At 36.2% G+C, this 72,089-nt stretch overlaps 1 long non-coding RNA gene across 1 annotated transcript; it reads left to right on the top strand.

The window, feature by feature from the left end:
• The first annotated feature begins 32,882 nt into the window (after positions 1 to 32,882).
• On the top strand, positions 32,883 to 37,911 carry LOC141514826 (uncharacterized). Its single transcript, XR_012476125.1, has 3 exons — positions 32,883 to 33,321; positions 35,544 to 35,637; positions 37,821 to 37,911. It is a non-coding gene; the product is annotated as an uncharacterized LOC141514826 (long non-coding RNA).
• The last annotated feature ends 34,178 nt before the right edge of the window (positions 37,912 to 72,089 follow it).

The raw sequence follows: 72,089 nt of genomic DNA, 5'->3' as shown, positions 1-72,089 counted from the left end.
TTCTAGAAGTGGAATTATTGTTCCATGTATTATTTAGCAGAAAGTTTTGACCCTCAGCAATTTGGAGTAGGCTCTTGAAACTGTTAGAATAAGGCATCTAATACTTACACAATTGTCCTAAAATAACAAAACCCACTTCCTTATACTGAGTGACCATACCTGAGATGTGTATTTTGTCTCTGTGACTGAGGATGATGTGGAGATATGGCAGTATATAGTATGATTTTGGTATGTTATCACAGTATCCTCAACCAGTAGACTATTTTCTGTAAAATGGAACTGGTGGGACAAACTTTCAGAGATGATATAGTAATTCAATAACCATGGACTAAGATTAGCAATTCACAGTTTTGATATATACCATTCACAAAACCAGTCTGAGTTTAGGCAACATCACTGTCATTCTATTTCTTGACTCCCAGCTCTAGCCCCTTTAACTGAACCAAGTTTGCCTGTCACTGGTGTGTCCATGGGCCTCAGTTTCCTTATGTGTAAAATGAGAGGGTAGGGTGAATTTAGATCACTTTCATTCTAGAACTATGATCTTATGAGCTCTTCTGGAACTTTCTGTAGTTCTGGTCCTTTCTAAATCTTGATATTCCTACTCTCAATTATTTATTCTTCCTTTCATTCATTAGTTATTTCTAGAGTGCCTATTGTGAGCTCAGTGCAGTGGTAGAATACAAAAAATTTTAAAGATACGTGAATCTTATACTTCATCTAGAGAGATTAGACATACGCACATTGAAACTAAATAATAACATTTACTATTATTTACCTATACCTATATGACTTGCGTATAGTGGGTTTTTAATAAATGCTTAATGTTTGCTTCTTGAAGGTTTAATATTCCTTCACTGTAGTGGTCAAAAAACAAGAGTTCTCACAAGGAGTAGTAGGTCTGGATTTTTCATTCCAGTCCTGCCACTGATTAGTAGTAGCCTTTTTTACTCTGGAGGTCTGATGTAAAATGAGCACATTGAGTCATGTTAATATTTCTCCATCACAACCTACAGCAAATTTTACTGGTCTGCAGAAATTTTATTTCCAAAAATCCTTATTTATTAAAATCTCAAAACCTAAAACAAGATCAAGCAAACAAAACCCTGACTGCTGTTCTACCTTCATTGTTTCTTCTGTCCTAATCTTTTTACTTCTCCCTGGCTTCCATTCCCTTCTGATCCACCTGCTGGAGTTAGAAAATGACGTACAGTAGGAAATTAGATATTTTACTTATCTGTAATGTTATTTGACTTGAAAAAACTGGATTAGATGATCTTTGAGACTTCTTTCAAATAGTTCATGACTCTATTACTAGATTCTGAAGGACTGATTTGGTTAATAAGTGCTTTGAGTATTTTCTTGGAATCAAGAGGCAATGTGGTAGAATGGAAAGAGGGCTCACTGGAAATCACATGATTTAGGTTCAAATCCTGCCTGTGGTATTTGATGATGTTTTTGTCTTTCATTTTTTTTTTAGGTTTTTGCTAGGCAATGAGGTTAAGTGGCTTGCCCAAGGCCACACAGCTAGGTAATTATTAAGTGTCTCAGACCGGATTTGAACCCAGGTACTCCTGACTCCAAGGCCGGTGCTCTATTCACTGTGCCACCTAGCTGCCCCCCCCGTCCTTCATTTTTTTAAAATTTATTTTTATTAAAGATATTATCTGAGTTTTACAATTTCCCCCCAATCTTGCTTCCCCCCCACGGAAAGCACTCTCAGTCTTTACTTTGTTTCCATGTTGTACATTGATCCAAATTGGGTGTGATGAGAGAGAAATCATATCCTTAAAGAAGAGAAGAGAAGTCTAAGAGGTAACAAGATCAGACAATAAGATATCTGTTTTTTTTTCCTAAATTAAAGGGAATAGTCCTTGCACTTTGTTCACACTTCACAGCTCCTTATCTGGATACAGATGGCACTCTCCTTTGCAGACATCCCTAAATTGTTCCTGATTGTTGCACTGATGGAATGAGCAAGTCCTTCAAGGTTGAACATCACTCCCATGTTGCTGTTAGGGTGTGCAGTGTTTTTCTGGTTCTGCTTATCTCACTCAGCATCAGTTCATGCAAATCCCTTCAGGTTTCCCTGAAATCCCATCCCTCCTGGTTTCTAATAGAATAATAGTGCTCCATGACATACATATACCACAGTTTGCTAAGCCATTCCCCAGTTGAAGGACATTTACTTGATTTCCAATTCTTTGCCACCACAAACAGGGCTGCTATAAATATTTTTGTACAAGTAATGTTTTTACCCTTTTTCTTCATCTCTTCAGAGTATAGACCCAGTAGTGGTATTGCTGGGTCAAAGGGTATGCACATTTTTGTTGCCCTTTGGGCATAGTTCCAAATAGCTCTCTAGAAGGGTTGGATGTGTTCACAGCTCCACCAACAGTGTAATAGTGTCCCAGATTTCCCACAACCCTTCCAACAATGATCATTATCCTTCCTGGTCATGTTGGCCAATCTGAGAGGTGCCCTGTCCTTCATTTTCAAAGAAGACCAGGGAGATGATACCAAAACAAGCAAATGAATTGAATTTGTATTTTGTGTCAAGTCACCAGCCTCACTTTCTCCTCTGGAGTTATCTGCATCCAATGACCAGATATAAATCAAGATATCTGGAGTTGGCCCTGGATATGAGGCAGTCAGGGTTAACAGACTTACCCAAGGTCACACAGCTAGTAAATGTCAAATGTCTGAGGCTGGATTGGACTCAGGTCCTCCTAAGCTTATCTTTATTCATTGATGCCTCTGGTATTTACTGCCTATGTGACTAGGAAAATCACCTTATGAGTCTCAGGTTCCTTGTCTATAAAATGAGGAGGATGGGCTGCCTCATTTCCAGCTCTAAATTCTATAGTCCTATCGTTATCAGGTTTAATTTTTAAATAACATACCCGCCTAGGGGAAGTTAAACTGATTTCTGTTCAACAATGGGGGTCTTGGGGAAAAAGCCAACTGAAGGTAATAATTAGAGTAACATGAATCATTTTATTTTACCTCTACATAAATCCTATAAATTAGGTATCATTGTTAGTTTCATTTTACAGATAAGGAAACTGAGACTCAGAAATTAAATTAAATTCTTGTAATCATCCAGTTTAAAAGGGTCACAGAGAGGATTTGAACTTTGCTCTTGACTCCAATGTCATTATACTATTTACTAAGTTTCTGCCAGTCTAGAGATGGATTGAAGCTGGACACAGATACCCCATCCTTTTTCTCCATCTACTCTCTTCCAGACTACTGGCTCACCATTCTTTGGTAGAATGGAAAAAGGTAATAATCAAGAATCCAGTCAACCTTAAGACATTCCTACAGAGTGTACTCTGGGGGTGGCAGACCAGCAATGTGAGGCTGCTAGCCCCTGATGCCCTTTTAAAGAAGGCATGCTTCTCATTGTAAATATTATATTCTAGCCTCCCAGCCTAATCCCAAATAATATCATCTTTGGGAAAAACTGTTAAGTGGTCAGAAGTTAAAGCTTTCCATCTGTTGGGAGAATAGCTGAGTGGTAAAGAAGGGGGTATTATTATTATTATTATTTCCAACTGAGAAGGTTAAATTCAAGCTAGAGATGAATTATGTTTGTTGATAGCATCATTGCCTGATGTGGCTATATAAGTATCTCCAAGGATGACACTCCTGTTCTAAAATGTGCCACCTCATTTTCCTTGGGACTTTCCCATGCTGTTTTGAGCAGCATAGGAAAAAATGTTAACTCTGAAGAGATTGACATATTACTACCCTGAGGCTAGATTATAACTGAAATAGATTTCTTCTAATAAAAATAAGGGCTTTTTTTTGCTTGCTGGGCCCCTGCAATGAAGCAAGTTAATAAAAATTGCATGGGAAACTCGCATTACAGCTATTTAAAATAAAATAAAGTCAAATTGAATTCCTTGCTGAAGCGGACAGTGATTGTTGGCTCTATGTTGAAATGTGGGGGTGGGAGTAGGGGTCTAGGAGAGGGAGGGAATGTTCCAAAACTCATTGGAAATGAAAAATAAGATTTATTGTCCATTTGTTTAACTCTTTAGCAATATTCACCCAGATATAGAAAGTGAATAATTTATACATGCTTTTAGAGGATTAAAAAACAATTACACTTTTACCATTGGGATGATCAAGCTTTTTAGGGTGGCAAACAGGGTCACCTAAGGAAAAAAACCTTTAAATAGAATTACCTGTCCCAAACAAAGACTTCACTGGGCCTTGGATAAGAAAAACACTCCTTGCTCTCTACTCTGCCTTCCCTTTCCCTTCCTCCTCTCCCCTTCCTTCAGTCAATTATTTCCATCCTTTGTGCTTATGAGACAGATCCCAATTGAAAACTGCTCTCTTCCCCAGTCAGAGAATGGTTGCTCTGGCCAAATGGCAGGGACCATTCCAGGAAGTTCCAGGATCTCCTAGATATTGCTGAGCATCTCTAATGGAAGGTTTGCCCACAAAGACTACTGCTGGGCAGAAACTTGTTGCGTCTGACCAGGAAACAAGCAGCATCTCCTTAGGCCTCAGTAAGAGATGCCACAATGCCACTGGAAAAACTTTGATTTATTATCTGAGAAATTTGCCATTCATCTATATCCATAGTTCATAGAAGTGATTTCCCTAATGGGAAATGGAGGCCTCTGTTATTTCCCATTTATTAGTACAAACATGAAAAATTGTGATAATTGAGAGACATAGGCTGAATTCAGGTCTTTGGTTGTTAGGGCTGAATTTATTGGGATATTTAGAAGTAGCAGAGGTTCTTCTCCCCTCCCCTCCCCCCCATCCTTAAGGCCTCTTAAACCTATAAACTCTAACCATTTTCACAGGTTTTTGCTAATTAATGCCACCACTGTGGAAATGGGAGCAGTTCTGCAAACAAACTCCAATAAATGGGATTTTTATTACTGGTAGAAAAGTCCAGGGAATAATTAGCAGGTCCATGGAGATCTCTTGATTACAGGCATCTGCATTTGTAATGGCCAGACTCAAAGATCACTGAGGGAAATGGTTTAGGGCTTTCTACCTTAGGGCACATTTATGTTGTCAGTTCTAGCCTTCAAATTCCAGTTGGACAAATGTGGGAAAATATTTTGTGAAACGCTAGACAAATGAACCTGATGTTGACTAGTCCAAACTCGGGAAGTTGGCGTTGCTTTACTAAATACTGTATGGCAGCCAAGATTTACAAGTGAAATATTTTAATCTTATTCAGCTTGATTCCACTGAGAGACATGTACACATATGAATGTCCATCTGAGGTGCCCACATTTCACAAGTTCCCTAAGGGACAGCGATAAAGAAGATTTTTAAGAATGATAATTTTTTTTTAAGTATTGGGAAAGTTCATCTTCCTATACTTAGAGGATTATAGATCTACAAGTAAAAAAGTGGTGTCAGGGGCATTTAATCCAACCTCATTTTAGAAATGAGGAAAATGCTTTGGTATTCCAGAGACCCAAGCACAGGGTAGCCACTTAATAAATGCTTGCTGGATTGGATCCAACTGAAGTTTACAGAGGTGAGGTGACTTGCCCAGAGCTTGGAGTAGTCTAGATGAATTGCCCCTCCCCATGCCTTCTATTACTATTAGAAAGAATTCTTTAATCTCACCATAGAAGGTTTTTCCAGGGTCCATCAGCAGCTGGAACCTTTATTTCTCAGATTACTTTCCACCTATCTACTCTATATGTATCTTACATGTAACTATTTCTGTATTCTTTTTCTTCCTAATAGAAAGTAAATTTCTTGAAGGCAGGGACTTCTTTAGGCTTTTCATTATGACTAGCACACACAGTAAGCACATAATAAATGCTTGTTGATTGACTAACTCAAAGAGATTAGAAAATAAAAGGACATGTCTTGTAGGCAAAATAAAGGAAAGATTTTCAATTGATCAGAACATTTAAAAAAATGAACTATATGTAACTGCCACCTCCCTTCTCCCCAAAGATTATTTAGGATGAAACCTAATAGGTGAGAAAGTGTTTTTTTTAGCACAATAAAATCCTTTAAGCCACTTATACTTCCCAAGATATATGTTTTCTCTTGTGGTCTAGTTTCTTTTAAAATATATTTATTTCTATTGTCATATAATCAGTCTATAAGCATTCATAAATATTAATAATATTATGTAATATTGATAAGTTAACATATCAACATAGTATAGCAGAAAATGATAGAAAGAATTTCATTTAAAATAATGTAGACATTATAAAATATTTGGGAATCTCAGGGACTATACACACACAACAAAATTCTTATCACAAAATAAAGTCAGACTTAAACCATTGGAAAAATACTAATTGCTCATGGGTAGGTTGAGCCAATATAATAAGAATGATAATTCTATCTAAATTAATCTATCTATTTAGTGTCATGCTTATTAAACTATCAAAAATATTTTATAGGGCTAGAAAAAATAACAAAATTCATCTGGAAGAACATAAGGTCAAAGAAATCAAGGGAATGAAAGAAATGTGAAGAAAGGCAGTCTAGTTGTATCAGACTTCAAACTGTATTATAAGCAGTAATTATCAAAATCTGGAACTGGTTAGGAAATAGTGATGAATTACAGTAAATGACTGTGGTAATCTAGTATATGATAAACCTAAGATCCAAACTTTTGGAACAAAAGTTCATTATTTAACAAAAACTGTTGGGAAAACTGGAAAACTGTATGGCAGAAACTAGGTATAGACCAACATCTTACATTATATGCAAAGATAATGTCAAAATAGGGACATGATTCATACATAAAAGGTGATATAATAAGCAAATTAGGAGATCACGGAATAGTTTATCTTTCAGATCTCCAAATAAGGAAAGAATTTATGATCAAACAAGAAATAGAGAGCATTGCAAAATATAAAATATATAATATTGATTATATAAAATTAAAAAGGTTTTGTACAAACAAAATTATAAGGAAAGCAGAAAAGTTCACAAGTGTCTATTGATAAAGGCCTCATTTCTCAAATATATAGAGAACTGAGTCTAATTTATAAAAATAAAAATCATTCCCCAATTGATAAATGATCAAATGAAATGAATAGGTAGTTTTCAGACAAAGAAATCAAAGCTATTTATAGATGAAAAAATGTTTTATAAAATTATAGATTGGAGCAATGCAAATTGAAACAACTCTGAAATAATACCTTATACCTACCAATTTGGTCAATATGGCAAAAGAAGAAAAATGATGAATGTTGGAAGGCAGGTGGGAAAACTGGGACACTATTTCACTCTTAGTAGAGTTGTGAACTAATCCAACCATTCTGGAATTCTGAAATTATTTGGAATTATGTCTAAAGGATTATAAAACTGATCCAGCAATACCATTGCAAGATCTATATCCCAAAGACATATAAAGGGGTGCAGGGGAGGGGAAGGGCCTTTTTGTATAAATAGGGTGGCTAAAAATTAAACTCAAGTTGGGAATTGACTAAGCAAGCTGTGGTATATGATTACGATGGAATATTATTGTGCTATAAGAAATGACAAGCAGATGATTTCAGAAAACCTTGTAAGACATATGACCTGATGCAAAGTAAACAGAACCAGAAAAACATTATGCATAGAAATAGCAGTATTGTTCAATGAAGAACTATGAATGATTTAGCTATTCTAGTAAGACAATGATCTAAGAAAACCCCAAAGGACTCATGATGGAGCATATTATCTACCTCCAGTGAAAGAATTGATATTATTTGAATGCAGCAAGTAATTATTTACTCTCTTTCATTCTTTTTTTATTCTAGACTTCTTGTGCAAAATGACTAATATGGGAATGTTTTACGTGATTGTACATGTATAATCTAAATCTATTTGCTTAGCATCTTAGGAAGAGGAGGGGAAGGGATAACATTTGTAACTCACAACTTTAAAAATGTTAAAAAATTTTTGAACTTGTAATTGGGAAGATATATTTTAAAATGCATAACAATATAATAAATAATAACAGTTAACATTTATATAGTACCTACTTTGTGCCAGGAACTATGGTAAGTGTTTTACAAATAATATCACATTTGATTCTCATAACAACCTCCATTTTACAGAGAAAGAAACTGAGACTGAGATTAAGTGACTTGCTGAAGGTCACATAGGTAGTAAGTGTCTGAAGCTGGGTTTGAACTCAAATATTAGGTAGTTGCCTAATATTAATTTAAAAGTGGTATGGCAAAATGAGAAGAGTGCTGTATCTGGATCCAGGAGGATAAAGGTTCAGATCTGGTTTTTGACACTTGCTTTGTGATCATGTAAATCCCTTAATCTGTCTGAGTTTCAGGCAACTTTCTAAAATTTAGAATACTGAATTAATACTGAATTAATAGCTAATATTTGCATGGTGTTTTAAGATTTGCAAAATATTATACTTGTTATTTCATTTGATTCTTATAACAATTCTTTGAAGTAGACGGTATCATTATCCCCATTTTTTCAGATGTGGAAGCAACCTAAATTGCTTCAGCTAACAAAGGTATGAAGATTGATTAATTTAGAAAATTAATTAGAAATTCAGAAATTAGAATTAATTTAGAAAATTAGTAAGGGTGTCCTTGACTAGGAGACTTCCACTGTACCACCCAGCTGATCTGTAGGGAGATAACAATGAAAATTAGATCACTTGGATACACAGTCATCTCTCCTCACATTACAAGTTTCCTTTAAAAACCCTTGTGATGGGATAGGGATAAATATAATCAACTTTTAATGAATGAAAGGGAGTTATAGACTAGCATGGTTTGGTGGAAAGAGCTCTTGATTGGGAACTAGTCCTGGTTTGAATCCATACTCTACTACTAACTCTACTAACTATGTGAGTATTACCTTTGTCAGACTCAGTTCACCCATCTGTAAAATAAGGTGGGGTTGATTTAGATGATTTCTAAGATTCCTTCCAAATTTTTTTACTAAATTCATAATAATGTATACTAACATATGTAAATGCATTATATTATTCCTATCCCCTTATATTAAAAATGTCTTCAATTTGAATATATTCCACCTGATAGAATAGTCATTTTGTATTCATAAACTTGAAAAACAAGTGCTCTGAACAGCAAAAATGTGAAAAGACCCCTATTTCATTAATGAAACAATTTATCTTCCCTGCCTCAGATAATAACTGATATTTGGTCTCCAGTTGTGATGTGTAGGTTGATACTTTGAATTAATTTTTTCATTATTTTAGCCAAAAAGCTGAATTTGTATAAACAATTCAATTTTTAAACAAGCATAACATAAAACAATTCAACATAAAATAGCAACATAAAATATCAAAAATTATCATTTTCTATCTTTTAAGTTAGAACGAACTTTTACTATTAAGTATTCCTTGACTAAATCATTTTTGTATCAAAGGAATAACAAGTGAAAGCTTACATGAATATGAAATCTATATCATATAATATTTATTTAATATCTAGATAAAATTATATGCACATAAGCATTCATGTGCCATAGTATACATATATTTGATATTGTAATATATATTTCTCTATGTAGATATGGAATACAATATAATATAATATAATTCATCTGATAATTTAATAATATATATATATGAGATACCTATGTGTGAATCAATGTATGGGAAATTTATTTGATAGATATGATTATATGTATGTGATATTATAATATAGTACACATTCCATGTTTATCTCTATATAATATGCATGTTTTTATATTTATATATGTATATGTATAAATGTATATATATATAAATATATATATATATATATATATATATATACACCAATGTGTGGGAAATGTATTTGATTAGTATGATTATTTCAATTAACTTTGATTCAAGGGGATGCTAGAACCACCTTGGAAGAGTCAATGGTAAAAATTTCAGTGTGAGCTTTTATATCTCAGCAAATAGCAAAGATTAAAAATCAGAAACTGATTTATTATTTTGTTGAACATCTAGATTAAGAAAGTGGTTGATAAAGTGTTAATAATACAGATAAGCTCAAAAATGGGTCATGTATGCATTTCTCAGCATAACCCTGTTTGGATTGGTAAGCATGATGGGTAAGGATCAGGTCCTAGTTTCATCTCTTTCTGGTTTTATGACCTTGGGCAAATCACTTATCCTTTCTGATTTTAAGTTTCTTCATCTGTAAAATGAGACAGATTGGAGAAGATTATTTATATCTTCTTTTTTACTCTTAAATGATGTTTTCAAGATTTAAAAAAAATAGAAAACTTTTAAAATAAGACTCCAAGTGCATCAAAAACATCCTTATAGGGATGAGGGAGCTTTCAATTAATTACAATGATACACAGAACCTGGGTCACCATAGAGTTACTGTTTTAAGATAGATTTCCTTATTTTGAGGAAGGAAGTCAAGCATAACCACAGTGTGAAGGATGCTCAGATGGTGGTAGAATGGGTGGGGAGCACTACAATTGTTTTCTAAGTTGCATGCCCCTTAGGATAACTCTCTTCTTTTTCACTAGTATGGCAATTCTACCCAAAGACAACAGGGTTGGAAACATAATATCTGCCTTTCCTTCTTAAATATTCTAGCTAAATGATGTCCCCTTCATATGCAGTTGCACAGAGGTAAACCAGAATAGTTAGAAACCTTTTTTGATGCTGCCAAGAGCTCCTTAGCTAGGTACTTCCTTAGCTCCTTCACAAGAACTGCTTGCTATAGAGTATCCCTTCCTCATTTTCTTTTCACAAAATATATGCACCTCTGTTCTATTTGCTCTAAGTACTAATTCACAGAAGTTCAAGAAAGGCCAAAAATTATTTCCATTTCACTTTAAAAAATAGTTGTTGATACTACATTTGGTTGGGGGGAGGTGCTTATTGATGAGTCTACCATGGCCCCCAGCACTTGATGGTCCCTGGAATGTGAATAGGTTACTCTTAGGGAAAAATCCTAGGGAAAAAAAACAGCTTATAAATTCTATGGATGGTCTTAGGGAAAAACTACTTGGGATACAATCTTCAAGAAGAGCAGATTTTCCTTCTTCCCTGTTCTCAAGTTTATGTTGATTAGTTCCTCTCATCACTGGGGAACCAATTCCATCCCAAGACAATGGCACTTGCAGCCAGTCTGAGTAATAGTACACCCTTCTCCATAAATATCCCGGTTAAATACTCTCTCTATACACTGAAATGTTGGGATAGTTATAGTTTTGCTGATGTCCTCTAAATTTAAAGCTATAAATTGATGTCAGAATGTATTTTTTTCTGGAAAGGATAGAGGAATAACATGACAAAGGATAGAGCACTTATTTTTGAAGTTGGAACCAAAGCTCAAATTTTAAACCAGTCACTTGTTGACAGCACAACCTCTCTCAAACTCATATGTACTACTATATTTAACTTGTAAGGTTGCTTTGAGGATCAGAATGAGATAAACTGTATAAATCACTTAATAAACACTAGTCAACTATTTAGTTTTCAGGTGACAGCTGATTATTGTTATTATTAGCCATCATTAGACATTAATACTCAAAATCCAATTTATTAATTATTTTAGGGACCAGAGGAAACTAGACAAAAGACAAATATGTTTTGATTGAGGATGAGGAGAAAACCCAGTGTATCAGTTATTGTCCAGGTTGATGACCTATAGGATCCTAGACAACTAGTGGATAATGAGAAGGTAGATCTTTGAGGAAAGGAGATGTAGAGACAGAAATAAATGATCTCAGAACATATATAAATGCATATAAGTGAATAGAAAAGCACTGAAAACAAGCAATTCTTACTTAGAACTTACTTATCAGGTCAGAACTTAGACCTTATGGATCATGTATGCACCCCACCTGTCCCATTTTGCAAAAGAAGAAATGGGGCCTGAAGGGAAATCAAATGATCTTTTCATGGTCACATAACTAGTAAAAGGTAGGATGGGGTTCAAAGAGAAGTTTCCGGCTCTTGTGGCCTAAGGTACAATATTGCTGAGAGTTGAGTTTAGAACAAGGTATTATCTAACACTATGAAAAAGCTATAACAAGGGGAAGGGGAAAAGGGGAGGATGTTGGCAGAAACACTGATGAAAATCTGGCATCAAAAGACTTTGGATATAAATGGGAGATCTGTGATCCTCTAAATGATAGCCTCCCCAAATAGGAAGATATTTTCTTGCTTAGTAGACTTGTAAAACAGAATTTTGGAAAAACAGTGTTGGAAAAGGAAAAATCATCTAGTCTAGTCCTTTCTTGTATGAATCCCCTCTACCATGTTCCTGAAAAGTATTCTTTAGTTTTTGCTTCAAGACCTCCAACTGGAGAAACTTCTAAAGGCAACCCATTCAATAGACAACTTTCAGTCATTATTCCAAGGTCACTTCTCTGGAGCCAGGCAAAGCAATTCTCATCTCTTTTTTGACTATTTCAGTAGAGTTGTCATGTTCTTCCCAGGTCGTCTTCTCTTAAGATTAACCAAGTCTCATTACTTTAGCCAATCCTCATATGACAAGATTATGATGATCCTAATTGGTCTCAATTATCTATGTCATTTTTAAAAAAATATGGTTCAGATATGGACTGACAGAGTAGGGAACTATCATTTCTCTCTGCCTGATACTATGTAGCTTGAAATTATTGTTGTTTCATTTCAATCATTGTGTCTCCTTGTGACCCTTATTAGGGTTTTCTTGGCAAAGATCCTGGAGAAGTTTATCTTTTCCTTCTCCAGTTCATTTTGCAAATGAAGAACTGAGGTAAACAGGGTTAAATGACTTGCCCAGGGCTACACAGCTAGTCAGTATCTGAGGCTGGATTTAAACTCATTAAGATGAGTCTTCCTGATCCACTGTGCCAACCAAGATTCCTTTAGTCTTTTTTTTTTTTTGGCCAATCACATATTTTTCTTTTTTTTTCTGTTGAGCTTAAGGTCCTCCTTGGGTCTTTTTTAGCCTAACTGCTGAGCAAGAACCCAGTCTTCTTTTTTTATTTATTTAAGGCAATGGGGTGAAGTGACTTGCTCAAGGTCATACACAGCTAGGCAATTATTAAGTTTCTGAGGTCAGATTTGAACTTAGGTCTCTCTGATTCCAGGGCCAGTAATCTACCCATTGTACCACCTAACTGCCCCTCCTCAGTCTTAAGTGGGTTTTTTTTTTTAACTCATGTAAGTAATATTTGTCATTACTAAAAATCCTCTTAATAAATCCATCCCAATGTTTTCGCCTGTGAGGATCTTTTTTTGGATCTTGACTCAGTTATCTAGTATGTTAACTACCTTCCTAGTTTTGTATCAATTACAAATTTGACAAGCATCTAGCAATATCTTCATTGGATTCTCTGATAAATAGCTTAAATAGCATAGGACCAACTCACTTACTGGGAACCTCCTTACAAGTTGTCATCCACCCATTAAGGACTACTGAAAGGCAACTAGGTAGTACAGTGGGTAGAGCACCAGCCTTGGAGTCTGGAGGACCTGAGCTCAAATCTGACCTCAAACACGACACTATGTGATCTTGGATAAGTCACTTTAACCCTGATTGCCTCACATCCTGGGCCATCTCCAGTCATCCTGATTCATATCTGGTCACTGGACCCAGGTAGTTGTGGAGGAAAAAGTAAGGCTGTTGACTTAGCACAGCATCTCTTCACTCAAATCCAATTCATGAATTTGTCATGACATCCCTCCCTGATGTCATAGTCTTCTTTGAGAACGTCATCATTATCATTAATCATTGTCATTAAGGATTACTGCTATTTGAATTTATCTTCCAGCCAGTTTTAAATCCCACCAATTGTTCCACATTCCCAGGACTCACTATTCATTTCACATTCTGTTTGGCAATTTTTGGAAACAAATTAAAAGGAAAAAAAAAAACCTAAAGATGCTATTTTTAAAATGTACTTGATCCAATAGGAATAAGGAAGAGATAACTGTGAAAGTGGGAAATCAGAATATGAAAACATTTCAAAGGAGTTCTTGAAGTCAGAAAATTTCAAATATCTTGGAAGGGAAATAGATTTAATATAATTTGTGTGAATGTAGTAGTATTTATATCCATAGTCACAAAGACTGATGTCTAAATATGATTCATTCATTGGGGAAGAGTAAGGAAAAATGATGGAAAATTAAATATTTCTAAAAAAAATCTTTAAAAAAAGATAATAAAATAATAATAAAATAAAATATAAATATAAAAATATAGAATAAAATAAAAAATAATAAAAAAGATTAAAAAACCTAAATATTTCTTAGATTAAATAGCTCAATCTTATCCCAGGTAAACCTTCCATTTAGGCAACAGATATAAATACCTGTAAATATGGTATTTAAATCCCAATGGGTTGCCTATTTTCTAATGACTTTTGTTCAGAAGGCCCTGAAGGGTTAATTAGGTGCAAAGACCTTATCTTTTGCCTCCCTACATTAAAGGCTCCAGTCTCTGCAGGAACTGAAGCCACTCAGAAAGAGAATATAAACTGCTTCTAAATGATCAGAAATCTACCAAGCTTTTCCAGTTGACTGTATGCCTTCAAGCAATTGAGATTTAAAAGTCCTGAGATTATAGAACCATAAAAATACACATTTACATGTGGTCACATGCAAGGTTTCAGATTTAATGCAAACCACAAAAGGAATGCTTTACATAAGTACCAAAATACAAATTCAGTTAATGACACAGCAGCTCCAGGTGGAACACAAGGAAAACATGTAAACTGACTATTATGAGTTGCTATATCCTACCTTCTAGAACTCATTGAGTATCCCTGGGTAGCTACAAGCCTGTTCTCTTCCTGGGTTAACCTTCTGTAGAAATGGAACTAGCAAAGCCGGTTTCCCTTAGTGGGAAGATCATGGATAGCTTTGAATTTTCAAAGCCAAAAAAGTCTATGAATTAACAGAGTGCTTTTTGAATGAACCATGTATCCAAGGAAGATTTAGTTGTCCTCTGCTGACAGCTCCAGCTTATACTTGCTGGAGAAATGGAATTAATGTCTATAGTTACACATAGATTAGACTTTCCCCTTTAGTTTAAATGACTCTCCTCCCTATGAAGAATGGGAAATGTTTTTAGACAATGGAAACCATTTAGGAGAAGCTGTATAGTAGTTTGATAGAATAAATACCATTATTTATTGTGAGAAAGTTCTCTATTGCAGTGGTCTTCATTCAGATCCTGGCTGTTGATACAGCACTGAGAAATTCCATCAGAGGCAAAGGAGTAGTGTGAATGTCTTGAGAAAAAAAGGAATGTTAAACAAATGAGTCAGTCCTTTGTTGTTCTCTTTCAAAGGCATACTGTGAGATGTCCTGGAGGTTATCTTGTCCAAGAGCCCATTTTACAGATGAGAAAACCAAGGTTCATTCTTTCCATGTCTTACTCAAGATCATATTTATAATATGTCATGTCCTCAGTCTAGAAAGATATAGCTTTTTAAGATTTTGTAAAGCATTTTACAATACTTCATTGGGTTCTCACAGTAGCTAATTAAGGTAAGTGATACAGTGATTATTATACCCTTTTGAGAGATGGGAAAATCAAGACTTTGAGAGATTGCAGGAATTTGCCCATGATCAGAGGGGAATCAACAGTCAATGTCAACTTCAAACCCAGTATTCTTGCCACTCACTATACCAATAGTGCTATTTTTATTTCCTAATTGTTTCTTCTTAGTAAGTTATTGTGCCAGGAATTTTTATGAACTCCCCTCCCCAACAAAACTAAACTAAAACTGAAGTACAGAAATTTTTATTTCTAGACTGTTCTTCTTTCTTCTCTCTTTTTCCTTGTGTTCAGGATTTTGGGTTTGCATTTAGTGAGCCCTATGCCAAATAAATCTAATGGGGCCTTAGGAAGATGCTAAATTGTAATTTTAATTTTACCCAGTTTATAGAAATGAATGTGCCATTAATTTCAAATCATTAATAATGATGTTCTCAATGTATAGAAATCACTTGAAAGGTTTATATTTTTGAAGTAGAAATTTTCATTAAAAGTGGGAGAAAGAGGGGAAGAGGGAGGGGGAGAGGAGTGAGACGGGGCGGGGGGAGAGAGATAGAGATAGAGACAGAGAGACAGAGTCACTCCCCTGACTTCTTGAGCTTGGGCTCCTATTCGTGGTCTCTGATAGTGACATTATGCTTTCTTTTGTTTGGAACTAGGCACTCACATCACTTCTAGGTCCTTTTTAGATCATGCTGTTGCTTTTGACTCTTCTTCTTCATTTCTGGTTTCTCTTTATATTGTCTTCCTCCATTACAATGTAATCTTCTTGAGGGCCTGCATTGCCTTGCTGGCTTAATTTTATCCCTATTCCTTAGCACAGTGCCTGGAATATAAGTGTTGAATAGATAATCTCATCATCATCATCATCATCATCATCATCATCATCATCATCATCATCAACCACACCACCACCACTAGCATCTTTGACAAGTCACTTCTCAAACCTGAGATTCCTCAATTGTTAAATCAGGGGAATGAACTAGATGACCTCCAGCTAAAAGTTTTTTTGATTGATTTCAAAACTTTAGAATTCCTAGGTGGGATGAAAATCCCTCCCCATAGCAATATTCATAGCAGAGGCATGACATGATCTAATCAATGAATAAGGAAGATAATTTTGGTAATCATGTGAAAGATAGTTCAGAGGAGAAGGAAAGTTAAGACAAGTGTAACTTTGTTTAAGTCACTGCTTTTTTGGGTCTTAGTCTCTTCATCTATAAAATGAGGGGGTTGGACTTCGATCTCAGGTGCTTTCCAGCTCTAACTGTAAAGACATGTTAGAAGACTACTGTAATATTCAAGGCATGTGGTTATGAGGGTGGTGGTAGCAGTGGAGAAAAAGATGAGGGCATGGTATGAGACTTGGTAACTAACAAGCTGTGTGAAGGAAAGGTTGAAGGAAAGTAATCACACAGGACATTACATAAATGATGGGCTCATAGACAGAAATAATGAAGTTGGAAGGAAGGGCATATTTAAGGGAAAATTTGATAATCTTGGTTCTGTTAGTTTCAAAACTATTTGTGTGATCATGAGTAAATCATGATCTCTATAAGTCTTGGTATCTATATCTGGAAAGCAAGAAAGATGGAGGCAGCACAATATTAGTGGAAAGAACATTCTCTCAGGAGACAAAAAATGCACATTCAAATCCAACTACTGACAAATACGCCCATGTAGCTTGTGGTTAAATCACTAAAGTTTCTTGGACTTGACTTTCCTTATCTGTAAAATGATAGGGCTAATCTTAGATGGTTTCTTCTGACTTTAGATCTATGATGAGATGATGCTTAATTTTCCACATTTCCAAATCCCAAGATCAGACTCATGTATTTAACTGTCTTTTCCCTCTTGGTATTATTTTTTAATCTCAGAGAAAAGTTTCTTCATGTTTTTTTTCCTTTATCCCTGGTTGGGAATGTATCAGAAGTAGGATATGAACACAGACTGGTCCTTTATTAACATATCCAGCAGGCTGGTTCAAATAGAATATAAAAAGGTTCCATGGAGGATGGAGATGAGAGAGAGAGAGAGAGAGAGAGAGAGAGAGTGAGCGAGAAATGGAGAGACAGAAAAAAGAGAAGATGGGGGAGAAAGAGGGGAAGAAGGAGAGAGAAAGAGGGGGAGGAGGGAGATGGGGAGAGAGAGAGAGAGACAGAGAGATTGGGAAGGAGTTGAAGCTGAGTCAGAAGCAAACTTGGAGTGAAAATGTTAATTACTAGGAATCTAGATCAGATTAAGGTAACATTTTGAGATATATCAAGAGCTTACCTTACAATGATCTTGTGATGTACATAGAGTATTATCAACTTACAAATGAGGAAACTGAGGCTCTGACAGATTAAATGTTTTATTGACACAACTAATAAGGGTCAAGATCTGGGACTTGAATCCAGGTCTCCATTTTCCATGTGTTGCTTTACATTGAACTGGTTTAGATACAATTTTTGGAAGCCTAATTTATGCATGAAATTGATGCCCATTTGTTAATAAGTATATAGAGGGAAGGGTGTTGATCTTAGTTTAGAGGACTTGGGTTTAAATTTTACCCCTAACTTCTACCATCTGTCTGAACTTTGGCAAGTCCCCTGTAGCATGAGGTAGCTGGATTAGATGGCCTCTGAAGCACCTTTCTAGTTCTAATAATCTATGATCCTATTAAGTGCCTACTAGATAGCATGGCCATGCTGAGGTTACAAAGACAAAAGTGAAACAGTCTCAGCTCTCAAGGAGATGACCTTTTATTCTTTAATGGTGATGGCAATGATGTTTCCTAGGGGTCAATAACAGCAAAATAATTCCTTCCCATGTGTTTCAGTAGGTCTTTCTAACATTTCCTTGGCCAACTTTGTTGTTGCTCTTCTCTCATTATAGCAATTAAATGTCATACATCAAATCACACACACACACACACACACACACACATATATATGTGTGATGGGACAGAAATGAAAGACAGAATTTACTTAATAATCTCTGTCACTCAGTTTAACATATTTTGTTTTTGCATGAATAGATGATACTAATTATCCAATGACAGAGGCAGCATTTATTCTGAAATGAATTTTTCTCTAGTGGTGGTGATGGATTTACATGGATTCATCTTCTTTCTGTTGCTTGGTCATCTTTGTAACCAACAGCACATGTTGAAGCTGGCTAGGTTTGAGGGGTGTAGTCTTTTGGCCCTGAAAAGCTAACTGGCCCATATGGGAATTGAACTCATGACCCTCAACTCATTAGCACAGTGTTGTGAGTTTTAAAGGAGCTATATGGCCAGAACCAGTTTTCTTGGCTTAAAGTACAGGGCTACTACCTACCTCAGAAGACTACTGTGAAGATCAAATAAAAATGGACGATTTGAGGATTGAGAGATAGTGAAGCTCTTTAGAAAAGAACCTGAAAGCCCAGAGAAATGAAAGGATTCATACAGGTAGAAGTTAGTCAAGACAGGTAATGAGTGGGAAAGTATCATAAATGCAAACTATGGTGGCACAGTGCATAAAACTCTAGACCTGAATCAGGAAGACTTGGGTTTGAATCCTTCCTCAGACACTTACTAGCTATATGATCCTGATCAAATCACTTAACCTCTGACTCCCTCATGTCCTTCATATGTAAAATGAGAATAATATCTACCTCATAGGGTTTTTATAAGGATCAAATGAGATAATTCACCTGAAACATTTTGAAAATCTATAAAAAGATAAAATAAATAGGGGTGGCTAAGTGGCACAGTGGATAGAGCACCAGCCCTGGAGTCAGGAGGACCTGATTTCTAATCCAGCCTCAGATACTTAATAATTACCTATTTGTGTGAACTTGGGCAAGTCACTTAATCTCACTGCCTTGTAAAAACCAAAAAAAAATAATTAAAAGAAAGTTGAATTTTTAATTTTCCCTTTGAGATAAAATAAATCTCTTTCTTCTCTCTTCTTTCATTTTCCTTCTTCCTTTTCCTTTCTTCTTTCCTCATTTCTTCTTCTTCTTCTTCTTCTTCTTCTTCTTCTTCTTTCTCTCCTCCTCTATCTCACCCCTTCTCTTTCTCTGTCTCAGTCTCTCTCTGTCTCTGTTTCTGACTCTCTCTCTCTCTCTCTCTCTCTCTCTCCTCTCTCTCTCTCTCTCTCTCTCTGTCTCTGTCTCTCTCTTACTTGTTTTAGCTCTCTCTCTCCTCCCCCAGTCCCCCCCCCCCCAAAAGTAAATTCTTCTTGCTGAGGTAAATATGGTATAAAATAATTTTGGAATGAAGTGGGCAGAAAGATCCGGAAAACAACAGGAAAATCTCAGGAGTCTCCATGATTTTGGCCTCTTACTGGAGGAGTTGTTATGCTTTGTGGTAATTAAATATTGTATAAATAATCATGACTTCCATGGAGTGGGAGGTCCAGTTCCTTCACTTTTAACACTCATTTTACTTATTTTATAGTGTTTATCAGTAAAACCACAAAAAATACACATTCCTTTTAGTAAATGATTTCCCAGGAGTATAATTGAATAAGAATCCCCAAGGTGGATGCAAAGTTGTCAATATCTGCTTTCAGCCCCACTGAAAAGATAATATTAAAAAGTACAGTAACTGGCCAAAAGAAATCTCTACTAGATCAGGGCAGCAGGATCTGGCATTATGTCATTGTAACTAAGACTGATATGCTCTGTGGTGTTTCAAGAATAAACCTTGGTTACCTGACAGAGAAGGAATTTATTTCTGTCCTTCATTTGATTTTAAATTTTATTAGAAAATAATTTTGCTGAGAGTCTCATGAAATTAAAGCTTTTTCCTTACCACACAAAATTTGATTTTAATTTTTCCCCTTTAAGAGATAATAAAGCTTATGTTAGATTTCTCTGAAAAAGAAATGTGAGGGTGTCTGTGTGTGTGTGTATGTGTATTTAAATGTGCATGCATGTAAAAGCAAATGAGAAATATAATGTGTCTTTGACCCAAGAGCATGCTTATATAAAGCAAATACAAAAAAAAAATTACATCATTGGTTTCTCTCATTATTTAATTTGCAGGCTTAGTGACCACTTTTGGAATTCAATATTTGTAACAGTCTTTTAAAATACCTTTTAGGAGGAAGAGAAATCTACCAATTCCATGTCCAAACCTTTTGGTTTTTAAGATTTCATGGAATGGAGGAAATTTTTCCAAGTGGTTGGTGGCTAGTATGGCTATTTTGGAATCATAGTATTGTTTTCTTAATTCCTGAAATTACATTTCGTGTAATTTTATGTAAATTTTTACATAAATTTTTATTAAAATTTTACATTTTATGTCACAAGGCCACCTATCCTTCACTGCCTAACAAGGATTTTCGTTATAGAAAAAAAAACCAAGCTTGGAAGCAGGATCTAATTTACAGGAATACATCTTATCAAGGTTAAAGACTCATTGGAGGTTTCTTTCAGGGCCCATTGGAGGGAATCCATTAGAATTTAAAAAATGAATGTATTTTAAATTTAAAGGAGAGCATGATATCATTTAATGCAATTCCACCATTAAGAGTTGAGGAGACAGGGGCAGCTAGGTAGTGTAGTGGATAAAGCACCGGCCTTGGGGTCAGGAGTATCTGGGTTCAAATCTGGTCTCAGACACTAAATAATTACCTAGCTGTGTGGCCTTGGGCAATCCACTTAACCCCATTTGCCTTGCAAAAAAAGAAAACCTTAAAAAAAATAGTTGAGGACAAGAGGTGGAGCCAAAATGGCAGCGTGAAAGCAGCATTTCCTGGGAACTCCTTCCCCCCAAAACTCCAAAAGTCAACAAATTATGACTCTAACCAAAATTTAGAGGGACAGAACCCACAGAAAGACTGAGTGATACATTTTCCCAGTCCAAGATAACTTAGAAGTTCTACAGGAAAGATGTATTTCACCTTGACCAGGAGTTGGAAAAAAAGCCACTGTCACAGCACAGCCCAGCATAGCCCAGCCCAGAGATCACTGACAACAACTTGAAGGGGCAGTGAGAGAACTCTGCTACATCAGAATGAGTGTGCAGTGAGGAGCACCAGTTGTAGAATCTGCAGCAAGAATCTGGAGAAAGCAGACTGCACCTCCAGAGATGGTAAGGAGTCAGGGAAGACTGCAGAGATTTCTCTGTTCTCCCTCAGGGTAGGACTCTGCTGCTAGCCTACACTCAGATCCAGGTTGCAGTTTGGGCTTCCATATTAAGTAGCCAAGCTGGATTCCTCCTTATAGCTCCAGGGCATAGGGAAGTATGAGGGCCATCTACATTTCAAAGCACAAGCAAGAGAACATAAGACCTTGGAGGAATAAAGGTCCCAGTGGGGTGTCCCTCCTCCAAAAAATACCAAAGCCTTGGAAGTGCTGTCTTGGCCTGAGGAAATGAGTAAACAACAGATAAAGAAGAATCTGACCATAGAGAATTACTTTAATCCCATGGAAGATCAAAACACATACTCAGATGATGACAAAATTGAGGCTTCTATATCTAAAACCTCCAAGAGAAATAGAAAATGGACTCAGGCTTTGGATGAGCAAATTGGGAGGAGAAATGAGATCAATGCAGAAAAATCATGAAAACCAATTCAACTGCTTTGTGAAATATATACAAAAAATAATGAAGAAAATAATATGTTAAAAATCAGTTTAGGGGGTAGGTAGGTGGCATAGTGGATAAAGCACCTACCTTGGAGTCAGGAGTACTTGGGTTCAAATCCGGTCTCAGACACTTAATAATTACCTACCTGTGTGGCCTTGGGCAAGCCACTTAACCCCATTTGCCTTGCAAAAACCTAAAAGAAAAATCAGTTTAGGCCTAATGGAAAAAGCAAATGAGGAGAAGAATGCCTTAAAAATCAGAAATGGTCAGCTGAAAAAGGAGATAAAAAAGCTCTCTGAAGAAAATAACTCCTTCAAATGCAGAATGGAACTAAAGGAAGCTGATGACTTTGCAAGAAATTAGGAAGAAATAAAACTCTTTCAGAAAAGCCAAAAATTAGAAGAAAATGTGAAATATCTCATTGGAAAAACAACTGACCTCAAAAACAGGTCCAGAAGAAATAATTTAAAATTATTGGGCTATCTGAAAGTCATAATCAGGAAAAGAGAAGGTTCTTTTCTTCATTTTTCAAGAAATAATACAGCAAAATTACCCTGAGATCCTAGAAGCAGAGGGTAAAATAGAAATTGAGAGAATTCACCAGTCACCTCCTGAAAGAGATTCCAAAAGGTAATCTTCCAGGAATATTACAGCCACATTCCAGAACTTACAAATCAAAGAGAAAACTCTATAAGCTGCCAGAAGCAAACAATTAAACTATTGAGGATCCATAGTCAGGATTAAACAGGATCTGGCAGCATCTACATTAAGGGCTTGTAGGGATTGGAATATGATATTCCAGAAGGCAAAAGACCTTGGTTTGCAACTGAGAATCAACTACCCAGCAAAACTGAATATCCACTTTCAGGGGAAAAGATGGACTTTCAAAGAAACAGGGGAATTACAGACTTTCCTACTGAAACAAGCAGAGTTGAACAGAAAGTTTGACCTCCAAGTACAGGACTCTGGTGAACCATAGAGGGAGTGGAAGAGAAGGACTAACTATGAAGAACTTAGTGATATTGTGCTGTTTGTATTCCTGCATGGGAAGAGGATATTGATAATTATATGAACTTTCTCATCATAAGAGCTGTTAGACGGAGCATATATAGACAGGACACAGGAAGGAATTGAATATAATGGTATACTATAGTAAAAAGATGGTCAGTTGGTGATAAAAGAAAGTACTGGAAGGGAAAGGAGATGAAGAAAAAGCTAAGAAATTTCACATAAGAGTCAAGAAAAAGCTATTTCAATGGAGTGGAAAAGGGGAAGGCAAGGGGAAATGAGCGAGCCTTCATTCTCATCAGAAATGACTCAGGGCAGAAATGATAAGTACACTTAATAGGGTGAGGAAATCTGTCTTAACCTAGAGAAAAATGAGAAGAAAGGGATGGGATAAGGGGGAATAGGGGGGGGAGGGAAGGGGGGGAAATAGGTGATAGAAGAGAGGGAAGATCGAGGGAGTGGGTACTCAGATTCAAAACACTTTTGGACAGGGATGAAAGGAGGGAGAGAATAGAATACATGAGAGTGGGGAGGAATAGGGTGGAGGTACAGCTAGTAATAGCAACTGTGGGGAAAATATTGAAACAACTTCTGGTGAACTTATGATAAAGAAAGCAACTCAACCCAGAGACAGAGCCATTGGTATCTGAACACAAATTGAAGTATACTTTTGGTGTTCTCGCTCTCTCTCTCTCTCTCTCTCTCTCTCTTCTTCAGGTTTCTCATCTTCTTGGAGGGTGGGAGGGGGGATTTATGTTTACTCTTATAACACATTCAATTTTGATCAATGTGTAGCATGGAAAAAATGTAAAGACTATCAGACAGCCTTCTGTGGAGGGGGAGAGGGAAGGGGGGAAATTGTAAAATTCAAAAACCTTACAAAAATGATAGGTAGATACTACTATTGTATATAATTTGAAAATGAATAAAATGTTGATAAAAATAATTAAATAAAAAATAAAATTTCATTTTTTTAATAATTAAAAAAACAAAACATACATACACATGTACACATACAAAAGAGTTGAGGACACAAGTCAAAAGAAGTAAAAAGATTTTCCTCACCATCAGGTGGGGATTTTGATTTCATTTCTGAACAATTCTAAATATTAATAATTTTTTTCCTCATGTTGAGTCAAAATCTGTCTTCCTTTAGTTTCTATGCCTTAGTGCTAGGCATGATCCCTAAGTAACTTTCACCACTCTTTCCAATGATGCATTTTTAAGTTCTCTCAAAGCAAAACATTTTTAGGTCTTTCAGAGATTCCTAATCTGTTATGGCTTTAACCACCCCCCCTCAAATCCTAGTCATGCTCTTCAGTTTATCAATGTCCCCCTTAAAATATTGGTTCCCTAGGTTAGATACAATACCTCTGATGTACTCTAGCTCCAAACAAACCCTAAGGTGCCTTTTGCATTGTTCTCATCATCTTGCTAAGATATAAGTATTGGTTGACCAGACTTGAACAGGAGGATGAAAGTTCTTTGCCTTGGCTTTTAATGACCCCAAGATTTTACTTGAAACACAAGGTCATATACATATACATAAACATATGCATATACATATATACAATATTTTTTCTCATGATGCTATATGGAGATGAATCATAGAAGATCATAGTCTCCAAATAATTAAAGTAGAAAGTCATTTAAAGGACAATGGAAAAGAGCAGGTTGGGTATGAATAGGCTGGATGAAACATCACCAGCTAAGAATGGAACAAGAAAAGCATCATAAAGGAGGAGATATAGTATGAAAAAGTATTGAATTTTTCAGTCATGGAATTTGGGTTTGTCTTGTCTCTGCTCTTTGAGAAAGTCTCTGATTCTTTCTAACTTCAGAGTTTCTCCTCTGTAAAATGACTAGGTAACCTCCAAATTTCTTTCTGTCTAAATTCTCTGATTATATGAAAGGATTTTTTTTTTTTTTGCAAGGCAGATGGGGTTAAGTGGCTTGCCCAAGGCCACACAGCTAGGTAATTATTGAGTGTCTGAGGCCGGATTTGAATTCAGGTACTTCTGACTCCAGGGCCAGTGCTTTATCCACTGCACCACCTAGCCACCCCATGAAAAAATTTCAAAAGAGAAATACATGACTGTAAAACAAGATGGGCAAGTTATGTAGTAGACAGCTTTAATTCACACAATGTCAGGAGGAAGATATCTTCCGTGTCAGGAGGATCTACAAAAGTATATAGAGAAGGGAAGGGAACAAATGCTTATTAAATTTCTGTTATGTGGCAGACCCTCACTAAGCACTTTATAAATACTATCTTATTGATTCTTTACAAAAAATTCTGGGAAGTAGGTGCTATTATTATTCTCATTTCACTGAAGAGAAAACTAAAAGCAGGAAATGACTTTCCCAGTGTCTCACAACTGGCAAGGACCTGAGACTGGATTTGAACTCAGTTCTTCCTGATTCTTGGCCATATGTCATCCACTTAGCTGCCAAAGATATGTCATAGACAAGTCAGCAGAAAAGAGGACATGGATGGTTTGGAATTTGCATCACTGGAAGAAGTAATTAAATCAGTGAGATGATAGAACTCTTAAAGGATTGATGAGAGAAGAAGAGTTTTTTGTGCAGACCACAATTCCTTTTACAGGATTGTGCTAGAACCTGTTCAGAGTGACTTCAGAGAGTCTGTTGTTAAAAGTTTATTTTGAGCATTTATGCCTCAGAAATCAACAAAGCCTACAAAACAGAGTTTAAATTACTGCTTTGTTGATTTTCTAGACTTAAGAAAGTGATAGAGAAGATCTTAGGCAGATTAAATTTTAAAATGTGGCATGGAGAGCTAGTTGTTAAACATTTACCAGAACAGTCCTGACTTTAGTCTTCCTAACAACATTCAGACATGTCCTTGTCATTCTTTTGAATTCACCCTCTGTTGTGTGTCCAATCAAGGACAATAAAGGTAATCAAACCGTTATAAAAAAGATACATTTTGTATCTGTCCCTTTAAATAGGAGCTTATCAGAGAATTCTATGAATGGATAAACCAAGTTTCTTTAGATAATTCTATTCTTCCTCTGAAGGTTCATTTGTGATTGAGTTATTAAGATGCTGGATTCATTAGTTTTGCTATTCCCAAAGCTCAACACAATAAGTTTTGGTGCCTTCTTTACTCATCTCCCAAAGAATCTTCTCTCTCCAAAGCAGATTAAATTCTGGCCATACTGAGAGGAATAGAGGTAGTTGCTGCCTTTTGAACAGGTGGTGTTCCCAAAGTTTGTAAGTCACTCATCTGGAACTTGGAATGCATTTTCCCATAGAAACAGAGTCATAAATGGTGATTAGGTTCCCAGGCTAGCCTATATGACCCATAAAGTTGACCAACCCTGGAGTAATAACAGTAACTATGAACTATTAGCTCCCCTAATCCCTGCTAGGCTCTATGTCTGAACCTGATTAATCTTGAGCTACACAAAAGAGGAAGGAAAAAAAGTTGGAGAGAAGGCACATGGGCAGTTTCAAAAACAGGTTTTGAGGAGGGTCTGGGAGGAGGGCAGAGAAAGTAGAGATTTCTGAATTTTCAACTCTAATATTCTGGATGGGAGTGTAGAGGATGGGGTGCTGCTTCAGTGGAGAATTAGGCAGCATTTGTTTGTACAGGTTGTGAATTGTTTCCCTAAAATAGGGATTACTTGTCAGATGATGGTGTTCTTAGGATGTAACAGATGATTCTGTGTATAACAGTGCACCTATGTGCAATATTTGGGTAGGTATGTGTTCAGTGATACTGGTTTAAGAAGATTTCAGAATGGGGTATTTTTGACAGTTGATCTTCAATATTAGTTATCTCTGAGGTGGTATATAATATCCCCTGGATTTGAAGACTGGGTTATTGTCCAAAGCTAGAGTGCAATGAATATAACTCCTTAGAACTCCAACATTTTTTGGTTGTATCAATAGCCTCTGGTAGGGGAGTGGTTAAACTTACTGCCTAGGCAATCCAATTATTGTGTTTGCACTTTGCCAATTAGTCAAGGAAAAATAGTTGTATTGTTTTTCATGTTCAGACAAATATTCTTCAAGAGGAGGTGGTTATTAGGGAGGAGCCTTGTTTTAGGAAATGTCAGGCCATCCAGTTTAGATTTATTGGGGCTCAGGCAGGTGCCAAGGATTTCAAAAAGTGAGTGTGCACAATTTTCCCCATCCTACTTGACTGATTATTCTAGAATCAGGACTTGAAATATGTAAGGAAAGTAAGTGACAGAAATGATGAAGTTCTAAAAGTCCACAAGAGGGTAAATTAATAATATATTTATTTCATTTTGGAAGTTTTTGGAATGCCAGAGTCAAGTAGATTAACTAGAGCAAAAATCTGTCAGTTTTAAGCCCAAGGTAATATAACTTGTGTAGGAAGAGTATGTGGTGGGATTTGTAGATGAATCAATAATCTTGCCAGTACCACTCTAGTCTGAAGTGTCTGCGGTAGAATTACTTCTTTGAATTAAGACCTGTTGTCCAGATAACCCTTGAAAACAGAAATATATTTACTTCAAATGGATTGTATATTAATCTACCATTATGTTAAGCAGGAATTCATTTGTAAAATTACTTATCACTTTAGAAGAGCAAGGAAATAAGCATTTTTTAAATACTTGTACTGTGTTAAGCGCACAAATATTGTCTCAGTTGATTTTAGGAAGTAGAGAATCAGATGGGGGTGGGTGGGTGGAGAATGATACGTGGAGACAGGTTCAAGTGAAAGAAAACAACTATGAGGAGCACAGTTTGACTGAAACACAGAGTCTGAGACGGGAAGTATTACAGAAGAAGACTTAAACATAATACTATTTGGTGCAGCTAGGTGGCGTAGTGGATAAAGCACCAGCCCTGGAGTCAGGAGTGCCTGGGTTCAAATCCGGTCTCAGACACTTAATAATGACCTAGCTGTGTGGCCTTGGGCAAGCCACTTAACACCATTTGCCTTGCAAAAAAAAAAACAAAACCTAAAAAATAAAACATAATACTATTAGATAATGTCTCTTCATTAATTGCATACTTGAGCCTGCTTGGTATTATTTCTTTAAAAAAAAAATCCTGATCATTCCCCCAAACTGGGATTTTTGTCATATTATAGCAAAAGAAGTAGAGCTAGACAAAATTGTAAAGTAGACTAGCACTCTGTACCCTGAAGCTCTGTCAGAGAGAAAAGCTCTAAGGGGATGCTTTAATGTGGATGCAGGAAACGAGTGGGAGAGTCTGGGGGATGTGGTACTGTAAAAGGAGACAGTGGATGTTTATGTTACTGGCCAACTTGGCCTACTTTGGGATTTTGCCTAGCTCTGCTTCTCTGCTATAGTGAATAAGACAAAAATCCCTGTTTTGGGGGGCTGACCAGGATTTTCTTATAAATTACCAAGCAGGCTCAAGTATATGATTAATGAGGAGGCATTATCTATTATTCTTAAGTCATCTTCCATATTATTTTTCTTCACATATTCTATGTTTCAGTCTAACTATCCTATTTATCACATTCAGTATTCCTTCTCTTTTCTCTGTGCCTTTTCCTCAGTGGTACTCAGTTTCTGGAACTCAATTTCTTCTTTCTTACTTCTTTCTGGTAGAAATTCTACATTCCTTCCCCAGACAGCTCATGTGCCATCTTTGACACATTACCTTTTCTTGATTTCCCCTAAGTGTTAAAGTGCTTCTTGAAATTACTTCAAATTTTCTTATCTGTAAACAACCCCTACCTTCCCATCATAGAATATAAAATTCTTAAGGAAAACCATGGCTGTTTCTCCAGTGCCCTACAGGTTATGTTTCATAAATATTCATTAAATAGACTTGAATTGGTATAATATTTTCACCCTGTTGTTTCCTCTCTCAGGTATCTCTTTGTTAACAACAAATAATTTTTTGGTTTTTTGGACATGAGTGGTTGATAATATGCCAATTATAATTTCCTTTTTAAAGCTACAGGCTTAGAAAATTGACTGAATGTGGTTTCAATTCAATTCAACAAGGACAGGGGGTGGCTAGATGGCACAGTGGATAGAGCACCAGCCCTGGAGTCAGGAGTACCTGGGTTCAAATCCAGTCTCAGACATTTAATAATTGCCTAGTCGTGTGGCTTTGGGCAAGCCACTTAACCCCATTTGCCTTGCAAAAAAAACCCCTAAAACAAAAGAAAAACAATTCAACAAGGACAGGTTGCTAGCTCTGGAATCAAGCAAAGAGGAATCAAAATCTGCTTCTGGCATTTTCTATTTGTGTGACATTGGGCAAGTTAGTTACTTATCCTTTCTGAATCTAATTTGCTTTATTTGTAAAATGAGGAGTTTGGATTTATGTCCTCTAAAGTCCCTTTCTAGTCAGGTTCTAAGGATTCATTACTACTTGGAACTATGTTAAGAGGAGATAGAAATGAGAGACTCTGTCCTCCAGATATTTACATTCTACAGAACTTCTTTTTCTTCATGCTTACCTTCTTTTCTCATTCCTAGGTTTTCTCTTCCTGTATCTTCTGGAGGTAACTTTTGTTTGTTGTTGTCATTAAACCCTGACTTCATATATTACTGGTCTTTTCTCTCCATCTACAGGTGGGCTCTTCCTTTGCTCCTTCTCTCTTCTTTAAAGTACTCAGTCATGCTGTAGATTTAGAAAACACATAGCTCAGGTTAAAACTCATCTAGCATTTCACAGGACCTATAGATTCCTCCTCTTTGTCCCAATTCCTGAGTTTGAGGCTCCTTAGTTAAGGATGCTAAGGAAGAATTTGGAAATGCTGTCCATGTATAATCCAAAAGTATGTATTTGTAAGGCTGTTTTTCACATTCTCCCACTTGGTGTCCCAGGCTGCTAGGGAATTTCAATACAAGTGAATGAGTTCAGCCTTAGAATCTGTTCCACCACCAACACTGCAGCGTAGGAAATTTGTTGATCACTCATGAGAATTTCAATGTCTGGATAGATAAATATTTTGGGGTCAGCTCTGAAAAACCCAGAAGTACTTATTGTATGTTGACTTTGGCCCTCAGCCAGCCGAAGAAAAGCCCTGTAAAGTATTTTACAATGATAACTGCTAGAAGGAATGGCCAGGCATGGAGGTCCTGGAAGATTGGAAAGAGAAGGACCAGCCAAAGTTCCATGGCACAGCTGACCCTAAAGAGGAAGAAGTGGCAAAAGTTCTGGGATTGGAAATAGGTAAGTCAAATTAGTTATTAGTGTTCATTTTGTAAATGGTTTATGAAATTGTTTCAAATCTACATTCTCAGACAATAGAGAAAGCCATAAATAGATTAACAAAGTTATCTAAACATTGACGTCTAAAATAAATCAAAAGCCAACCTAAATAGGCCAATCAAACTTTTAGAAAAAAAACATTTAGCTTCTCATGCTTTCAGAATATGAAGTTCCCTTAAATAAACTGACTTGAGTGGGTTTTTTTTTTAATAGTTTCTAATACCCATAGACAAGTTCCCATATTTATACTTTTGCATCTTTGTTGAATGTTTCCACAATCTTTATTCCTTATTGGAACCCTTTTTCCAATCATATTATATCAGAGTTAGAAGGGACCTTAGAGATTACCTAGTACAAATCACTAATTCCATAGATAAGGACTTCTCTCTGTGTGTTCAGGTTGCTTCTATGTGGTAGAATGGAAGCTTTTTTGAGGAAAGGGATTAAATGATTTTGACCTTTGTTACTCTAGCAGCTAGTAAACTGTTTTACATATCATGAGTACCTCAGAAATATTTGTTGAATTGAAATGGAAATCCAGAGAGCATAGATATAGCAGCCAGGGAGTAGCGCAGGTAGAACTAGATCTAAAAAGAGAAAGAGAATGTTTTAGATACTCTGTGGATGAATTGCATCATCTTACCTTCATCTTTCCTGAAGTTAAACAAAATGAAGCACTCTACAGAAAATTATTAAGTTATAAAAATCCACAGCAAATTTACTTTGATACTCTTTGTCTTAGTAGGAAATAAAGTAGATACCCCTGGACTCCCCAGTCTAATAGCTAACCAAGTTGCAGTATATGAATGCAGTGGTGAGACAGACAGACATATTATGCGTCAGACACTGTTCAATGCTGCAGATACAAATAGAAGCAAGTAACAGCCTTGGTACTCACTAAGCTTATGTCCTAATGAGGAAAGAGAACACATCAAGGTGTATTTGGAAGGGAGCAAGGAAGTGGTGTGGAAGACTGGGTCTGTAAGTATATGGTAAAATTTTATCCATCAGATTGGGGAGCTCTTTGAATATGATAAAGATTATGAGAGAAACATAGAATCATGGAAAGACCTATTTGAACTGATGCAAACAGAAGTGAGTAGAACCAGGAAACAATGACTACAACATAGATGGAAAGATTGGCAATAACAAAACAAGAAAAATTGAATTCTCTAAAAATTATGCCTAAAGCTTAGGAAGAGATATGAGGAGATTCTTCCTTTCCTTGCTGAGATGAGACTAAAATATATAACACCACAGATTTGTCAGACTTTTTTTATGTAGTTTTGATGACAACTATTCTCTTTCCTTCCCCCAACTTCTCTTCTTTTTTTATAAGAAAGAGTTTTGAAGGAGTGAGAGGGGAATAAATCAAGAAACATAGGCAAAGTAAAAACAAAAGATAGCAATAATTTCTTTAAAAGACCCCCAGCAAAACTTTGTTTTCAAATAGATTTTGGCACAAGACATATTTATACCAGAATTGATTTCATATTTTAGTTACTCCCATTAGAAAGTAAGCTCTTTGAGGAAAAGGACAGTTTTGACCTTTCTTTGTTTCCCTAGCATTTAGCATAGGGTCAATGAATGCTTAATAAATGCTTGTTGTTATTGTTGATAACATAATAAAATAACTTATACTCTGCTAAAAATAATTTATCATCTTAATTATTAGATAGTCCTGTTACATGAAGAACAAAGGCAGCACCACTGCAGGTTTTCAATCCATCTGAAAAAACTGCTATGAATTTAACCTTGAAAATTTATTCCTTGACCAGACTTTTGTGAGCCAAATTCTGAAAGAAATAAAAATCATAGAAATTCTGAATTCTTCATAGCAGTTCCATGTGTAGCCAATGACATTGATTGAATTCAGTTTTAAAAAATTTAGCTTTCTTTCTTCCACATAGTGCCACATACCCCCCCAACAAAAAAAAAGTTAGTTTCACAAATTCAAGATGGGAAGGCATGGTTAGACAGCTGAAAATAGTTTGGGATGTAAATTAGGGGAACTAGGAACTCAATAGGAATCAAGAGTATTATATGGCAAACAAGAAAGCTAACATGAGCTTAAAGCTTCAGGAAAGAGGCATAGGGTGTGAAATGAACTTCAATATCTGTAACTCAACTTAGGGGAAATCCCTAATAACTAAAGCATATATTGGAGAGCTGTCTGTCTTGTCCTGTTAGCCAGGAACCAGTTTGGTGACAAACATAGGTTCTGTAGTCTTCTAGTATGGTAATTGCGGCAAATTGTAGTCTAGCCTGGGAACTGGTCTGAAATGGCTATCGTTTTAAGATGTTATCCCTGGGAAGGCTTTCAGGAAGTCATTCTGGTCAGAATTAGCATCTCCAACTGCCTTTTGGCTTCCCACTCTGGGTAAATGATGAAAAATTGAATTCCCATGGGTCAGCATTGCTGTTGGCTTTCCTGTCAGCTGAGAGTTAAATTGTTTGTTTAATAGCTTGGACTCACATGTCATTGGGTCTTTGGAAGAAAGATGCTACTTACAGCTTCATCTCTGGTTCAGGAAAAAGGAAGGAAAATGAGATCAATTACATATTATAATGGACTCATTTCATCAACCTGCTAATCAACTATTTAGTACTAGAAAGGGACAAATACTGGATTATAAATATGTAGACAAGTTGAAATCTTGCCTTAGGCTCTAACGCTAACTAGCCTTCTGTGTTTAGAATGCACAGGCTTCTTACCTTTACCTCACTGAGTCCCTCTCTTCTTTCAAAATTCAGCTCAAGAACCAATGCATGATTTCATTTGCTAGTGACCTTCTCATCAAATTAGCTTGTGTTCAACTACTTTGTATATATTTTTATTTAACAACAATGCCAATCCTAATCCTATTCTTTTTCCCTACTAGTTACATAGTATTTTAAGGTTTGTAAAGTATTTTACAAATTTTATCCTCTTAATAACTCTGGAAGGTTGGTGCTATTCTTTTTCTCATTCTAAAGGTAAGGGGTTTGGGAGCACTTTGCATTTGGATCTTCTCTCTCTGGTCTAGTTAAACCCAATCAGTCTGAAAAATTAGAAGACACCAAGGAATGATAGAAAAGCAGCAAAGAGAGTGGCATCTCCTGCTGGTGAGTACTGGATGGGGGTTGGATAGAAGTTAATTGATTTTTTTTCCATCAGACTCTGGTGGTATATTTCCAAGAAAAGGAGGTATTCCTTTCTTTGGTTTCAGTTTGTACAGAGCTTTTGCTTTTCTAGTTGTGTGGGAATGAGGCAAAAATAGAAGAGAGTAGTTTTTAGACATATCACAGATTGCAATGAACATGAATGAAATCATGCCTATAAAGTGACTCCCGAAACCTCAGAGGAAAGACAAAGTAAATGTCAAAATTTAGTTCTTATTTTCATTTCTCCACTTAAAAAAGCATTTTAGATAAAACTGTTGGAGCTGTAGTTGACTGCAAATGTGATTTGAGGAATACTAAGGGCAACATTGGGAAATAAACATTGTGGTCAAAGCTACAGAAACTGGCCCATTCTCAGGTATAATTCAAAAGACTATGGTTTTGGTCCTAATTCTAAATTTGTGAAACTTTGTGATGCTGGGAAAATCACTTTAAGATGACCAGGTTTCCCACTGTTAACATCAGAAACATGGTATTTTTTTGGTAGCAACTGGATAAGAAAACTTGTTTTATAATTGGTTGTGATATCTTATCCTATTATTTTATTTGTATGATAAAGTGAGGGTATCCATGTCTTTATATTCTTAATATTCAAACTCAGGTGTGTATAGACTGTTTCATGCTAATTCTATTATTCTTCCCTAGTTGACTCTTTACAAAGCATCCGTGATAACTTTTCAAACCTTCTATTTTCTCCTCAAGACACCCCAAGTGAGATAGCCTTTAATTTAGCAGCAATTTGCATTTGTATTCTAGTTTTATTTAGAATGTCATAAATGAGTAAGGTCCATTTTTTCTAACAACTTGTACACTAACTCATGATTGGGTATGGATCTCACATTTAGAGCATAAACAGCTAAGTCAATATTCCTTAATTGTCCAAAATCTGTGTATCTTTGATGCTCTTTCCCCTTATTTTCTGCTGTTTTGACATTAGCATTGTAGAATGGGAAGGAATTTTTGCAGGATGAGAGCCATTTTGTATTTTCTTAGTTTTATGAGATGCCACTGATGCTTTTTCTTGGTCATGATACTGTACTCTCAAGATTTCCTTCCTAACTCTTGTTTTTGCTTTTTAATGGAACTTCCTTCTTCCCCTAGTCCTTTAAATATGAATATCTCCCAAAGTTATGGCCTTGAACTGCTTTCTTTTCTCTTTCATTTCCTTGATGACTATATCTATTTCATTGTGTGTACACACTTGAGTATGTGTGGATGTATGCATGTATGTATGTATACCTCTCCTAAGAGTCTAATCTTGGACCTTCCTGCATGTCTATTAGTACTTCAACTTCAACATCCTAAAAACTGAATTCATATCTTTCCCCTAACCACCCTCCCCCAACTTTTCTCTGACACCATCATACCCTCATTCACTTGGGCTTGAAACTTCAAAGTAACCATTGGTTCTATCCCTGCATGATTCCTTTTTTTCTTTATTATTTTCTACCTCTTTTCTGTACTAATATAATTGTTTCCTCACTAATCTTTCTGACTGCAGTTCATCTTCTTTCCAATCCAACTTTCGAGTTGCTGCTCTAATAATTCTCCTAGTGCATCATTACTCTCCTTGGAAATTGTTTTTGGCTCTTGAATCGATTTCTCAATATAGTGTATACCACTTATCTTTACCTTGAAGACCTTTCTGGATTTATTTCAAGGGTGTACTATGAACTCAATTGGTTCCTGAATTTCAGCAAATTCTACAAATCTAGGCTTAATTCATTTAGGGGTTTTTTTTGAATGCATAATCTTCAGAAAGTGATGAAGAAAATGTTAATAATGATGATTAAACTTAAATTGCATCCTGAGTAATTTTTTCAGAGCATCAATTATTAAATATTTACCAGCACCCCATTGCTTGCACCTGTCTTATTTACTTTATATAATATTTTGTATTAAAATTAATCATAGATATACTGTACCTTCCTCCTAGACTGTACATATGCTCTATGAAGTTAGGAACCCTGTCAAATGTGGTACAGTGCCTTTAATAAAGTTGCTGTTTTAATAAATATTTGTTGAATTTGATCTTACATTAATTAATTAATAATAATATCTGACCTTTATATAATACTTTAAGGTAGCAAAGACTTTGCCTTACTTGATCTTTATAGCAAGTCTGTGTGATAGATGATATGACTATTTTTATCCCCATCGTACAGATGAGAAAACAGCAATTCCAATGAAAGGACAATAATCTTGTTTCATAACTAATAGCTATCAATGGAAGGATTTGAATGCAGGTTTCATCTGATTGTAAGTCTAACATGCTTTCTATTATATAAGAAATGCCTACTATGCTACTTTATAAGTTTAAGGATAGGGTATGTTTTTTTAATCATGTTTGCATTTCCAGAAATTAGCACAGTCTTCTACACATAGTACATGATTAATAAATACTTTTAATATTTGTTTAATTTGAATATTAGATAAGGACAAATTCTTTTTTAGCTACTAAGGTTTGTTCATAGTCTGTTGAGTTGAATTGAATTATCTGCTTGGATACGTAAAATAATTTAAATGGGAAGATTAGTTGGTTGACTAATTATGGTATTATATTTTGGGATTGGTAGTTATTGGAAAGAATCAATTTGGCCATATACTCAATATATAAATGACCTAATCTGTTTCCATGGCTAAAATAGAACTCCATTATAATATAGCACACTATGCCATGGCATCTAGATATTCTTCTGATATGTCCTTAGATATTCCTTAGATATGACCTATGATAGGATTCTGGATGTTATGTCTAAACAAGAACCCAATTTGTCTAGGAACCCAAATTTGGCGCCAACCAAGTGGTCATTGCTACATAAAGCATGGTTTTTATAGTGGTGGATTACCAGTAACAGCAGGCAGGTGGCATTCTGGATGTCTCTTCATGACTTTAGTGATAAAGTCAGACTTTAGGTGAAGGAGCAAGTAATAATATCTAATCTAAGGTCATTATGAAAGCCAGACCGCTAATAATGAAAACAACCCTCCATTTGTGATAAGCACCCTGGTATCTCTTGTATGGTATCTTCCATCTCATTCTTCTAAGACATCAAAGAGGCTCCCAGGCAGTTGGTCTGATACTCAATTGGGCCTCATAAAATCAAGAAGTCTTTCCTTTCAAGATACCTGCCCCACCTCTCAAAAAAAAATCTATTCATTTGGGTGTCCAAACACTGATAGGAGTTCTTGCAAAGAAGTCCCCAAACAGCAGGTGATATTCCCATGGGGCAGTTATATGTTTATTTTGCATCTATCTTTCCATTTCTTCTACCTCTCCAATTTTTGCGATTTTAGCATTGCTAAATCTAATAGAAATGTGTTTGTAGGTGTCTAATAGGATAATGGCCCAGACAAACTTGTGCTTGAGAGAATGAAAAGATAATAGTCACCTCTTCAAATTGCTATTTCTCACATCTACTTCATGGTGTTAAAGAATAATCAGGGGGAGGGTAGGTAAAAAGAGACTTTCTTCACTTGGCCACTTCTTGAGATCAATTCTTCCACCACACAACTAAGGGATGACCAGACTAGTTGCCCAGCAAATGGGGCCACATCAAAGCAAGAGGAGTGGTTGCCTCCTTGCAAAAGGAATAACTCAATGTAGTAATTACTCCCATAGCTCCATCTGTTTATTTCAGTTTTCTTAGAAGGTCTGTGGTTTGTAGGTATGCAATCACAGTACAGGTAATTGTACCTATGGCAGGGTTTAATTTAGCTGGAAACTAGGGTTCTGAGGTCAAAAAAGAAAGGGTACATGGGAAAGAGTTATCTTCCCTATTGAAATATGGGTGGCCATTTTGTGGAACAGTGGCGCTAAGATGAAAACCAAAGTGGTCGTAGTATGATCAGGGCTCATGTCCAACTCGAGTGATTTGAGAATACTCCTGTTTCTTGACTTCACTTGTAACTACATGTGAAACAGCATATCCTCCCTCTTCTTCCCCAAGACACATGACAGTTCCTGCCCAGACTGATCATATTACCATTTCCTCCCTAAAGCCAATTAAAGGTCTCTAATCCCTTCTTTTGTTTATAGAAAGGATAAATTTGATTCAGAAAGGATACATGGGTTGAGCCAAATCCTAAAAGATTTTAGAAACGGAGATTTCTGCACCATAGGCAGGAACACACCCTTTTTACACTGATGGGATTATTATGAATTTTTCCATCATCTGACATACTTCACGCCCACACTTTCATCTAGCTCTCTCAACTGTGCTGTAAATATGGGACTGTATCTTTACCGTCCAATCCTAATGTTCATATGCACTTTGATGATCACTTTTCAAGGCTATACAGAGATACCAAAGTATGGAGTAGTTATATATAGCTAAGATCACACACAAAGGAAGAGATAGGTTAAAGAACAGAAATGAATCTATTTGGGACTTACTTTCTTGTTTCATGGAGAAGTTTATAGTGAATTCATTGTTCTCCAGGTGCTATCAGGCATAGGAAGAACTGGGACAAGGTCTTCCTGGTGAAATCTGCATGTTTTGAGGTCCTTTTTTCTGTCTAAGTAAGAACCTCCTGGAGGTAGGTAATAGTACTACTGATTCTATTCCTGTATGCTTAGCTAAACTTTAATTCCATATCTATAACTATAGTGGATAATGGATTTCTGTTTGGAAATATGATTCTTTTATTAGTTAGATCCAATGACTAGGAATGTGAACACTGGCTCCTACAAAGGTCTCCACTGGATCACTAGATCATAGGGTAATGATTTGGAACCCATGAAAATTCTAGGATGTTTCCTCTCTGACTTAAGAAGTTATTCTTGTTTTCTATCTTGTAGAAATGTTACATAAATTAAGAAAGTTCACATGCCTTGGCAGCTAGGTGGTGTAGTAGATAGAATACTAACCCTGGAGTCAGGAAGACCTGAGTTCAAATCTAAACTCAGGCACTTGATACTCACTAGTTGTGGACATGTCATTTAACCTGGATCGCTTCACATCCAGGACCATCTCCAATTGTCCTCATTTCTATCTGATCACTGAACTCAAGATGGTTCTGGAGGAGAAAGTGAGGCTGGTGACTTAGCAGAATAACCCCTTTATTCAAATCCAAATTCACATGTCTATCATGGCATCATCTCCCTGATGTCATGGTCTTCTTCTTTAAGAATAAAGGACAAACAACAATAATCCTTGGAATAAAGGGTAAGGTCACCTAATTTAGGATAAAATGTCCTAGTGGGCAGCTAGGACCCGAGTTGAAATTTGACCTCAGACACTTAATAATTGCCTAGCTGTGTGACCTTGGGCAAGTCATTCTTAACCCCATTGCCTTAAATAGATAAAATTTAAAAAAAAAGGATAAAAAGTCCTAGTCTAAACATTGATTGAATGTAAGGCATTATTAAAGGGCAACTAGATGGTCCAGTGGGTTTGGAATTAGGAATAATTAATTTCTTGAGTTCAAATCTTACCTCAGACAATTACTGTCTGTTTCTGGGCAAGTCACTTTACCTTGTTTGCCTCAGTTTCCTCATCTGTTAAATGAGGTTAAGATTCTAAATGAGTTCATGAAGAGTCAGATGTAACTGAAATAAATGACTGACCAACAACAGAGTTATTAAACAAATCTAAGCTCTGACTTTGCTTCTCTATTCTATGAAGTTGATTATAATCAGCCTCAATCCACCTCCTAGGAATTTTTGTGGATGGACAGTACAGCTAACTTTGTCAGACTGCTTTAAACTATTTGGAAAATGAAGTTATTATAACTACAAGACCTTATCACATTAAATAAAAATGATCATTTTTCATTGGCAAAGGTCATTACACCAAGAAATTCTAACTCCTATTGTAGTAGGGCATGAACAAAAAAGGGAGAAAAATGTAGTTTTTTTCAGAAAGACAGTGGTTATCCACAGCTGTGTTTTGTGGATTATAATAAGAGGATTTTTGATGACCTTGCAAAGTAAAGTTAATAGCTATCTTTCCTTGTTCTTTCCATGTGGTAGTGAAAATAGAGGGATTGTTTTCCCAGCTAATGACTAGATGTAGGAATGGAGAGTATATACTCCTTTTTACTTATGTTGTTGACAGGAGAAAAGACCTTGATATAGCTCAAAAAAAAAAGAGCATTGGTTTTAAATTTGCATAGATCTAGCATCAATTGTGTTTGTGGAACATCTCATTTTTGATAGGCAACAGTAAGTTGATCTAATTGGAAGAATCCCTTTCTCTAATTCCTTCAAGTAGAATAGCTTTTTCAGAATATAGATGATTAACATGGATAAAAGGTTTATTATTCTTTATACATCTAAATAATATATTATTCTTTACATATGTTGGGATCAAATATTTTTAATGGAAATTTTCAAAAAATATTGTTTCCTTATTATTAGAATATATATTTTGTGGCAAGAAGGGAAGTTATATGTGAATGGCAGAATCAGATTCTTGTGGTTTGACTATTTCCACTATTTCTTTTGTTCACTGCAAAATTTGAAAAGGAAATATGTATAAACACATATGCTTATATACAAAGGAAATCATACATAATGAGCAAATACATTGAGGATCCCTCGTCATTTTCTCTGAATCATACAGATTTCAACAACTTTTGTTGGATATAGTTGTGAGTTTTTAACCTTTCACACTCCCTAAAATGGTTTAATAGTACTCACAAAATCCCTGCTTGCAAATGAAGGCTTCTAGTTACCACTTGGACTTCTTTGTTTTTCCATACAGACTAAAACATTTTAAGCATGAAACATTTCTCTCCCTCTTGATCTTCTTTGTACTTTGTCTTCTATATGTTACCAATACACTCCTATGTAAAGCACTAACATATTTATATATTTCTGTGTAAGCATACTAAACTAATAATAAAGCAGTCTCACTATTATTCTTTTATTTCTATTGTGAAATACTATTTATATATAATCAGAATCTACTTTATTTTCAAATATTTGCTGGGAAAAATGAAGCAGGTGAAAGGTGGATATGTATTTCTTCTGGATACCTTGAAGAAACCTTTAATTCCTAAACATTTCAAAAACTCATTTAATTCATAAACATACCAGTGAGGCTAGCCTTGTGTCCTTGGACCATTTTGAGATTATCAGCTTAAAAAACAAAATTAAGGGAAAAGCACATTGAATATGCAAAAGGATCAAATGTTTAACCTATTTCTGGTTGAATTTTACATATCAATTGAAGATCCTGAGTGAGGAGCTTTATCCCTGTTGTTAAAAATACCTAAGAAATGAATGTAACCCTAGTTGTTATGGTATTTCAAATATATCCTCAGGCTTCCCCAATGTATGTAGGACAAAAGAGCTAATGAGTAGATCTGGGGGTTGTGATAAATTGAATCAGCTCTCAAGAGCTAGCTTAAACTGCTTTAATCTGATTGAATCTTATCACAGTATTAACACCATCTTTCCATTATAGCTGGTGGGGGTAAAATAGAGGACTGATAAGGTGCCTGGGTGGTTGTGGTTTTGTTTTTGCTTCCCAGGAAGGGATCTTCTGAATGACATTAGCATAAATGAATGAATCTTCTCAGAGATTGCCCAGACCAAGTCACCCATCAAATCAATAAATAAAAAAGGATACTTTTAAAGTTGAATTAATTGAGGAAAAGGATTTAGCAACTTATGTCTTACTTAGCTTCTAAAAAATATAATTAATAAAGTTTCTAAAATGTTTAAGGAAAATAATAAGAAACTCTATCTCTGTTTGGAAGTCATTATCTTCTTCATTTTGGTCAAAAACCACCTTAGTGAGTTGAAGGGAACCATCCTTGCCCCCTCTTATATAGAATCTAGGAGTTGAAATTTATGGAATATTTGGTGACTCTATGAGACAGGGATCAGAGATGAACTAAAGAGATGATTAAAGGGTGGGAAAAAATAAGAACTGTGAGGTGAGCATTAAGGGAGCTGCAGAAGAGAACCAAACAACTTGAAGTTAATTCTTTCAGAAGATGGTGATCCTCTACTTGTCATTGATACCCATGACCAAACAAGAAGTAATAGCTTTATATTTGCATTGTGAGAGATTAGATCAGAATAAATGAAAAAAAAACAGCTGCAGCCTCGAATTGGAAAATTATGCCTACCTCAATGATATTAAAAGGATAATTTCTACAAAGAAGTTATTATAGAAGAATTTGACTGAAATGATTTGCCTTTTGCCTCTCTAATTACCTGAAAGAATTATTATTCCCTCTAGTTCAAGAATTCCTTCATTTTCTTCACTCAACTCAGATGGCCTTGTTACATGATTCAACCTATTCATTGGAAACCATCTATCCTGCCTAGGAATAATTAATGATGATGATGATGATGATAATAGATGAAATTTTATTTAGTGATCTAAAGTTTGCAAGATATTCCACATTCCTAATCTCAAGGGATCTGCATAAATCCATGAAGAAGTACCATTATAATCTGAGAGGTTAAGTGACTTCTCTAGGGTAAGTATGGGGATGGGATTCTAATCTATATCTTCCTAACTACAAGGCCACCATGCTATTTCCAATAACATTCTACTTTTAACTTAATCATTCACTCATTTCTTCCTTTCACCTTGAATAGTATCTATTATATCACACATACAACTCATAGAGTACTTCTACACTGCCTGGAGTTGTTATTTTTTTAAATTTACATGATTTTCTCCTCTACTACATTTTAAGCCTTTTAAGTTCAGGGACCATGTCTCTTGCTTGTATATTCCACAGTGCTCAGAACTTTAGTAAATGTCTATTACATCAGAGAATTAGGTATAGAATTAAATTAATGTAAGGGAATTTAGGTGTCACAGATTCACTGAGAGGCCTCAGTGATCATCTATTCTAACTCTTACCCAAAAGGAATCTCTACCATAATATAACTGAAGGACTGTCCAGGGGTAAACAAATGGTATAGTGGATAAAGTGCTGGATCTGAGCCTGGAAGATTTATCTTTGTGAGTTCAAATCTGGCCTCAGATACTTAGTAGCTGTGTGGTTCTAGTCAAGTCACTTAAATCTGTTCTTCAGTTTCCTCATCTGGAAAATGAACTGAAAAAGGAAATATAACCTCCCCCCAACCCCCAGCATCTTCACCAAGAAAACTCTAAAAGGGATCGTGAAGACTTGGACATGATTGAAAAGAATTGAACAGAAATAAAGCCTTGTCATCTAATACAACACACTCATTTATTGATTATGTAAATTCAGGGAATATTTATTACATATTTATAATGTACAATGACTAAAAGGCAATTTTATATTCTGGGAGAATCTAGCCAACCAAAATCTATTCCCCCCATAATAGAGAACCTAAAATGTGAAGGAAAATAGATTTCTTCAAAGAAGGACAACCAAACTATAATAGAATAATTTAATTAAATGGAAAAACCAAGAAATTATCTTAGATTTTAGCTATTTAGAGATATATAAGATGATTCTGGAAAGGTCACACATGAAGGCTCTCATTCAATTCAATTTGGCAAACATTCATTAAATGATTTTTCTATGTAAGTCAATAGGACATAACCTACTATGTCCTATTTTTTTTTTTTTTTTTTACTCATAGCAACTTTTTACTCATAGCAACTTCATGTCCTCTGTTGAATCATTTAATATCTCAAAGTCTCAGGTACTTCTTCTTTTGTTTATAAAAGAAAGATTTTATTTATTTTGAATTTTACAATTTCCCCCCTAATCTCACTTCCCTCCCCCCCACCCCTCACAGAAGGCTGTCTGTTAGTCTTCACATTGTTTCCATGGTATGCATTGATCTAAGTTGGATGAGATGAGAGAGAAATCATATCCTTAAAGAAGAAAAATAAAGTATAAGAGATAGCAAAATTACATAATAAGATAATGGTTTTTCCACAATTCTTTCTCTGGTTACAGATGGCATTCTCCATTGCAGATACCTCAAAATTGTGCCTGATTGTTGTACTGATGGAATGAGCAAGCCCATTAAGGTTGATCATCACCCCCCATGCTGCTGTTAGGGTGTAAAATGTTCTTCTGGTTCTGCTCATCTCACTCAGCATTGGTTCATGTAAATCCTCCTGGTTTCTAGTAGAACAATAGTGTTCCATCACATACATATATCACAGTTTATTAAGCCATTCCCCAATTGATGGACATTCACTTAATTTCCAATTCTTTGCCACCACAAACAGGGCTGCTATGAATATTTTTGTACAAGTAATGTTTTTACCCTTTTTTCTAATCTCTTCAGGATATATACCCAGTAGTGGTATTGCTAGATCAAAGGATATGCACATTTTTGTTGCCTTTTGGGTGTAATTCCAATTGCTCTCCAGAATGGTTGGATGAGTTTATAGCTCCACCAACAATGTGTTAGTGTCCCAGATTTCTCACATCCCTTCCAACAACAGTCATTGTCCTTTCTGGTCATATTGAACAGTCTGAGAGTTGTGAGGTGGTACCTCAGAGATGCTTTCATTTGCATTTCTCTGATAAGTAGTGATTTAGAGTGATTTCTCATATGACTTTGGATTGCTTTGATTTCCTCATCTATAAATTGCCTTTGCATATGACCATTTGTCATTTGGGGAATGGCTTTTTTCTTTTGAAAATTTTACAACTCTCTGTATATTTTAGAAACGAGTCCTCTGTCAGAAATACTAGTTGTAAAAATTGTTTCCCAATTTACTACATTTCTTTTGATCTTGGTTACAGTGGTTTTGTCTGTGCAAAAGCTTTTTAATTTAATGTAATCAAAGCTGTCAAGTTTGTTTTTAATGATGTTTTCCATCTCTTCCTTGGTCATAATCTGCTTCCCTTTCCATGGATCTAACAGGTAAACTATTCCTTGATCTTATAATATTGTTTTTTATGTCTAAATCCTGTATCCATTTGGATCTTATCTTGGTATAGGGTGTGAGGTGTTGGTCTAATCTAAGTTTCTGCTGTACTAACTTCCATTTTTCCCAGTTTTTATTGAAGAGATAATTTTTAATCCCAATAGCTGTATTCTTTGGGTTTATCAAACAGCAGATTACTATAATCATTTCTTGCTATTGCACCTAGTCTATTCCACTGATCCAACACTCTATTTCTTAGCCAATACTAGACAGTTTTGATGACTGATGCTTTATAATATAATCTTAGATCTGGTAGGACTAAGCCACCTTCTTTTGCACTTTTTTTCATTGAATCTCTGGAAATTCTCGACTTTTTATTTCTCCATATGTATTTACTTACAATTTTTTTCTTACTCATTAAAGTAACTTTTGGGAATTTTGATTGGTAGGGCACTAAACAAGTAGTTTAATTTTGGTTGAATTGTCATTTTTTATTATATTAGCTCAGCCTGTCCATAAGCAGTTAATATTTACCTAGTTATTTAAATCTGATTTTATTTGTGTGAGAAGTATTTTGTAATTGTTTTCAAAAAGTTTCTGAGTCTGCTTTGGCAAGTAGACTCCCAGGTATTTTATATTGTCTGAAGTTACTTTGAATGGGATTTCTCTTTCTAGCTCTTTCTGCTGCAACTTGCTAGAAATGTTGAGGATTTATGAGGTTTATTTTATATCCTGTGATTTTGCTAAAGTTGTTAATTATTTCTAGTAGTTTTTTTAGATGATTTTTTTTGGATTCTCTAGGTATACCATCATGTCATCTGCAAAGAGTGAGAGTTTTGTCTCTTCCTACGCAATTCTAATTCCTTCAATTTCTTTTTCTCTTAATGTTAGCTTCAGCAATAAGAGAAAAATGAAACTGAATGAATTAGAATTGGGAAGGAAGAGACAAAACCCTCAGGTACTTCTTAAGACCACAAATTATAAAGAAGTTAATGATCTGCATTCCTATAAGTAATCTCGATGGCAGGTTTTCCCTACATAGAAAAAAAACCCCACAGGTTCAGAAATTTCACCCCCAAAGTATGTAATGTACTTTGCTAACTGCAGGATCAACAAAGATATAGTTTTAGTCTCCCCAAAGTCTTGCAGTCTCTTGGCAAGTAGGACGTGTACCTAGAAAAATAAAATAGAAGATAATGAGTGATGGAAGCCAAGAAAAAAATACCTTTGGGATCAGGGAAGGGACCAGGGAAAGAGTACATTCTGAGAGGAGATGAGATGGTAATGTATTTGGGCATGGGAATATCCACATTTCCAAATGCATGGTGGCAGTATTTCAAGTTCAGGAAACATCTAGTAATCCAGTTTGACTAGAACACAGAATGGATGAAGAGGAGTAATGAGAAATAAAGCTGGAAAAATAACTTGGTGCTTAATTATGTAGGGACTTAAATTCCAGTAGGGAGGTTTGTACCTCTTGCTTACTTTTTTTTATAAGGTTCAACTAATCTCTGAGACTCATGTAAAATATCAAATAAAAGTAATTATAATAATGGTAAAGAGATGGGTGAAATAAATGAAAACTCTAAGAAATCAAGTTTTGGATAATTAATTATCAATTTATTAATGAAGCTAGCTGGTAACCAATATAATGAAGAGGTAACCCAGAAACCTTCAGATCTTCCTCTTAAGAATCAGGACTTGATTATGAGGCCCAGCAGTTTCCAGCAATCTGGGTAGGGGAATCCATCTTTATTCATCTTCCTGTCTGGTTTTCTCCTTCATGATCTATATCACCCTAAACTCTAATAGAGGAGAATAAGGACAGGGGTTCTTTTTTTTAGGTAAAATACTTGCCCAGACTGGATTTTTTTATACTCTAAATAGAAATTAGGTCTCTTAGTTGGGTGAGTTCCCTCCCAAGATGGAAGGCTAGACATAATGGTATCAGATAGCCATTCAGAAACAGATCAAGCTTAATAAGAGTTGGGGTTTTAAACAGAAATTAAGAGGAGAAAAGACTAGAACCCAATTTAATGATTATTACAGTAATAATATAATAATAATTCTCTTGTGAATGATTAAGGAATAACTGTAGCTAATGGAACTTTAGTGTTGGAAAGGAACTCTATTCTAAACATCTAGTGGCCACGTAGGCCAATCCATACATATCTGTCAAGAATGTCCTTTGTGATATCCCTGATAAATGATCATTTTACTTGACTGAAAGAATTCCAGTAAGATCATACTATCTACTATCTCACAAGGGCATATTTTCCCCTTTTGAATAGTTCTGACTCTTAGGAAATTTCCCCTTGAATTTCAACCTGAAAAATTGCTACTTTGCAGCTCATACCCATTGCTCCTATTTCTGTCCTCTAGGCCTAACAGAAAAACTCTAATTTCTTTCCCACACCTCTTCAAATACTCAAAGATAATTATCATGTTCTCCCCCAAGTCTCTTTTTCAAGCTAGATAACCCTTATTATTGTTTAGTCATTTTAGTCATTTGTGACTCCATTTGGATTTCTTGGCAAAGATACTGGAGTAGTTTTCCATTTCCTTCTCCAGCTCATTTTCCAGATGAGAAAATTAAGGCAAACTGGGTTAAGTGACTTGTTAAGGTCACCCATCTAGTAGGTGTCTGAGGTTGAATTTGTCAAGTTTTCCTGTCTCTAGGCCTAGCACCATATCCTTGGTGTCACCTAGCTTCCTCTCCTGCCCTCCCCCCCCCCCCAAAGCCCTAGTTCCTTCTAATAATTCTCATTATCATGGTCTTGAAAATCTTGACCATTTTGGAGGTACTCTGGAGCATTAAAAATAAAAGATAGCTCATATTTATATGGTTCTTCATGCTAACAAAGTGCTTTGCATACATTATCTTGTTGGATCCTCACATCAAATATAAAATGCTTATTATTATCCTTATTTTAGATTTCCTTTATCTTTTTTTTTTAGCAAGGCAATGGGGTTAAGTAACTTGCTCAAGGTCACACAGCTAGGTAATTATTAAGTGTATGAGGTCAGATTTGAACTCAGTCCTCCTGACTCCAGGGCTGGCGCTCTATCCACTGCACCACCTAGCTGCCCTATCCTTATTTTTGAGATGAAGAAACTCATCATGAAGAGGCTCAGAGAGTTCTGACTTCCCTGGAGTCTCTTTGCTGGTAGGTGTTTGAGGCCAAATTCAAATTTGGGCCTTCCTGACTCCAAGATATTCTATCTCTTTATCTGGCCATCTTTTTTCCTTTGTTGAAATTAGGAGAACCAGGTGGCTCAGTGAATAAATTCTAGGACTCAAATCTAGACCTGAGTTCAAATTCAGCCTCAGACATTTACTAACCACATGACTCTGAGCAAGTCATTTAACCTTGTTTGCCTCAATTTCCTCATTGTAAAATGATCTGGAGAAGGGACAAACCACAATAGTATCCTTGGACAGTATACTGAAAAGCAAAGACATCACTTTACTGTCAAAGGTACATAAAGTCAAATCTAGGTTGTTTCCAACCACAATGTATGGATGTGAGATTTGGACTTTAAGGAAAGCTGAATACTGAAGAATCAAGACTTTTGCATTGTGGTGCTAGAGAAGACTTTTGAGAGTCCCTTGGACAGTGAGAAGATCAACTCAGCCAATACTTAAGAAATTAATTACTTGGAAGGGCATTCATTGGAAGGACAAATGCTAAAGCTGAAGCTTAAGTACTTTGACCACATAATGAGAAGATAGGACTCATTGGAAAGGACACTAATGTTGCAAAAGATTGAAGGCAAAAAGGAAAAGGGGATGATAGAGGATGAGATGGATAGATAGTATCATGAAAATAATGAACATGAACTTGGACAGACTTCAAGGAATAGTGGATGATAAAAATACCTGCTCCATGGGTCACAAAGACTCAGACATGACTGACCAACTGAACATCAACACTTCTTAAAATGTCATTCCCTGAGCTGAGTATAGGCCAGTATGTCTTACTAGGGCAGTGGATAATTAGCACTTTCATCTCTGTGGTTCTGCATTCTATGCTTCTCTTAATGTAATTTAAGAATCCATTCACTTTCTCGGCTGCCAAAACACACTGTTGACTCATTATTGAGTAACCACCTTCCTGCTTCCCCAATCTTTGTGGTGAAATGAAATGAGTGCTAAACTTGAAGTCAAGAAACATAAGTACAAATATGTCCTCCATAACTCAGGAACTTTGTTACTATGGCAAGTCGCTTAACAGCTTGAAGGCTAATTTCTGTAGTACTCATATAGGTTTTATGAGGATAAAAATGAGATAATGTATGTAAAGTGCTTTGCAAATCTTAAAGTTGTTTATGAAATTAAGTTTTGCTATTATTTTATGAAGTTAATTTTTTAAAATCCTAGTTTAAAACTTAACACTCATCTCTATTAAAGTCCATTTCTTTAGATTTGACCTGATGTCAATGATCATCAAAATTTTCTGAATCCTGACTGTGTCATCTAAGGTGTTATTCTTCCTTGCTTTAAGTTATTGATGAATTTGCTGACTACACCTTTATCTAAGTCATTTATAACAATATTAAACAGAAAAACATCAAGCTGGGCACACATCCTGGGGCACCCCATTAGATACATCTTTTCATGTGAATGTAAGTCAGTTTTTTATGTTTCAAGGCTTTGCTAGGTGCTGGGGAGACAAAAATTAGTGAAGAGATGGCCCCTACCTTTAAGGAATTCATGATCTATTGGAGATGACAGTATAACTGGTTGGATCTAGTTGTAAAATCTACCTCTTTTCTACAAGAAAATAGCATGAAAGTCTGGTCCATTGCTTACTATGTATCTTGTAAGGATTGACTGATGTGTATTTCCCCTCTTGTCCCTGAGGGCAGGGCCTATTTTGCTTTTTCTTTGAATTCTCAGCATTTAGCCTGGTACCATGGAGTAAGCATTTAACAAATAATTGCTTTTTGATTGATAAACCTATAGTATCTCTGATATGCCATTTATGATCCTGGCAAAAAGATTTAGTATGACATGAGCTGTTTTTAATTAATCCATGTTAGCTAGCTTTTAGTAATTACCACTTCTCTTTCTTAGACTAAGGATAACATTCTGGTATTTTGTCAAGAATTGAAATAACACCCATTAGCCTATTTTTTGCAGATCCCAATTTCTTCTCTCTTTTAGGACTTGGGACCTTTGTCCTTTTCCAATCCTGTGGTGTCTTTTTCTGTTCAAAAAACCACCGTGACTTAGTCAACACAAAGGATGATCAATTTGGTGCTAGAAGAGCTTAAAGATTATCTAGTGTAGTTGTCCATTTTTCAGATGAGGAAACTGGAATCCTGAGAGATTAATAATTTATTCAATATCAAACAGAACTAGGATTTGGATCCACATCTTTTGTCTTCAAAACCATTTCCCTTTTCATTTGCTTCTCCATTATTTCTTTTAGCACCAAATAATCTGAAGTCAGAAATCTAGTCAATTAGAATGAAAGTTTTGCCTGTCACATCATTGCAAAAATTGCCCTATTCCCTCAGAACATACTGCTATGAACAGTAACAGGGTTTGCTCAGGTGCAAATATGAGGTGGTAGAATAGTTTAGAATGCATATCTGAGATAACCATTTATAAGACTATGTGGCTACCATTACTCAAATATGAGATATATGTACAACATAGACATGAAAGTAAAATGAAATTGAGGTGGGAGGGTGACCTGGTTCCAAATTCTTTCCGGTGGTTTCTCATATCCATTGTGATTTTTCTGTGGCTGTAATGTTTATTTCCTTTGTCCTTGGTCTAGCCAACAGAATAGAGCCATGGGAATCCCCAACGGATATGTAAAACAAAAGTCCACTTTCCACTGGGCCACAGTGACTTTCCCACTGCGTGAGAGGTGACCAAACTGCCTCCACCAGTCCCTCCCTGGTGTCTAGCCCCTATGCTGCAATGTGCACGTACACCTACATTCATATGTGTGTGTGTGTGTGTGCCCATAGGTACTCACATGCATATTCTTACACACACACACACACACACACACACACACACACACACACTCTACCTTGCCATGCTTAGTTTCACTTACTCTTTTATTTTAAGAATTTCTGTTGGCCATGTGGGCTCCCTTTATTTGCCCTTCTCTGAATCATCCATCTTGGCTAAACACTTTTAGTTTTGTGATCTAGATTTTACTGTTGGACCTTTAAGTAAATCAAAGAATAGGATTTTGATCTATGTATCATAAAACATGAAAGAAATAAAAGACCTAGAAGACATATAGTCTCTCAGATTAGTCAAGTATAGTGGAATTATCTATAGGTCATTGTTAGTTATTTTGATTCTTCAAGGATCTGTCATTAGTTTGGTGCTGGCATCCTCATTAACAATATAGATCCTAATTCCCTCTATACATTGTTAGATGGTTGGCATGTATTTCTAGGGGTTAAAGAAATTCTTGCCTGGTGTTGAACCTTTTGATTTTGAGTGTCTTCAAACATATGTAGCCATAGATCTTGGATCATAGATATACATATAATACAAGTCATTCTAACTGATTAAGACCAGTCAGAGCTTGTGTTTTGAGAACCTATGGTCACTTCTATACCATTAGGAGGCCATGGAGGGAGCTGAAGTGAAAGCAAGGCATTTCTTAGTGTCTTGATTAATTTGACTTTATAAATGGATGTCCATATTTTATGAGCCTGGATGGATACCACTGGAGAAAGGGGCTTTGTTAAGTTCAATCATTGTTCATTCATTCATTCATTCATTCATTTGTTTACTTATTCATTCCTTCCCAGGCCCCCTTTCTTAATTGTTTATTATCAAAAAAGTGCTTCCTGGAGATCTGGGCTTATACATCATAGTTCATATTTAAACTGTGTTTTTCACCCTCAGGCAATAAGCTGTTTCTGAACAACGTTTCATCAGTTTTTGCAGTACTTTCGGTAGTTAATTATGGGGCTAGTCACTTGCTCTGTAAACTCTGTTATCTGCTGTGATTAGTAAGAGGGATGTTCTGGTTAATCAAATATTCAGGTTAATAAGGAGTTGCCTTGCATCCCATACCAGGATCATCCATTTTCAAAGAAATACAATTCAATAAACCAAAAAATCATGATTATACCTTGCATTTCCATTACATTTTATGTAATGGAAGGTCATTTTCTCATAACAATCCTGTGAGGCAGGTAGTGCAAGTATTATTATCTCCATTTTACAGATGAGGAAACTGAGCTCAGAAAGGTTAGGCCACATGGCTAATAAGAGTCAGTAACACTCAAATTACATGGAACATAATTAAAACTTTGATGATTCAGAAGTCACTTCAAGATCTTATAGGGCCTCCAGGTCCTCATTATGAACATTAATTATCATGGTTCTGTAGGTGTGTGAAAGTGCTCATAATAAAATGCTAAATAAACCAGTTTCCCCTGTGTGTGATGCACAAGGCCCCTAAATCTTTGGCTTTAATCACAGAACTACTTCCTCTTTGTATTTAATAATCTTAATGGTCTCTACTTCCTATTATATCACATACATAGATAAGAAACCCATCAACTGGAAATGGAATTGGCAATGTCAGACCTAAGACATATATTACACAGTTTATAGGTCTACCCTTGAAGGTTGCTAAACAGTGGATATTATTGTTTTTGCTAATTTTTTGCTAAATTTCAATCTTTATTTAAAGAAATATAGTGCCCAGTTCCAAGTACTAATTATGTTAAATGATTATTTCATTAAAACCTAAAAGAGAGAAAGTTGCCAATAAATGTATAAACTTTGACATAGAATTGGGTCTCATTCAACTTGAAGTTGGCAAGTTTTTAATTGTTTGAGAGTGAAGCCAGTGTGCATTACCTTTCCCAGGATTGCACTATATATATATATGTGTATATATATATATATATGTATATACATATATATGTAGAAAAGAGGCAGCATATTCCGTGTATTTATAAGTTTTGTCAGCTATGCTACTCACAAACTGCTTTAGTCATGGCATGTCAACCACAAGTCAGAGAAATTTATTTGCAACCATTCTCTAGGTTTTAAATGAACTATTCTGATTTCCTCCCTAAAAATCTGTAATCCACTTTCTTTTTTTTTTCTTTCCAAACATCAGATCAAAACTTTCAGCCCTTTATAACCTTAATTCAAACATCACTTCAGAGGTTAACACATTTAAATTCCCAATGCAATGCTTTTAACTTCTATCCTGTGGTCAATAAGAGGCTAAATCTATCTATAAACAGTGTCAGATGGTGTCTCACACATGGCACTTAAGAAACCTTACTCCTGATAGTGTCTTGACCTTGGTGGCCTTTCAGATTGGACAGTCTCAGTGACACTGAGCAGAGAACCATCAAAGGACTCCAATGTCCATGCTGTAGCATTGACAGCAAGCTAGCAGCAACTGGGAGGGAATGGGGGCTGTGAAGGGGAAAAGTAGTTTAGGAGGTAGGTAAAGAGGGTAATTGAATTGAAGTATCAGAACAGGATTCTGAGTGAAATTAGACACATATCTGAGGTTGAGGCTAATTTTTCTCCCCTATTTTCCCCCTGTGTGATGTCTAAACCTTTGAGTTAATACAGTTGTATGTATAGTTGGGAAAGACTTCATATGGACAATGTATTGGACCCAGAATGGCATAGGAGAAAGACTGAATTTGGAAAATGGTGCAGTGCTTTTTAGTAATTCCAAGTTATGTTTCCTGGTACAAAGACCTATTTTTCTTGGTAACACAAATATTTTAATGGTCATTGTATATTGTTGAGAATCTTGAAATCAATCAATCAATAATTTTTTATAAAGTATCTACTGTATGCAAGCTACAATGGTGATACAAATGCAATGAATGAAATAACCTCTCTTCAAGCTGGAGACACCAAATATACTTATATTTACATACATATTTAGATGTCTATATTTCCATAAGCACTCAGAATAAATAGAAAGAGAATAAATATAAAAATGGTAAAAATTCAAAGTGACTTGAGAGGGAGAGTATTGGCAACATGTGTGTGTAGACTAAAAGAGGGTTTTAGTGAGGTAGAAGTAAGAATGGAATGCCTTATGCCTTATGGAATCTAGGTGGCTTAGTGGAAAGAATACTGGACCTATTATCAGGAAGCCCTGAATTCAAATCTACCCTCAGATACCTATTAGCTGTGTGACTCTCTGGGCAAGTCACTTAAGTGCTATCTGGCTCAGTTTCCTCATCTGTAAAATGGTAATAATAGTAGCATCTGCTTCCCAGAATTGTTGTGAGAATTCAATGAGATTATATTTGTAAAGTACTTTGCAAATCTAAAAGTTTATGAAGCTATATAAATCTTAGTTATTATTATTATTATTCCAGACATAAGGAATGGCCAGTGCAAAAGATATAGAGATGTGAAATAGTGTTGTATATAAGAAACAGAGAGAATACTAGCCTGGCTACATCCTAGAGGGTGGGAGAGGAATCTGTGAAGAATCAAGTTGTGTATTACATAAGAGCAATGGAGAGGCAGAGGAGAAGTCTACTCATGTTCCTTTGATAATCTACAAATCAGAATTGGAACAAGGGACATTGTAAAGAAAACAGATATGGGGCTGAGCATGTGATAAAAAAGGGAAATAATAGACAGCCCACATAGTCTACTAATATGCAAAAGATAGAAAAAAGGTCCTGCAATGGTGATTTTCAAACTTTCTGGCCTCAGGACTATTCTATCCCCCCACCCCCCACACCTAGAATTTTCTTTTTATGTGTTGTATCTATTAAAATTTGCTTAATTAGAAATTTATTTTAGTGCCTTCTTTCTTTTATTTCCAATTTATGTCATATAGTGTTTATCTGTTCCTAGTTTTGTAGATGTTGTCACCCCCATTAGACTATGATCCTCTTTAGATCAGGGATTCTCCATCTCTCTCTCTCTCTCTTTCTCTCTCCCCTCTTGTATCTTCAGTTCTTAGTACAGTGTCTTGTATGTAGTAGGAACTTACTAAATGTTTATTGATTAATCGTGACAATAATTTTAACCTCTTATACCCCTTGAAAGACTCTTGAGGACTCCTAGGGTTTCTTGGACCATACTTTGAGAATTGCTATAATAGAACAAGAACTAAAACACAACAGAGTTGATCATCTGTGGAGTTATGATCTACCCAAGTGAAAGGAAGAACCATATATATGAGATCCATTGAAGCATTACAGAGTTTTGTCTTCTCTTTCACTCTCATAGTCTAATAATGAGACAGCATTGGGAAATAATCGTGCTTAGGGATATCTTCCAAAGAATAAATTTTTTGTCATGTGAAAGAGAATGGGGTTTTAACGCATTTCAAACTTCATATGAGTCAAATGGTATGACATTGTAGCCTTGCCCCAAACCAAATCAAACCAAACTAAACCAAAATAACTAATAAGGTAAACAGAGTATCCAAGATGAGAGTAATAGCCCCACTACATTTTGCCTTGGTCAGGCTTCACCTAGAGAATTATGTTCAGCTCTACTGGAGGCCACTCAGAGGTGAATAGCCCAGGTAGTGAGGAGAATGAAACCATGGTATATAATCATCAATTGAAAGGATAGGGGGTGATGTTTTCTCAGAAGAAGAGGTTTAGGAGAGTCATAATAACTATCAATATTTGGATGGCTGCCCTAAGGAAGAAGGAATTATATTTTTGCTTGATACAGAAATGCAGAATTAAGAGGAATGGACAGAGATGGGAGAGATAATGTTTCAGGTTCTATAAAAAGAAACATTTTCTAAAAATTTGAGCTGTTCCAAAACAGAAAAGGCTGCTTCAAGAAGCAATGACTTTCTCATCATTGGAAATCTTCAAGTAGAGACTTGTTTACTCCTTTTCATGGATGCTAATAGAAATTCTGTTCAGGCATGGCATTCTCCTCCAATTCTGAGATTCTATGATTTTATGAATAATGTTTTTTAGTTCATCTATTAAGGCTATTATTTATGGCTGAATTAAAAAAATCTAACTGCTTCTTATTTTACTTTCTTCCCTTAATTGGCCAATAGAACTGGTAAAGAAACAGAACAGTACTTCATCTTGAGGTCTTTTCCATAGGCTCTGGTGTTTACCATCATCTTCCTACCCTGATCAGAGTAGTTCTTACTCATTACCATTTACCTGGAGATCATTTATTTATTTTTCATTTGTTGTCAAAGGCAGGCCACCAACTCATTTAGCAAGAATCTGATTTGCTTTTAGTACAATGATATGGGCACTTTTGTTAATCAGAGCAGATGAATAATGCATTATTTAAATCATAAAAAATGGAGGATGATCTTGAGCATTTCAAAGTTAATAGGAGTCTTATATGTCATTGAAATCAGGGCAATTTATTTGTGGGAGGAGGAGCCAGGAACTGTTGTCAATAGCCTTAACAAAGGCACCAACTTCTCCTTCAGGCTTAAGATAGTTGAGTGCAGCAGATTCAAAAAACAAGGAGAACTTGAATCTTGGGTTGGTGATTTGGCCCATCATATTGTAATGATAAACCTGAGGGCTTTGGAAAGAAGGGAGAAGAAGAAGTTAGGTAAGAGGTCTATGTGGCTAATGCCTCTATAGAATATGGTCAGGTGGATGTCTTTCCCAATGAATTCATGTTTGTTCCTCTGTGTTGTATGTGACCTTTGGCATTAGAGTGTGTGACAAAGGATTTGAGAATCAGGTACAGTTTGTTCCAAGGGCTTTAGAAATATTATCTCATTTTAACTTCAAAACAATTCTGGGAGGTAGGTGCTATTAATATCTTCATTTTATAGATGGGAAAACTGAAGCAGGAAGATATTATGTGACTTGCTCATGGACACATTTAGTGAGTGTCTGAGGCTAGATTTGAACTCATGACTACCTAATTTCAGATGCAATATGCTCTCCACTATCTGCCTGCAAAAGATATCTTGGAAACCTGGTTGTTAGCTATCAAGGGACACTGATATGATAATTCCATTGGTACATTTCCTAAGAGCCAATGATAGCACAGCCAAAAGAGCGTCAGGCTGAAAGTCAAGAGAAATAGTCTGAGCTCTGTCACTAACTAGATGTACAGCTTTGGTTAAATCACTTTACCTTTCTGTGTCTCCTTTTCTCACCTGCCTTCCCAAATCCTTGTTTCTCTAGACTAAATATCCTTAGTTTCTCTAGCCCATAATCATAAGATTCAGCCCTCTCACTAGCCTAGTCACTCTCCGTTGGACAGGTTCCAGCTTTATCAATGTCCTTCCCCGAAGAGGGAGTTTGACTTGATGTTTTTAAAGTCCCTTTAATTCTAAAGTTCTTTGTCTATGGCTCTCTTAGAAGATTTGTTAATGAACAACAGAGTTAACATATACTAAGGTCCCTTTCAGCTCTAAAATTCTATACTTCTATGTAAGTTTTCTTAAATGAAAGAATGGTCTCTTCAAAGGACTGTAGAGCAGATACCAATAGCTTTGGATTCTCACAATACCATTCTATTAATTTGGTTTCATGTGTCATGGGACAGGATGATAGCTCCATCAATAGTAATTACAATTTTAAACATGCTTATAAAATGGAGAAGATAGACCAAACAATCTGATAAGGGGTCCAGTTTGTATATACTGTGTGTCTCATGATGAGTGACTGTGTTGGAAGACACTCACTGCATTATCTGGCCACACAGTGGTACATATTGGAGATGAACTGGGGCTGGGAGACTGGGACTGGAAGCAGAGTAGCAGAAATAATTCTTTCAAGAAAAGCTTTCAATATTAGTAAGGACCATATTTAGGAATGGTATATTTCTAGAAGGCATTTAATTATAAGTATTTTAATTTGGTTTTAAGATACAAATATAAATGCTAGCGATTTGTGATCTCCCAAACCTAACATCTACAATGGAGTCAATGGCATCAGTTAATTCTCTCCATTCATTGAAGTATTGGAATTATGGGGAGAATTGGGGACTTTTGACCCCTTGGAATGTGAAAATATTTTAAAAAGTACCATGAGATTTACTTCTACATGAAAGCTGGTATTGCTTTTCCTTAAGCAAATGTGCATTGCAGCATCTATTTTTTTATTTTTGGCTTTTTTTTTCTTTCTCAACTATCCATTGGCTCTTAATCTTTTTGGAGCTGTAAAATAAAGAATTTCACTAGCTATTCTCTAAGGTTCCAAGGACTGCTCTAAGATTCCTTGATTGATAAAAAAAAACCTTTAGAGGTAGGATGTGTTCCAGGGTAACTTGGGGACATATATCATTCATTCTGATCTCAGGGTTGTTGTGAGTAGTATGCTTCTTAAATCTTGAAGTATTATATAAACATGTTATTACTTTTATTACTACTTATTTAGATGGATTCATGATCTTATTGACACTTACCTCCTTCTTAGGTCAAATAGTAAACTATCCATTCCTTCTCCTGGTATATTTTTTGTCTTTGAGGATCAATAAAATGCATTGGATACCACCTTCCAGCTCTTTAGTATTTTGTAGGTACTATTAGAACAATACTCAGACTGTCTGTCTCATACTCCCCCTCCATTCCCCAACCAATGTTATCTCATTTTGTGCTTTCTTTGGATAGAGGGAGTCCCAGTGAAAGATGCCCTCTACCGTTGCATCAGCACCCACCTTTCAAAAAATAGTCTTAGAGAATTTTGGGAGATAGTAAGAAGTTGTGACCTTCCTAGGTGTCCACAACCAGTGTATGTCACTAATGGACCTGAGACCTGGTTCTTCCTGAATGCAGAAGGCAGCTTTCTTTCCATTCCATTAAGCTTCCTCTCATCTACCCATTGCCCTTCATTTTTGCTGTATTCCCAACTCTCTTTCTCTTCTGGACACACACACACACACACACACACACATATATATATATATATATATATATATATATTTTGATGTCATCTTTTATGTGTTCTATGACAATTTTATTATTACTAATAATAATCATATTATGTCCTTTAATATACAGTCCAAGGATTTGGACTGTGCCAAAAAGAGTCAAAATTCTAGTCTCAGTGCCATCACTGTCTTATTTGAACATTCTTTTCTTCTGTCCATGGAAATAGCCCTTATGCTGTCCATAGAAATAGTCCTCAAGCATGTGCTTTCTCTCATGCTAAAAGTCTGCTAGCTTACTGCATTCTGTTTTCCATGAGTTTTTGACAGCATTGAAAGAAATGAAGTGAATCAGTCTTACCAAGACAAAAATTAAAATGAGCACTATCAGAAAATGATGGCCATCATGGGGTGATTTATTTAGTTGTTTTATATTGTATAACTGAGTAAAAGATTTAAAGCTTGAGAAAAGTTCATTTTTAGATGGTTGTATGTATATGTGATTAGTACTGTGCCATGTGCTCTGAAAAATATAAGTATTGCATGAAATAGATTATTTTCCTGTTGAAAGCAAAATGGAAGGGAAGCTATCCAGATTAAATAGGAAGTAGTCAAGGAAGAGCTTGATGTAACTCCCATAATGAAAGCAATTACTCTATACTTATTTCACGACTGTGAATTCTGCTTGAGGTGGCATTCAACCCAACATATCTAGCTTTGAATGAACACCTACTTGCCATGCTTTAATGAATTAGTGTATGACTAGTGATCATTATTTATGACAGTCATAATTGCCAAGAGATTCACTAGGCATGGTTTTGAGTATAGTTGTGAATGAATTCTTTCTTGGCACATGAATAACCTTGGATCTGAGATCAAAGAGAATTTCTCCAAGTCATCTAATCCATCCCCTGTTGCCTCAGTGCTCCCAAATCTGTTGCCTCAGTGCTCCCGAAATCAATTATGTTTTTTTCTGGGGGGGCAGTTATCAAATTTTATTGTTATAGACTGCTGAATTTGTGAAAAACATTGAAGTCTGTATTTGGACTTTCTGTAAAGATTTGTTAAATGAGTTTAGAAGATAATCAGAAATTTCTCAATGAGAGTTTAGATTATAGAGGAAGATGAAATCTTAAAATATACAAGAGATCATTAGAAACCTCCATTACTCAAATACATCTGTTATCTCATTCATGTGATTATTCCTTCTAATAAGAAAGACTACAACACATCCATATCTCATCCTGTAGGTCTCTTGACTATATCTTTCTATAAATTCATATTCATCACAAGTGGTTCACCTAATGTACTGAGGATCTTTCCCCCCTTTTGCTTTCTGTAAGAAATGAAGAGTATATTAGTGAAATACACAGATGGTTCATTGATCATCTGCTCTTGCTGCATGACCAGCCTATTTTTTTTCCTGTTCTACTTTATTTTACTCTTTTTAGTAATCCATTGTTACAATACATTCCATTCTGCTACCTCTCATCATCTGCTTCTCCATTGCCCTTGGATTATTGTTGACTAGTTATATTCAATTCTAGACCCAACTCAAATGTCCATTTTCAGGGCCATCCAAGATGTATATGCTGGTGAACAAGTTCTGAAAAACTGTTCATACAGCTGCATTCCCAAGTTTGGACAATAGTCATTTTTCATGAGCTTTATTTTTCTTGTGTGGATGGTTAGACCAAACTCCTTTGAGTAGTTATGGAATTCATCCAGAAGGCTCTGTAGTAGTCCGTGACTTGATGCAATTAACATAAATGTCACTTAAAAACAGGAGGATCTGAACAGCATGGAAATACTTATTATAAATGTTAGGTCATGCATTTTGAATTAAAAGAAATTTCAGAACCAATTTACCCCTCGTTTTATAAATGAAGGAACAGAAACTTGAAACAATGATGACTTAACTAAAGCCACATAGTAGAAGAGCTGAAATTCAAATCCAGTACCACAGTGCCCTTATTTTTTTATATAACTATTAAAATTAGTTAATCTTAGGACCTCTTGGAATTTTATTCACACTATTCATTGGAAGCCCATGTCAAACTCTGGAGCCTTAAGAGTCTAGAGACAGGCCCAGGACATTGTTGAACAGAACTTTTTTGTAAGTTATGGTCCCCTTCTATAGTCTTGTAAAGCCTATGGACTCCTCAGAATGACATTTTGAAATACATAAAATAAAATTCAAAGTATCAAAAAAGAAAACAATTATTTCAAAATAAAGTTATCATTGTTTTCAAGTTCATGGATCCCAGTTGGTCTAAAGAGAAGTCAGATTCTGGGATGCCCATCCTTGACCTTCCTCCAGCGCCTTTTCCTACTATAATTTGCTATTGTTTTGTTTTGGAAGAAAAGCAATGGTATAAGAAAGGTGATGTCTTGACTTACAAATGAATTGAATTGAAGTGAGGAAGAGCTGTGCAAAGTCATCAGCCTCACTCTCTCTTTCAGAGTCCAGTGGCAAGACAAAGGTCAGGATGTCTGGCTATAGCCCCTTGGGTCTTTCCTAGGTCCCAGTTTGTCTGAGGCAACATCCATTCAGTAGTTAAAGGCTAGGTAAGAACTGAGGAAAAAGATGGCCTAGTTTACCTGTTGTACCTTCTCTGGAACAGGCCCACTTATTGTTTTGGGTCTGCCCCTTCCTCTGTGTCCCAGTTCCTAGAGATATCAGTCTATGAATACTATCTCTTAAAGTATTTCCTGATTTCACAAGGTTAGGGTGTCTACAGATTTCCCTCTGTGTGTTGATGGGGTTCTGGTGCTAACAGAAGCTATGGCTATGATGCTGGGCAAGTCACTTAACTGTATACCTTTCCCTGGTCATGTCCTAAGACCACCTCTCTCTCTGAACATCTCACAGTCTCTGTGTCAATTAGACTCTCTGTCTCTGTAACCTATTATCTATCAATTATCCATTTTCTATTTACAATCTAACATTATTAGATTGTAAACTCTTTAAGGGCAGGAACTTTCTTTTATCTTTTTTTTTTCCCTAGGGCTTAGCATATAGTAGGTACTTGTTACTTATTCTTTAGTTCTATCTGACTCTTCCAAAGATATTGGAGTGGTTGCCAATCCTGACTCCAGGTCCAGCTCTCTATCCATTAAGCTATGTAACTGCCTCCAAATAGGCACTTAAATGTTTGCTGGCTGTATTGTGTCTAAAGACAATCATGCTCACCCTGTCCCAAGGGGTTGATATGTCTGTGGGTTGCTCTCCAGTTGACACCCTAAATCTCTTATAGATTCTCACTGCCCAGGGGTATTCAGTTCAAATACCATAAGTTCTTCATGTCCATTTCCTCATGAACATCCCCACAAATTTCTGAGATACTGAAAGACAATTGGCTATACCTTCCCAACTGTGTCTCTAGTACTCTGTATAACGATCCAATCCCAGACCGATGTTTCACATTATATACATCTATCTTTTAGTAAATCAGGACCTAAATAGACATCTTGACACCCACCCTACTATTGCCCCTCCTCCATCCTATACCTTCTACCTAATTGGGACTATGAAAGTCATTACCAGAGTTTACAAAATGAACTGTCTTGAATGGAGACTCCCTAGGGAAATGAATCCTTTCAGCTTCAAAATTTCTCCCTAGAACTAAATTGTTCTGATTTATAAGTGAGTGAATGTAAATTCATCCAAACCATTCTATATACCTCACTTCACACTGTGCTTCATGCCCCATTCGTTATCCACCATAAAAACCATGGTCCTAGTCCTCTTGCCGACCATCCTGCTGCTGCAAGTATACTGCCTCCCTCTGATATCACTTCTTACCTTGGGAACAGTGATGATGTCCTTCGTTCTTGAAGAAAACAATGACATCAAGGAGGTGATGCCATGACAAGCACATGAGTTGGATTTGAGTGAGGGGGTGCTGTATTAAGTCACCAGCCTCACTTCTTCCTTTGGAGCCATATGGGTCCAGTGGCCAGATATGAATTAGGACAACAACTTTGAATCAGAACAACTGGAGATGGTCTTGGATGAGAGGCAATCAGGGTTAAGTAACTTGCCCAAAGTCATAAAGATGGGAAACATCAAGTGTCTGAGGTCACATTTGAACTCAGGTCCTCCAGGGCTGGTGCTCTATCCACTGCACCAGTTAGTTGCCACACAATAGCCAAAAAATAATCAATGGTTATAGGAAAGTTATGAAGGTCCAGGAAAGTCATGAAGCCTTATGACCTCACTCGCAATTCCTGATATTCTGATCCCAAACTCCCTTCTCAGGCTATCATCACTTCTATTCTGTATGGGCCATCTCCTATTAGAATTCCTTGAGAAGACAGATTTTCTTACTTTTGTATCTCTATTTTCAAAACTAGCACTGTGGCTGAAACTTAGCAGGTGCGTAATACAGATTTTTCTTCATTCATTCCTAGCTCTCCTCTTATAAATACACCTGATACTGAATCACAGAAATTCAGAGATGAAATATACTTCCCGGGTCATCTATTTCAACCACAACTGAGAAAAAAACCAAAAAACAGATAAATTATCAAGAAATTATCCCTGTTATTAAGCCTAACTAAACATGCCTCTTTACTTCTATCTATCACTTCTGGTTGTCCCCTGGGGGGCCAAACAATACAGATCAATATCCTTTCCAAGTGATAGCCCTTTAGATACTCAAAGACAGTTATCACATACCTGCTAAATCTCTTTTTTTTTCTAGGCTAAATATTCTTAATTTCTTTAATCAATCTTCTTATAGCACAATCTTGAGGTCCTTTCTTACCCTGTTGACCATGCTGTTATTCTCCCTAAAATGTGTCACGCCATATAGAATATAACACACTAGATGTAGTCTGATTGAGATAGTGCATCATGTCTCCACTCTCCTGGAGACCATACAACCTGAGTTGGGGTCTAAGGGAATTGAAGAACAAAGAAAGAAGATGTCTGATTTATTTTAGGGTTTCTGGAACCAAGGCAGATTTCACCAAGTGTTAAAATAAAAGGGAAAAGCACATGGGGGCGGGGATAGTGATTTGGTAGCAAAGTCAATGCCTAGTTACTATCTGCCAGGGCTACAGATTCCTTAGGACATGCCTCAGGCCAAATCAGGGATAAAGTAAAATGCAAATGTTTTTATATGACAAATACGTCTCTTGTCTAGTTGATTCTATTAATATTCTGGGACAGTCTTGTCTCTTTAACAGGCATCTATTAAAATAGCAGTGACTCTGTGATTAAAGAACCTATTCAGTAGAGAATGTTGAAAATAATGATGTAGAAATAATAATGTATACTGTTATAGTATAGTAAACACTTCCTTATACCTTATTAATTATACAGTGAAAGTATTTTTATTCCCATTTTTCAGGTGAGAAAATTGAGACCTAGAAAAATAAATTTTTTTGCCCAGAGACATAGAGCTAGGAAGTTGGAATTTGGAATTTGAACCAAGGCTTCACAGTTTCAAGTTTGGTATTACTTTATTCTGACAATGATATGTTTTATTTTACTTGCTTTAAATGAGCATTATCTTCACCACCACCCTCTAATCAACATAGCTCCTAGGAGAGCATAATCTGTTTATCTTGAATGACCATGTAGTTACAATACAGAATAATGTACACCTCAGGGCTACATTTTTTTTTTTAAAAAGGTCTCAGTACTTAATTTGCACCCTCAAATTATGCAGCTGCATGTGTGGCCAAGGAATGCTATGCTCAGAATATGCATTCTTGTGTGATCTGTAGGGAACTGCATAAGCAGAGAGGACACAGGATATAGTTTACCAGGTCCAACTACCTGTCCCTGCCAGAGCTGGCAGAGGCACTCTGCCCTGTCTATTTAATTAATGTTTTAAAGACTTCTGCTAAGATAAGGAAAGTAAAGACCTATTAGACTCCAGATTTTTGGACTTTCATTTTCCTTCTATTAATAGCCCCTAAAAGCATTATAGATCCCACATATGATGTGATTTTCTCTCAGAAAGGGATTCCAACTGAAAAAATATCTTTTCATAATTTTAATGATGGAACTTGGAGAGAGACCAGGTCTAAGGACTTCTGCTGAGCCTATGATATGTGATATTATTCATGGATTTCTTTGACTTTAGTTCCAATGAGCAAGCAGACTTCTCTCTGATGAATTTCTACCTCATAGAAAAGAACCTTCATTTGTTCATTCATTCAATAATCATTGAGTATCTATCACATGCAAGATATCACATATAAATATAGTGAGATAACATGAAACATATAACAAATTTGATAATTTTATTCATCATGTCCATGCAGTTCCTACTTTTCTAGGAACTTGTTCAAATCATGTGATTATTAAAACAATGCTTTAAGATATCCCAGGTGAAAGATGAGGCAGAAATAAGATTGATGGGTGGTGTTCCCTTACCTCCTGCCTCACAGATACTATGAAATCTTTTTTTTTTAGGTTTTTGCAAGGCAAATGGGGTTAAGTGGCTTGCCCAAGGCCACACAGCTAGGTAATTAATTATTAAGTGTCTGAGACCGGATTTGAACCCAGGTACTCCTGACTCCAGGCTTGGTGCTTTATCCACTGCACCACCTAGCTGCCTCGATACTATGAAATCTTGCAATAATACCTTAGTGTGATTGGAGTTTTACTTCCAGGATGCTTAATTACTGGAGTAGTAAGTACTTGGACTTCTGCAAAGAAGTAACAACTGGATTAAGGACTAGTTAGCAATTAATTTAAACAGGGACCTACTAAATGGCACAATTCCTCTCCCAATAAGGCTGGATTCCTCCTTGGCTATCATGCCCTGTATTCTATACCACCCTTCCCCCCAACCCCTTAAGTTTTCCTCTGCCTAAATAAATTGTCTTGGATACCAAGATTTCTAGTTAGTGCTCTTCTGTGGGGAAAAAAAATCCAAGTAATATTTGCTAACCAAATATAAGAATTTTAATTTTTCAGCTTTCCAGGTCAGATCTTATCCTGACACAGCCAGATACGCAGAGAAGAGCTGACAGAGTTTGGGTTAGACTTTGTTCAGATTTTCTCATGACTTGAGTCTCATGATCTTATGGAGACATCTCTGTAGTAAGACTCTCAAAGCCTGCCCATGTAGGAAATAAGTAATAAATAAGTGACTTTGGAAAGAGCTGTTTTTCAAATGTCTGTAGTGTTATTATCTGTAGCTCCCTTACAGCAAGTTAACATGCTTACTATGAATGTCATTTTTGTGATAATTAATCTGAAGGCTGCATCTTATCTTGGCTTTCTTTTTTTCCTCTCCCTTGTTCCCCTTCCCCCAACAGAAAGGTTGAAAAACCTCTGATGGCTCAAATCCAACATGTGGTTAATTGATAACATCCAGAGCAAGTCAAATCTCCTAGTGTAAGTTTAGGTTATTAAATAGCTGATTATTATTTTTAAACAAGGTAATAATAGCTCAAATTTAAATAGTGCTTGCTTTTTTCATAACCCTAGGATAGTGTAAATATTGCCCCCATTTACAGATAAGAAAATAGAAGTTCAGTGCAGAGCAGTTAAGTGATTTGTTCCCCAGATTATATGACTACAAAGTGATTGAACCAGGGCTGAAACCCAGAACTTTTGAATTCCAGTACAATGCTCTTTTCCTTTTTTTGGCTTTTGCAAGGCAAATGGGGTTAAGTGGCTTACCCAAGGCCACACAGCTTGGTAATTATTAAGTGTCTGAGGACACATTTGAACTCAGGTCTTCCTGACTCCAGGGCTGGTGCTCTCTGCACTGTGACACCTAGCTGCCCCATACAAATGCTCTTTCAACTAAACCACAAAAGTCTTCATCATTATAGGTTTCTTTTGACTAAATCACAGGTTTATATGAATCATAAAGATTTAGAGGTAGGACTTCTGAAATCATTGAATCTAATGCTTTTATTTTATAGATGAAGAAACTGTGTCCTCTGGGGATGAAATTGTTTCCTCAAGGTTATACAGGTAGTAAGCCTGGCTGAGATTTGAACCTAGCTAATGTTCCTTCAAATCCAACTCTCTTCAAATAGCAGCATTTTGGATGCCTCTGTTCAGCAATACCATCTAGTAGCAAGCATCTACTTGCTGGTAGCAGTTATAGGGTTTTCTGTTTTCCCATCTGCCACCCTTCTTCTCTTGCTTGAACTAAGAGTCCAGTTGGAATGCTCTTTGAAGTTAGTGCACCAATGATCCACACAAGGAGCTGGGATTCCTGGGGGAATAAGATGGACATCCAACCCTGAAATCCTTTCACCTGGAGATCCCAGACAAGCTGAATGGAGAGACATTGGGGGAGTAGACCAGGGCCAGATTCCCTTGGTTTCAGTCTGCCTTCTGCCCAGCATTACAGATGGTGAGGGATGAGGAGAAATCCCAAAGGTATGACCCCACCCCCATATGCCTCCAGTGGATTTGCCAGGCTCCTGCACAGCCCTGTGCCACAGCACCTCTTTAAAAACTGATTATGTGGCTGGTCTCCTTTGTGAATGCTCTCATTATCATTTCATTGTGTTGTGGGCAATTCTTGTCCTGGGCAATGAATATTGACTCCATGCTTGCCTTTCTAATTGAATTAGAGGGGGAACAGCCTGAGTGACGGGCTTCCTGCCTGCAGTCCTGCTTCCCTGGCAGCAGCTTGAATAGTCCCAAAGAAAAGCTGTTTGCTTGAGCATTTAAGGATAACAGAGACCTGTCACAGAGCTGCTACAATGATTTATTAAAAGACAGAGGGAAATGGGAGAAAAAAGTCCTTGCTCACTTTTAGCACCAGCTGCCTGCTTCTTTCTCCTTTCTTTTTCTTTCTTTCTTTCTTTCTTTCTTTCTTTCTTTCTTTCTTTCTTTCTTTCTTTCTTTCTTTCTTTCTTTCTTTCTTTTTTTCCTTCCTTCCTTCCTTCCTTCCTTCTGATGTATTTTATTTTTTCTTTCCTTCTGTGTTTCTTCCTTTCTCTTTCCTTCTGATGTATTTTATTTTCTTTTTCTTTCTCCCTTCTTTCCTTCCTTCCCTCCTTTCTCCCTCCCTTCTTCTTCTTTCCTTTCTTCTTCCCTGCTTTCCTCCTTCTTCCCTTCCTTCCTTCTTTCCCCTCCATCCCTTCTTCTCCTTTCCTTTCTTCTTTCCTTCCATCTTTCTTTTTTCCTCCTTTCTTTTCTTCTGATGTATTTTATTTTTCTTTCCTTCTGTGTTTCTTTCTTTCTCTTTCCTTCTGATGCATTTTATTCTTTCTTTTTTCTTCTCTCCCTTTTTTCCTTTCCCTCCTCCCTTCTTTCCTTTTTTCTTCCCTTCTTTCCTCCTTCCTTTACTTCCTTCTTTCCCCTCCTTCCTTCCTCCATCCTTTCTTCTCCTTTCCTTTCTTATTTCCTTCCTACTTTCTTTCTTCCTTTCTTCGTTTGTTCTTTTGTTTGTTCTTTCCTTCCTTCCTTCCTTCCTTCCTTGGGAAAGGTGGGGGAGAGACAGTCATACTTTAAGCAGATGCTTCAGGAGATTTAGGTCTGTTTCTAACACCCATACTTCCCACCCCAATAAAGATAGAAAGGTTTATCATTGGTGGCAGTTAGCAGATAAGAAGACATTAACCACTTGTGTAACTTCTGTGGTGCTAAAACTGTAAACAGCTCACAGCTATTCTTGAAAGAGGAAATTTCTACTCACCAGATAAAACCCGGCAGGGACTTTTTCCTCCTACCTCACACCTCTACCTTCCCCCACTCCCCAAGAATTGAACTTAATTTAGATTCCTGGCCCTAGAATTCTTAGGTAACTGTGCTTATGTAGCAATGAATGAATGAATGATGGATAGTATGGACAGCAAGTCCTGGGTCAGAATTATCCGTTTCACTGGTCAGCTAATATGACTCACGTTCAGATCTTTCTGGGGACATGAAAATGTTGAAAGTTGGGACTAGTTAATTGACAATGATATTGCTTGATAGATAACTGCACAGGGAAAATTATGGGAAAAATACTGAATCTTGAGAAGGAAGACTAAGATCAACTAACTCGTAATAATTTCTACTATAATTTCTCAAACTGCATCACCTTGTTGGTTCTTTCCATCTTCTTTTCATATTCTCACTTGTATCAGTTATTTTTCCATCCTTCATCTCTCACTTGCCTATCCTCCCCTCCCCTCCCCTCATCCCATTAGATTTTTAAGCTCCTAGAGAGCAGTTACTGTGTGCTTTTGTGTATTTATACATACACACACACACACACACACACACACACACATAATTTATCCCTGGTGCCAAGCATAAATTTGAAGGGAAATTCAGTCACTTCATCTTACAGGAGTAAACAGGGACACAGAGACATAAAATGACTTGGTGAAGATCACATAGTAAAGGCTAAGATATGAACCCAGGTTCTCTTTTCTTCCAGTGCACACTTTTCTGCTTTTTTTTTTAAAACTAAATTGGTCCCTCTTGGATTTACATAGTGACACTCAGCTAATTGGTAAAACTCTGAGCCTCTTTCCCAATCTGTAAAATGGGATAACAAACCTCATCCTTTCCTGATTTCTTAGGCATCCTGAGGACTGTCAGCCAAACATTCTGAACTAACACAGGTTGTATTGTTACAGCAGGGACACTGCTACTTTGCCCTATTTGGAAACAAAACAAAGCAAAAAATAGATGTTCAAAAATGAGCAACAAAGAATTTTGTCTTCTGCCTTATCTGATTGATTGAGGTCACAGGTCTTTTCTTACTGTCCCCTGGTAGTTTTCCAAATGTGGGGTTGATTCAGAATCCACATATTGTTTCTGCTTTTCTTCCTTTCCTTTTCTCTTGCCCTCCAGTGCAGGGCTGACTCGGGTTCCTGAGGTTCCCTTTCATTCTCTCCCCTCCTCCTGGTCTGCCTAAGTTCCTACCTTTCATTAAGTTTTTCACAAGCATTTGGTGGCCCCTTATCTTGGAGCAGCTCTAATTAGTCACCTCCCAAGCACATAAATCAGCTACCCCACCTCCTCACTCTTTGCTGCCTGGTTGTTGCTGAATGCAGAGCTCACCTTTCCCAAATGATAAATCAGTAATTAATCTTGGTTGGGAAATGCTTTCATTGGCCTGGCTTCTCTTCAGTAGCTTCTAAACTGTATGCAAACAAAGAGGGAAGGATTTTAGTGACCTCAGGAGAGATAGGAGCCCACAGGTGGATTTATTCTCAGGTTTGTGGGTTGTTTTTTATGTTAAGAACAAGCATAAAACTGGAACACCATTTCTGTTTTGCCATTTTCTTTTTTCTTTCTGACTCTTGGGCTACTCATTGCTCTCTTTTGTTTATTTTTAGGCCAGGCTTATTTGTTGCTCTGGGCTAAGTTGAGCTGCTCCCTGGAAATAATGAAAGAAGTTCAGTTAACAATGACTATACAGCTCAAATGGTGCCACGACCAAGATATGTTTTTGAGCAACTGAGGAGGGCGGACACTGTTTGCCTTTCAGTTATGCAGCAGACAAACTACAGTGTTTGAAGTCTGTATTTTTCACAGGTTGGGGTCATCTTTGGCATGCCCTGCTGGGAGACACACTGACAAACCTGGAGACATTCCTTACTGGTTCTTCCATGTGTGTGTGTCAGTGTTCCAAAGTCTTTGGTCTTCCTTCTCTTTTCCCTAGGTTTCTAGAAAGCACCTTTGATTTATTCACTCATCCTGACTTCCTCTTACCCTTGATTTCTCATTAAATTAAAACCTAGAATTTATATAACTCTAAGATTTGAGAAACATACAGTGCTTGCGAGTGTTGGGTATGGGATGGAACCCTCCTCTGAGCAGTATGTAGCTGTTAGCACCATGATTTGGATAATAGGTTGTTATTGAACTTAAAGGGAAGAGAAAGAGAATCTTCAGTCATTTTGATCTATAGCTTGTCACTGGAGCCACGTGACTCCAGAAGAGAAAGTGAGGCTGATGGCTTTGTACAGCTCTCCCTTACTAAAATCCAATTCACTTGCAAGTCATGACATTGCTGCCCTGATGTCATGGTTCTCTCTTTGACCTTTCAATTTTCCGAAAGGAAGAGAATAACAAAAATCAGAGTTGGAAGACTGGAAATCATAACTGTATTCCAGCTGCTATAGAATTAATCTGAGGAAAAATAAAGGAATTTTAATTGTGATCTCTTTTAAAATGAATACAAAAATATATTTGGAAAAATCATCCCCAGTACTTTTAGTACTTTACAAAATGCTTTCATTCCAATGTCAACTAGGTGGCACAGTAGATAGAACATTAGGGGCAGGAGTCAGGGGATAGGAGATCAGATATGATCTCAGGTACTTACTAGCTGCATGACCCTGGGACAAGTCACTTAACCCTTTTTGCCTCAGCTTCCTCATCTGTAAAATGAGCTAGAGAAGGAAATGGCAAGACATTCAAGTATTTGTGCCAAGAAAACTCAAATGGAGTCACAAAGAATTGGACATGACTGAAATGACAATATTAATGAAATCTAAGTTAACATTTATTGAACACCTACTATGGGTATGACCCTGTACCAAATACTTGTAGAAGAAAAAATATATAAATAAGTATTTTTAAATTCTGTCTTCAATTAGCTTATATTTGAATTGATAGCTAAAATAGATGCCTATAACTATTATATAAGACAGATTATATGAAAGATACAAAGTATTCAGAGGGAAAATAGAGATGATTATTGATGTGAGGACCAAGAAAAACTTGAGGTGGCATTTGAATTGGGTCTTGAAGAATCCTTTAAATTTAGAAGAGCAGGATGATCAAAAGTAGAAATACAGGAACATTAATAGTTTATTTAAGGGATTGGAAGTAGTCTAGTATGATTAGGACCTAGGGTTCCTCAGGGAACAATGAGAGCTAAGAATGGATACAAAAATCGAAGGCAGATTGTGGAGGCTTTTTAAGGATTTTTGGACTGGTCTGTATAAGCTCTTTCAAAGCCTGATTTTTAAAAATCTTTTTATCCCCTATACTTTAGAATAGAGCTTGGTACCAATAAATTCTGGATTAAAGGCTACTGATTGATATATGCAATATGGGGAGAATTTGTAGTAGGAGATGACCAAATCAGAGTCATATTTTAGAAAGATCATTTTGGAAAATATGGTGCTTCATCTGGAGGGATTAATTCCAAAGGAGGAAGGGAGAGGAACCAGTGTTTATAAAATACCTATTATATACCAGGAACAGTGCTGTTTTTATCCAATATCATCCAATTTAATTGTCGCAAGAACACATTAAGATTGGTGTTATTGATATCTTCATTGTACAGATGAGGAAAGTGAGACAGACTGAGTTTAAGTGATTTTCCTTACTTACACAGCTAGTCAGTCTATGAGGCTGGATTTAAACTCAGGTCTTCTTGACTTTTGGTCCTGTTCTTGGTCCATTGTCCTGCTTAGCCATAAAGGGAGGAAAATCAGATAAGCGGTTAATTCAATGATTCAAGAGAGAAGTGATGAGAGTCTACTCTAGGATGATGACAATAGGAAGAGGCCAGTTTCCAGAGATCTGTAGAAGTAGAATTCCATAGAGTGACAAATGATCAAAAGAGCATAGGGGCTAGGGATATCATAGATCATAGGATTGTATATTAGAAAGAACCTTAATTTTCATCCTAGCTAGCCCTCCTCATTTTATAAATAGAAAAAAGTGACATCAAGAAAGGTTATAACAACCATGGTTACCCAGATAATAAATAGGAAAGTTTGGATAATAACTTAAATATTCTGCCTCAAAATCTAATATCATTTCCGTAGTGCTATGTTGCCTTCTGGGTCAATGGACTTATTTTATTTTTATTTTTAATTTATTTTTCCAACTACATGCAAAGGTAGTTTTCAACATTTATTTTTTTGGTAAGGTTTTGAGTTCCACATTTTTCTCCCTTCTTTCCTTCTCCTTGACAGCAAATAATCTAATATAGTTTATACATTTTTAACATGTTAAATGTATTTCCATATTAATCATGTTGGGAAGGAAGAATCAGAATTAAAAGGAAGAAAAGGCAGGAGGAAAAACATAAGACAAATTTTAAAAATGGAAAATAGTATGCCTTGGTCTGCAATCAGATTTCATACTTCCTTCTCTAGATATGGACAATATTTTCCATCACAAGTCCTTTAGAATTGTCTTTGATAAAGTACTG

Source organism: Macrotis lagotis, chromosome 1, assembly GCF_037893015.1.
Source record: "Macrotis lagotis isolate mMagLag1 chromosome 1, bilby.v1.9.chrom.fasta, whole genome shotgun sequence".
NCBI classification, from domain to species: Eukaryota; Metazoa; Chordata; class Mammalia; order Peramelemorphia; family Peramelidae; genus Macrotis; species Macrotis lagotis.
This window is presented reverse-complemented; position numbering and strand designations above follow the sequence as displayed.